Source organism: Diadema antillarum, unplaced genomic scaffold (genome assembly GCF_040938485.1).
Source record: "Diadema antillarum isolate AM-2024a unplaced genomic scaffold, OU_Dant_1.0 scf00000029, whole genome shotgun sequence".
NCBI lineage: Eukaryota > Metazoa > Echinodermata > Echinoidea > Diadematoida > Diadematidae > Diadema > Diadema antillarum.
The window spans coordinates 4,471,617-4,524,075 of record NW_027270918.1 but is presented as its reverse complement, the minus strand read 5'-3'; the positions used below and the strand labels follow the sequence as shown (position 1 = coordinate 4,524,075).

The 52,459-nt window shown below is 39.9% G+C and overlaps 1 protein-coding gene across 1 annotated transcript; it reads right to left on the bottom strand.

The window, feature by feature from the left end:
* Positions 1-244: 244 nt before the first annotated feature.
* On the bottom strand, positions 245-51,485 carry LOC139739735 (apoptosis-stimulating of p53 protein 1-like). The gene is made up of 11 exons (XM_071650340.1): positions 51,335-51,485; positions 39,863-40,010; positions 37,212-37,328; positions 26,032-26,090; positions 14,249-14,386; positions 8,070-8,199; positions 6,169-6,347; positions 3,087-5,126; positions 2,423-2,556; positions 1,336-1,502; positions 245-582 (listed from the first exon to the last, which is right to left on the bottom strand). The coding sequence occupies exons 1-11, from the start codon at positions 51,377-51,379 to the stop codon at positions 245-247; spliced, it is 3,495 nt and encodes a 1,164-aa protein (XP_071506441.1). The 5' UTR covers positions 51,380-51,485.
* Positions 51,486-52,459: the final 974 nt, after the last annotated feature.

The following is a 52,459-nucleotide window of genomic DNA, read 5'->3' as shown; positions in this document are numbered from 1 at the left end:
CATGCCCCAGTCTCAAATTCTAATACATCTGACTGATCATTACTTTGTGAAGTTACTCAACGAGGAATAAAGCTAGGTTTAATAGCAGAAAATTTGAATTTTTGTCAGTTTTTTTTTACACGATCCATGAAAAACTGTGAGATGATGATACAATAAGCTCTCTCATTTGCATATTCATATCAACTGTTACAGAACTGTTTAGCAGAAATTACAGAAATTTCACACTATATAACTTTCCCATGCTTTACTTAATAAGGATCAAATTTTCACTGTCAAACCTATAAAAACCATATTCTTTCTTCTGAGACCAACATCTAGTGTGGTCTGGAATTGCCCTTTCACTAGGTAAATGATGTCCAACGTGAAAAGCTACAGAAACACTCACTGCGAGAAGGTTCCTGGGTATGTAGCCTTCCTTCTCTCCAATCTTGGCCCACCACCATTCCTTCTCCTCCTCGTCACCCTTCCGCAAGATCTGCAGCTCGTCCCCATCCCGGAAGCCTAGCTCGTCCTCCTTCTCGGCATTGTACGTGTAGACGGCGTACACCGGGTTCCCTTCGGTGCCCATCTTATTTTGCACTCCTGCGAGACAGACACAGATGTGGTATGACAATGAGATTCGGCAAGGTATCAAGACATTGTTCGACTGGAAAGATTCCTTGTTCAAGGAGAAACAGACATTATTCTAAAGAACTACATCTTTCTAGTGAAGGAAAAGGTTTTTATTGAATATGATATTGATAGTAATAATATGATCTTCTTTATCCAGGGTAGCCTCTTCGGTGTTGACATTGCCCTACCAGAGGGCCCTGCTATTTTTATTACCCTAGCATTGCCAGGTACCCATTTATATACCTAGGTCGAGAGGGACATGGTGGGTTAAGACATCTTGTCCAAGGATGCAAGCACTGGGCTAAATTCAAACTTGAGACATCTGATTGGGAGTTGGGAGTCTCATCCACTACGCCATGGCGCCTCTTATTCCAATATTACCTTCCCTCTTCCTCTCCTCTTCTATTTCTCTTCTCAAAGCTTTCTCTCATATCTCTCTCAATCTCTGCCTCCTTCCTAGTGCCAAGACATTTGCTCCTGCAACAATTGCTCTGGTCTTATTTTCTCCAAGTACTTAGGGTTAGGGTTGTGATAGGGTTTTAGGTTTAGTTGCTGTGAGGATTAGGATTAGGGTTAGGTTTATGCTTGTGGGTAGAATTTATGTTTGATGTTGCATACAGATAATGCACAGGAGCAAATGTTTGCAGGAGCAAAATAATGTCATGGAACCCTCCTTCCTAGACCTCACCCCCTCCCTTCCCAAAGAGGTTCCCTGTTGCCTACCGAAGAGATAGTCTGAGCAACCCTGGAAGCCCTCCTCATCCTCCTCACACTTCTGGGCGGGGGTCTCGCGGTCACTGATGGTAGTGGAGTAGAGGCAGGCACCGTGCTCCACCAGGTTCCGCACCATGATGATGTTGTTGCAGGAGGCCGCACAGTGCAGGGGAGTCCTGGAGTTAATACAAGAACAAGAAAACAAAAATTAATTTACTTCATCAGAGCTTTCAGACACTGACGCTTCAGACAGGGAGCACATTCTGATGATGAACTTCCCGGGGCACCCAAATTCCAAGCAATACGCACATAAAACACAAATTCATAAAAGATAACTGATTATTGGACAGAAGTCTTTTTACATTGGCAGATAGCATATAATGATCCTCCCTTCAACAGTGCATTTTCATCTGCATTTTTATGAAGTCTGTACTGTGACATGTGTTGAATGTTACCACTGTTCAGTAAAAAAGCAGACTAACTGATTACAACACCATGCAGTATTAAAAGGTGACAAAAAGCAACTTGCCAATTAAAAGTTTGTTATTTCAGATTCAAGAATCTCTCTGTCCAGTTGATATTACAGAGAATAAACTGCTAATGTGCATGACTTAAAAGTTGTTTATCATTGGGAACAGTGATTTAAAAATGTCCAAGTTGTCACATTTAATGCAAATGTGTGGGCCAGTTGTATCGCAAAACATCTTACCATATAAAAAAATTGCAATAAAGCCTAAAATATAAGGAGATATCACTATTTTTCTTTAAAAAAAACTAACTGTAGCTGGTTTATTCTAGAAACAATCTTATTCTATTGTTCCTATTTCGTATATTTAACAATACTTAATTTTGATTATATTGATTAAATTTTTTTTTCATTGGTTGTTTCTATCCCTACCCTACATTTTAAAACTATTTTGAAGCAATAAAGCTAGGTTTTTGTTTCATCTTCAAATGGTAAATATGCCTTTAACCCATTGATGACAAGTCCTGAGTATACTTGGACAGGTGTTTATGGGAAATGTGTGTTGTAGCAAAATCAGTTCGTCCTTACGGGGATAAGAACAACAGTTTTCTTCTCCTTCCAAATACATACCAGCCATCACTGTCTGGAGAGTTAACGTCCACTCCGTACTGAATGAGGAAGTTGACAATCTCGTAGTGGTTGGCACAGATGGCATTGTGGAGGGCTGTGATTCCTTCATCATTGGCACCACTTGGGTTGGACACCTGTGGTTTGGGGGTTAAGCAGAAAAAATATTGTTGCATATAGCTTCAGAATTTGTGATCATAAATGTGCCACCATGAATGAAATTAGCTTGGGTAAATACATTTGTAACTGATATGTCATTAAGAAAGGTCCAATTTATTATCTTCCCATTGACATCAGTAAAATCTGGCTTGCCTACTGTCTAAGTATGTTTTGACACAAAAAATGCTACATTTACGCATGATTTTGTATGATTTCACTGACCGAGATGCTAGCAGAATAATTTAACAACTCCTTTCACTGAAGTCAAAGATCACACTTCTGAGTAGATATCCAGTAAAATTTCTGTTTGTTGTTAAAGCTGTTTGAATGGTGCATTACAGGGTTTTCCAAACAAAAGAGCATAGGCTGAGGTTCTTTGGCAAACATACAGTGGACCCCCAAGAAGAAAGAGATTGTCACTTCTAAGGAATCTTTGATATGCTAGTGTAATTAGGTGAAATGATCTAGAAGAAATAACACACTTGGAGATTCTGTGAAAGTCACAAACCTCGGGAATGATCTGTCGAACAAGGCTGAACTCTCCCTCCAGAGAGGCGTCCAGGAGAAGAGCCAGGGGATCGAAGCGAACCCTGATGCCTTTGCTCTTGCTCTTTGGATTCTTCAAGATGCCCTTGATCTTGGTCTGAGGCTTCTTGGTCTGGTCTAGGATGGGCGAGCGGGAATACTGCGAGAGAGCCTTCTGATACTGCTTGTGACTGAGGATGGCATCATTGCGATACTTGCTGCTGGGCTCTTCCGCACTTTTATTGCTTTCTGGCGGTGCTGGCTCACTCTTCGAATCCTCAGGTGGAGTCACGTCCGGCTTCTGGTTGTCATCCACTTCCGGCGCGGCAACTGGGGTGAGTGTGACGCCCCCTTGACCCCCTTGGTCTGGCTGCTTCTGGTCTTGTTGGGGTTGCTGCTGTCCAGGAAGTGGGGCGGCTTCAGGAGGAGCTTGGGGATGCTCTGGCTGGAAAAAGGGAAGCTTCTTGCGCAGCTCCGCATTGAGGAAGGAGAAGTTTTCATCCTTGCTCTCTGTGTAGGAGAGGCGCTTCTTGAGGGGGCGTGGCATGTTGTGGATCCTCTTGGGGTCCATGTAGCGCTGGAGAGTGAGCGTTGGAAATTTCACCGGACTAGCAGGTCTGTTCGGGGAAATTGGTGCGTCGTCACCCTCATCCCCTTGCATGTCGCTGATTGGGAAGAGACCAGAGGGCTGGAAGTTTGCTGGTCTGGATGGGTAGTAGGGAGGGTTTGAGAAGCCCTGCTCAAAGCTTGGTCGATTGTAGTTGCGGTCATGAGCATTTGGGGGAGGGGCATACATGCCAACAGTAGCTGCTGATCGTTGGTGATGCGGCCTGGTGGCATCAGTGCTGTCAGCGGATGGACCTGCAGGAACAGTAGAAGGCGACTCTGAACCACGGGAAGTTGTCTGGCTGTAAAAGGATTGATTGGGGTAGGGAGCACCTGCAACAGAAGAAGAAGGAGTTGTGCTAGGGCTGCCAAAACTAGTCAACCTCGTGTTCTCACTTCTGGCGGGTGGCGGTGGTGGTGCCTTCTTGCCTTGAGGGGAAGGAGGATGCCTCAAGGCACCCTGAGGCTGCTGGGGTGGAAGTGGTCCAGAATCAAGGTCTGTAGCCTCCCACACTGATGAAGAAGGCTGTCCACTTGGGCTGTACATCGGTGACCTGTCACCAGCAGGACGATTAAAGAGATAATTCCCACGGGGATCGTTTTGGGACATGGGTAAATTTCTCTGGACCTGCACCCGAAGGTCTTTGTTGATATTTGAGATTTGTCCATCTTGTCCAGGCAACATAGTAATGGGAGACCTGTTCTGTGCATCCCGATTCTGTGCTGGCCATCGACTGGCGTTGCCCTGGCTGGGAGATCCAGCTCCTGGGCGATTACTTGAGGCCAAGTTACCACCTTGCCGCATGCCGGATGGCCCAGTGGAGCTGGGAACGCTGTCAAGACTAGAGTTCTCTGTCAGTGACGATGTCTCACTACCACTAGCGTCCATCTGAGACTGAGGAATGACCATCGGAGTGCCCTGCGGCCCTGTGACCGGAACAGACGATCCTGTGCGGGGCTTGAATCCTGGGTGCTGCAGCATGGAGGGTTTGGGGGCAGGGACAGGCTTGTTGGCCGGCACTGGCTTCTGGCGGAATGCATCGCTACCATCACCATTCACAAGACGATTGGGGCGTGGCGCCACTGGAGGCCTCTGGCCTGGATACTGACCGCCATTGTCCATGTGGGGACTGTTGCGATCCAGTCCATGGTCACTGGCCCGCCTGGGAGCAATGTTGCCATTGGGCATGTTCCTCGTCATAGCGTTGTTGTTGCTGTTGTTTGAAGGAGATGACCTTTGGCTGCTGGGCACTGGTGACTGACGCTGCTGCTGCTGCAGCGTCCTCTTACGTCTCAACAGGTCCGTCAGCTCTCCAATGCGTTTGTCGACAAGGACCATCTCCCCATTGCGCTGAGCCAGGGCTTTCTTCTGGTTTTCGACCATGATGCTCTGCTGCTCATTCATCTTATTGCGATGCTGTGAAAAATGCAGTTAGATAAAAGACACCATTAGGAAGGCAGCCACTCAGAAATATACATTCACACAAAAACACTCACATCAAATCATACCAAGGAACATAAGGCACAGAGAATAATGCAGTTTACACTTCAGAATTTCATGGCAAGCAAACTTATTCACTCTAACTCATTTTCTAAAAGATTATAAACAAAGCAAAGTTGTTCCTGCACTATTCAATCTATAAACTTGTTGATTTCATATCTTTTGGCCAAATCCAATTTTTACTTCTATGGTTTTAGCCCAATCTGATGATAGAGACAGTGACTGACTATACTAGAAATCAACATTTGACATATATCAGCATTGTGAGAAACTCTACTAACGTCAACAGTATTTTCATCTCTTAAGGAGAGCCTGATCTTTTCCATGAAATCTCTTAAATCTGGATTATGAATCTTGAGACAGATGAGCTTCAGTACAACAGGAAGGCCATGGTAACACAGCTAGGATTAGAATGATTAAGTAAAATCTATTCATTGACAGGTACTTTCCGGACATCTGTGCCAATAGGCAAGGAAAGTGCTCCATCATGAACGCCAATTAGTGAGCAAAGCACAGTACGGAGGTATCTCACTGAGTGGTGAATGTTTGTGAATGTAGCAAATTTTAGGTTTCTTCAGGGTTTGTGAACAGTTGAAATCAACTTTGTCAATAGTTGCAATCAAATTTGCAAGTTTTCATGATTGCAAACAGCTTTTCTTGTCGCAAAGAAATTTTTGAACACATTCAAAATGTCTCTGCAACATGAAACCTATTTGTGACAATTAAAACTGTTTGCAAATTTGATTGAAACGGTCTATGAACCCTGACAAAACCTGAAATTTGCTGCGTTTGAAAAACATTCGCAAATGTTTGCAGTGAGATACCCCCTTAACCCATTGAGGATGGACTGATTTTGCTATAACATGCATTTCCCATAGACACCTGCCCAAGCATTCTCAGGACTCATCTTCAACGGGTCAAGATATACACATTTACACGTGTGCAATGGAGTCCTCACCAGCAGTTCCTTGCGGAGCCGATCGAGCTCCTGGGAGGCAGCGGATGACTGGAGGGAGCTGCCGTTGCCCCTCCGGAGGTTCTCCAACTGCTGGGTCAGATGGTCCACCTTGGCCACTGCCTTCGCCAGCTCCTGCTCCTTCTCCCTGAAGAGACCTCGCAGGTCGTCCAGCTCCGCTGCTGGAAAGAGCAAAGGATGGGGGAGAGAAAGAGTAAGGATGCTTCTGGTACCGTGAGCTGTTTGAGGGGACAATAGCAGGGCTACCAACAGCTACCCACCAAAAGTAGGAAGATTCAAAGAGCAAGGAGGACGATACTCGAGATTAACATGCAACTTGATGTCATACATGATTCCTAAATCAGAGAGATCTCTATATTCCCTCATCCATCTTTTACACATACCCCCTCATCCAGACAAAGAAATGCCAAAATTTTTCAGAAAGCATCCTGGAGAATCGGGAGACTTAGCTCTATTTTAGGCAAGTCACAAGGGTTTGTGCATGATGCCATTTTGAAGAATTATACACAATTAGGAAGGGTATGTGAGAAAGTATAGCAGAAAAATCCATTCCAAATTGGCATGTGACATTTGGGTACAATGCTGCTGAGGCCTTGCTGGCCAGTCAAGCTGCAAGGACATGTTTGTATCCATATATTGTTGGCGTGTTCGGAACTAGCTAATTGGAAGGGATTTCCACAAAAGAAACAGTTTGCCCTGATAAAAAAAAAGGGCCAGTAAATAACTAAAGGCCAGTAATCCTCCAAATCTGGCTTCTGTCCAGTCTCCTAAGCTAGGCGGTGGAGTGTAACATATTGCCAAGACAACCTGCACCGGATGCCGTTACATGTCAGCATTACTCACTCATACAGGCTTAGGAATCCAAACAGAAACCACAGGTATTCTTCTGCTCACTGTACAACATGGAGCTCTTTCCATGGGGCTTGTACCCCTTCTTTACTCTACACTCCCACCATCCCTGCCCACTTGAATTTAAAGTGGTGTGCCATATGATGGCATCAAGTTTATTTGACAGGTACACACAGTTCTGCCAGCTCCAGGGTTACATTTTGATCGAAAGCCATGCTCTGGCAGCACATGCACCTGTGTTTGCTTAATTCATCTACCGCTTGCTATTATTGTTTGAGCTCCCATTTAGCACCCCTTATGTCACACCAGGCAACATTGTACATACGGTATATACATGGCTCTGAATACCCATGGGTTCCACATCTACTCTTTTGAATTGACAAAAACACAAACAAAGCCCACAGGGTTTAAAAACCACACCCACAAATATGAAATATGTCTCTCAATCTCGCAGTAAAAATTGGCTCTTAACCAAGATGGGGATTTGGCATTTCGGCTCTTCAGTAATAAAGCTCACTCAGTTATCTTGACATTACCTAATTCTGTTCATCAAAGTATTGAATATGGCTCTCAAAGCAATTGCCTTTGTCGATACTGTATTTTAGTAAGTCCAACTTAGGCTGTCATTACAGCATACATGTCTTCTTTCCTTGATGATAATGCACAAACTGATAATGTACAATATGATAATGTACTTGTATGTCTTTATTGTTTTAGATCAATTGAGAGCATGCTATAATTTGGCTCATAAATCAGTTGCATTCATCTAGCTAGGATATGAATAATTTTGTTAAAACCATATACCTTCCTTTTTTTTTCTTTTATTTATTTTTTTGTGTGTGTGCTGGTATAACTTCCTAATGTTTCTGAACAGCAAGAAGAAAAATGCATTGCACACGTAAAGTTGGTATACTCTTATCTACTGCTGAGTTTCCTCACACCTAGCTCATCCTGGAGGGATGGGGGACAAACACCACGCCTGTACTGGTAGCAGCAGCAGGCACTGGATGGCCAGAGAGGGGGTTAATACTTACACAGGTTGGTGTTGGTCACTTTGACCGTGTCCGCCTGCCCCTGCATGACACGCAGCCGCTGCAGCTTCATCTCTTGCTGCTCCACCTTCTCCCGCAGCCGTCTCAGCCGCTCGTTCTCTACGGCAACTTGCTGTATGTCACACAAAAGGGAGAGGGAAGAAAAAGAAACGTTTAATTAGTTTAGTCTTTTAGGATAAAGAATCATAAGAGTCCACACATGTACAAAAAAACAAACACTCAGTACACAGGCCTACCATACACAGACATATATTAAATTGTTGTTTTATGTCCAGTGAAATAGGTTAAAGGGACTGTACAGTACTGGTTGAGGTGGGGATTCATGTTTTGAACATTCCTAAGGGAGATAATGAGAAACCTCTTATGAAATATGAAAGAACATGTTATTTTAAGAGGGATTTAACATTAATTTGATGAAAATTGGTTTTCAAATGGCTGAGATATCCCAAAAAGTGCTAATAATAAAAGGCGACATGCCACATTACAACTTTATTAGGATCTCTTTGTTTCACCTTGTTTTTGGATATCTCGGCCATTTCAAAACCGATTTTCATCGAATAAACTTTTGTTACCCCTTAGAACTGCATGCTCTTTGACATCTCATAGAGTGGTTTCTGCATAGCTCGCAAAACGTTAAAAGCTAAATCCTCACCTCGACCAGAACTGTACACACCCTTTAACTCTGGCATCCTGGTGTACATGGACATGGTTGAATGTGTGTGTGTGTCTGTGTGTGTGTCTGTCTGTATGTCTGCTTTGTTAAATCATCAATATGTATGTTGGGAGAAAAGAAAAAAATCAAGGAAGTACGAGGAACAACAGAAAAGTAGCTAGTGAGATAGACAAACAAGAGTATTATGCTTGTGATTTCCAAGCATTCAAGCAGGTTGGTTTGACGCATCCTTGTAAGTTTGTTTGTTTGCTCATTTTTTTTCACCAGCCTCACCTTGTATATCAGTGCAATTAACAGACAATAATGGAATATTCAGTGCAACTATCTACAGAACAAAAACATGCATTCAACTTCATCACGTTCAATGATCAGACATTTTTGCCTGTGACGCACACTGTATAGTCCCAAGGCAGTTGCAAGCATATTACCGTAAAGCTGCATAAAAGTTCCACTGAATGCTGTACTACTCGGTAGCTTCCATCAAAACTGCTGTACATGTATTACTATACTCTAGGGACTGCTCAACCCATTTATCACTCTTGTTGTACAGCTTTCAGTATATAACTACGTTTCCATGTAATCAATACATGAAAAAAACAAAACTGCTCCAAATCTTTCACATTTTTGAACAACATACATGTAGAATGTACCCTTTCACACAGAAAACCATACATAATGAGTTAAAGACTACGAGATCAAGTGAATGCTACATTCCCCACCTTACCCCACCCCTCCATATTGTTACTATTTAGGGACACTGACCACAAGATGAATAATTCATGGAGAATCTAAAGGCATGAGTCATGCGGTCATGGCATTGCTTGGAAATGGCCCACACCTAATCCAGACGACCAGGCTTAGCATTAAACAAACACTGAGATAGTTTGAGAAGCAGAAGGGTGTTAATTCCAGTGTTTGCATGGCATTACTGCCCGTATGGTGTCCACAACATATGACATCAGGCAAGGCATCAAATTTCTAAGCCATCAAGCTCAAAATTTTACTGATCTGCACAACATGAGGTAATTGGGTACAATGAAAAAAAAAAGAAATTTATATTTCTATGACACCCCTTTACTGTAATTCTCCCCTCGCAGTATACGAATAGGAAAAAGGCCTTTGTACAACTACAAGCAGGACAAATTACATCTCATTCGACTGATAACAGCCACAACTGCTAGAGGCAACCATCACACTATTGGATGCAGGGACTGTCAAAAAGAAAACAAAAAGGGGGACAAAAAAGGGAGCTGGCTAGTCTTATGATTATGTTATTTGCCTGGATATTCTCCTCGCATTGCATCAAGACTGGAACAGCGGGCAGTGCCGGGCAGCGCTGTTTGTGCAATTCTTGGATACACTGCGCTTCACAGCTGGTTATCGCCTTTCACTGCCAGCTTGGTTCTCTCCAGACGTCAGAACCCAATTTGATAAAATGCTGCCTTGCGCTGCTCCAGCACGAGCAATGTCTCACAATCACCAGAATGCAAACGCCAACAAGAGAAGCGGCGCAATGTGATAAAGAGAGAGCGCGGTAAAATCTCACTGTGCACCATTGCTATGATTTGATTGCCCTGTGTGAGGAGTTAATTTATACACTTGTGCACCTGCAATGAAGATTACAACAAGGATTGGCGCAAGGAGCAAGGACTTTCAATTGATTATGCACCCGTAGAAATAAGTCAATCAAATTGAATGTATATGCAGACCTCTGAATTCATTACACAGAGGCAGATGAAAATTATTCCATTCCTGCCAAAGAGCCATGTCTATTCTGCAACCACATATCACACTACAGCTGCCTTACCCCCTCCCCCTCCCCATTACAGACTAATATCCACTTAACTCCTACACTTTAAATTGATTACTGACGTCCACAATCCACTTACTGACTCCTTCACTGCACAAACATCTCACTGACATTTTGAAGAGCACATGGATTATAGACATCATAGACTACAGTATCACAGGCACCTATCTCAATTTTCCTTGTTTGGTTCTTCATAGTGAGCTTTACATACAACTGTAGAATATCTAGATGCATTTAGCGGAATACTATGTGAACGCATGGAATCCAACCACTGAGTCATCACAAGAAGATATTAATTAAGAGGACAGCTGTACATTTCTCAGACTATGATTTGAGTATTCATTTGATAGTTGCCCATCTTTTTCATTGTAATTGATGCTTTTTTAATTCTTTTTTTTTATTACTGGTATGAGGTATGGAAGATGGTAAGCTGAGACAGGGAAAAAAGAAAAGAAAAAGAGGGATGGAAGAAAGAAAGTCAACCTAACATATGTGAGGTATGTTGGTTTAAGCTGAACAAGAGTGCACATGCACTTTTCCCCCCAAACGAAACAGACACCCAGAACTATTCCAAGCTACATTTGCAAAACTTTCGAATAAGAAAATTGATAGTTTCATTTCCCCTGGTTAGCCTCACAGGGTTTCTACCTTTACAAAGCCATATCTACAAAATGTAATGGCGATCTGTCATAGACAGGATGTTATATGATACAAGCATTCTTTTTTTTTTTTCTAGTGCTGACTCACAGAAAGTGATGTACTTCTGGTGAAAATACAAAGCATTATTCTTGTAGTGAGACTAGCATATTTCACCCTGATGCAAGTCGTAATATCATAACAAGATGAACTATACAGGAAAAGGGAGTACAAATAAGCATGACCTATTTCAAAATCAGTCAATCTTACAGCTATCTATGCTGTCATGCAGAAATCAAAAACAGTCAAATGATAATCTGCATGCTGTAGACTAGGCGTCACAGTCGCAGCATTAAATTGAATATCCCCTGCTGGAAATTTGCCTTGAAGTGCTTCCAGGTAGAAACATAATTTGATATGAATGATTGAAATGCCACAGCAAATGTCATATGAATCCTGATGTTTTTTGGGATAACCCTCAAAGAAAATATAAACACATCAACTCCATATAAATATTTAAAATTCTCTCCTTCCCCTCAAAAAAAAAAAAAAAAAAATGATGGTTAAGACAACTAGAGCTCTTTGGCTACTTTCTATTGACATATAAGAATTATGATCCAATTCGTCATAATGAATACATCCCCGTTCTCCTGAAAACAATTTTTAAATGTTATTGCTATTGCTGATAGTCCTATGGATCCTGCTGCAATCTACTGATAACATCCCTCCAAGCCACCTACACAGATTTTTCAATCAAATTACATTTATTACGGCTGTAAACGTCAAACGAGTCGCGACTGTATCCCCTCTGGTGATGCACGTCTAGGAATCCACATCTAATTAGCTTTTTGCGTCAAAATATTTTTGTTGACCTTACTTCTAGTGTGTGTGTGGTTTTTAAATTTCTTCTGTCTATTTTTCAGAGGAAGGTACGGTCTGATAGTTGATAGATTTCAAACATTAAGTTAACCCATCTAATTAAGAGCATAGTCTGGTGTAGCGATAAAAACACATGTCAGATCTAGTGACGATCAAATTTATGTTCCTGTCTTGAAAGGGCCAAAATACAGATCCTGAGAAACCAGGAAAACAATAAAACAGAAATAAATAATCAGACCACAAGCATGCACGTATAATTTCAGACCTTCAATATGAGGTGCCACAAAAGAATCTAGGTAATTCATTTTAAATCCTCTTAACCCGTTGAGGATGAGTCCCGAGTACAGGTGTACTCGGGCAAGTGTCTATGGGAAATGCGTATTGTAGCAAAAATCAGTCCGTCCTCAACGGGTTAATGACATTACATAACCGTCCATTTTTATATGCGATATGTTCACTTGATTGTGTGCTGATAAATAGTGAGCTTTTTGGGTCTCACTAAGGATCACTAAGAATTCTCCTACAGAATACTCTAAAGAAAAACATAAACAGCGTCACATGATGATTTTTTTTTTCTATAGATGCTGATCCTCTTTGCAGGGTTTGAAGGGATTACTACACCACCTGACCACAATTAACCAATAAATCCCCTCAATTTGCAAACCGGTGATCAGTCTGTCTCATCCGATTCTCCATCGCTCAGAGCTTAGGAAGAAAAGGAAGGATTGATTTGGAATCCAATCAGTTAAGTCTAGATACAAGGAATTCTTATTAATGCAACCTATAATCTTTCTTGATGAGAGAAGAACATGGTGTATCTCCCTCACTATTCAGTGACTGTACAAACTCTCTCTACCTGCACACACACAGTCTTTGATATGTCCTACTTAATGGATATCATAGAGTAAACAGAATTGCTATGGATATATCCATCTTGAATGTAGAGGACCCTACGAAGGATAATATTTTTCAATATTACAGGGAACTTTCGTAACCAAGAATCCCAATATAACAAACTCTCCTTTAAACAACCTAACTTTTCTTGTTCCAAAGTTAAAGATTTTTTGCATTGTTTTTTTTTTGAAAACCTTGATACAATAAAAAATTTCTCTGGTCTTAAAAGGAGATTGTTACACCAGGATGACCACTGTACAACTAAATGTGCCGAAGCCTTTGCCAAGTTTTTATTGATAAATTTGATGTCCAAGTCAGCTACACTTGTATAATATTGTGCTAATTTTAAAACACTGCCAACAAATGTAAGAGTAAGACTATTATGACCAAGTGGTAGAATTCACAATCGATAACAGCAGTGACAGTATAGGAAAAATTATTTTCTACCTTGGATTATGATATTCAGTGCATTTGTGTCACAGGAGGCAATATTTTCACAACTTGTTTCCATCATAAATATAACCTGACATGCTAAATTTGCAAAAATAAATATATTGTGCATAAAATAAATGAAAGAAGGAAACCCCAAAGCTTTCCACATGTTAGGTCACATGATTATTTGGTGTCAAGACTGTAATCTGTATACCACACAACACTAAACCCAGGTTTATTTTGCAGGATATGTGACTGCTAAAGATGCATTCTATTTTTAGTCAACAGCAACAGACCAAACATGACCCAAGTTTGGAGCAACATATAAAAGTCCTCATCGAACTCCACAGTATAGATCCAAATGATTGAGCATGATGTCCTGGGCACTTGTGTGCATGAAGACAGAGTGGAGATGAAATATGTTCTTCCCAAAACTTTGTGTCAATCAATGACTCCTTTACCAATAGCCAATGAAATAAAATCTGAGTCTTCAGATAGACTGGAGTTGATAAAGCAGACAGAACCTAGTGTTGTTTTGAATCATCTTTGGTCACATGTGTCGACCCTCAGCCCCCCTCTTGTGCTCAAATCAGTGCCTTCGTTAGATTGTCTCATAAGAAGTAGCAATTTTTCTCTCATTTATTCAAAGAAAATCCACTGATAAGCAGGAGCGAGGTCACAAAATTACCCAAATTCTTGATCAATTTGAAAGAAAGAATACTTGGTTCATCTGGAACTGCTTGATTCCAGTCAGCCTGCCAGATTATGGTGATTGAGCAACTTTCAGTAAACTCTAGACGTGGAAAATTCGACCTTTGACCCCCACAAGCAACTCACCTGGTGCTTCACTTCTTGTTGTTTGAGGAACTTGAGCCTCTGTTGCTTAGCAACCAGCATCTGTTGTTGCATCTCAATCTGTTGCTGCTGTCGGGAAGCCATGTCTCTGAGTTCGTTCAGGTTGAGCTCACTCCCACCCTATCAAACGAAAAAAGAGAAATAAATACATTAAAATTTTTTTCCCTGTAATTTCAAATATGATTAGCATCACTGCATAAAGTACAAATATTAATACAATCAGTTCTTCATGCTTGGTGGGGTAAAATAAGAATTCAATGACTTTCACATTTCCCTGACTTCTGACAAGTTTATGCTTGAGATAGTCTAAATTCAAGTCATCAAATGATACACTCCACTCACACATTTTTATTATATTCCATCATACAAAATATGATATTTTGATACCTTAAGTAACAAGGCATGCAGAAGAATACAATTTTGTATGTTTAAATGTGCCTTTATGTGCAGAAAAGGAAAGCAAAGACAAATGGGGATAATAAACTTCTCCTCCAAGATACAGAAACAATCATGAACTTATCTCAAGTATGAAACAGAAATATTAGTCACTGACAAAACCTTCTACACGTTCTTCAATTAAATCAATTTCATGATGATAAAATGTTTGTTAACCATGTACAATGTACTGTTGACAATGAGTATTTGTCAGTGTGTACACTGCATGATCAAGAAGCACAATATACACATTCACATTCACACATAAACAGAATAAGTCGGAGCTACCTGTACACTGATCAGCCACAACAAGACCACAGATGTACACGATAACAGGCACATATCTATAGATTCTCTTATCTACCTTTATCCAGGGTAATCCCTCTAGACAACAGCAAGGCTTGTATGTACAGCCCAGAATGCGACAGCATCAAACAAGGACAACAAACTCATCTCAACCCCAGCTTTCACACAGACCATGTATGTCCAAGCAAGGAGTTGGAGCTCCTTGGTCCAAGAAAGCCTGGATGAGCAAAGGATGATACTCCCCATCCAGAATAGCCAGGTCAGTTGACTTCCCTTCCCTCCAAACCAACACTTTGTGCCATCAACCAGGCCAGACAAGGGTGTGGGGCAACAGAAAACTGAACACTTCACTTTATTCCTGAAGGAGCAGCAGCCACAGCAGTGATACAAGAAGAGGTGCTCTGGGGTGAAACACAAGAACTGTCAGGGACTCTATGTAAACAGTCTGACAGCTGACACAAAATGACCCTCTGCAACCCTCACAAGGCACACAAGGGGGGGGGGGGGGGGTGAGTAGGTTTGTGTATCTCCAACAAGAGAGGGACCAACTGAGCTCAAGCCTCCGGGTGACAGTCTCCACCCCCCCCCCCCCCCATCCTGACTCCTGCGGCATGTAAGGGGTTAAGGAAATGGCAGAAAGGGGAGAAGCACTGAAAAGTTATTGTCATGTCCTGCCCCTGCATCTCGTTGTCATGTCAACGCAGTGAAAGAAGCCTCCTGCAGAGTTCGGGGCGAGAAAGGTGTTCAATTTCTCAGGAAAGATGATGTTGTGTGCGCACAAAAACACACAAGGGGAGGGGGTTGTTGATGAGGAAACCCTCACCCTCTGTACTCTACATCAACTCATTTGTCATGAAAACACAAATATGCTATCAGCCCCTGTATCAAAAACTCTCTCCAAAGGTGGAGAACATGTCATCAACAAGCGCCCTAAAATCTAACCGGGATCAGAAACCACCAGAAAACATTGACATATTCACCATCTACACCACGTCTTGAAAGTTGAATGTCCAGCTTACCACATGCATTGTAGGAGCAGCTACACTCCTGGCAGAAGTCAGGCCTTGCATGGCGACTCAGTTTTTTCCTCCAGTTATCGATGCAACGTCTAGACTGGGGGACACACTGGCAAGAGAATGAAATGGAGGCAGAACTCTAACCTGGCAGCGAGCCACTGCCACCGCTCACTCGACTGCCTGAGAGAAACTCTCTATTGTTCTCCAAGAGGAAACAGGAAGGAGGAAGAGAAGGGAACAGCGCACTCACTGGATTTCATCTACAACATCACACAGAATGGAGGGATTGGGACTGAATGGAGGCGGGGGAAAAGATGGAATGAATAGAGAGAGTAATGCTTAGAAATATGAGGAAGGCTACCAGTTGCGGGAGAAAGCACCAACTAGAAATCCTTTCCTAGCGATTGATAAGGTCAAGGTACAGAACAAATGGCACATTGATCAGGTTGAGAAGGAGAGGAGAGGAGGAGAGAGAAATTTTCTGAGATTGGTTTGTGTCGGTCAGAGAGTGGTAAGACGCTGGCTGACGTGATGCAGTAATTCAGTCCGGCGCTACACACACCGGTTAGAAAACAAAGGAGCTCTGACTCACACTCCCAGTGGAGTCTCGGAAAGGGGAACAAGAAACTACCCTGACAAAGGAAACAGGAGAGAAAGAGAGAGAAACTGGAAATGAAGTCCAAATGTACCGCAATCCACATTATGCTAATCACATTCCACACCTTGAACGACAAGGTTCTACGAATCACGGAACAAGTGGCTCACAGCTATTTATACGCTTTCATATCGCAGAATCAAATTTATGCAGGCTTGGCATAATGATGGAGTCCATTGGATGCGCAGTGGGGCAGAACAAAACAGAAAACTTACAATCACCGGTAACATACAGGTGGAGGTGATGAACAATACACTCCCATTGACGAGATTTCCACCACTGCGTCACCGGTTTCGATGTCACAACAAAACAGGGAGGCCACTTGTCTACCGGCGACTTCAAACTATCCAATTATCCTTTGGTCAAAGGGTCCGTTGGCACAATACCAGTATTTTTTTTTATGTCACTTTCTTTTTTCATCTATGACATGAAACATGGTAGAATGTGTCAACAAAACAAGGTGCAGCCTTCAAAAACTACAGTTCCTTCTAAAAAAAAAAGGAAAAAAAGGTTACATGTAAATCACACACTTCAATGCCCTGTGTCACTGTAATTATCTGTCTTTATGAAAAGACAGTAATCAACCACGAAATGACATTCATCATTAGGGGTAGAGGTTAACTTCACTAATAATCCTTATGAAAACACAAGTATATAAATATGTACATTTGTAAACATCATGACAGATTTACTAATGAGCACTTTAAGGCAGATTCATTTAAATCAAATGAAATATAAATCATATTTACCTTGTATAAATTCTAAACAGACAAGGAAACATGGCTTCCTGGATATAAACTTACCAAACAAAATGATAAGAAAGTTTTATGCAAGTCAATCACCTCATTCAGTCCCTTGAAATTCATTCTAATCAATCTTTAGTCAAGTGCCCCTGTAGCCTTCAGCACAAACACATTTTTCTTTCTAAAGAATGTTTGTCTTTAACCTTTCCATAAGTTTTAAGAATAATCTGTCTAAATCTATCTTTCTTTATGTGTGTGTGTGTGTGTGTGTGTGTTGTGTCGACCTGCCTCTCCGCAGCTCCGTGTGCACCAGGCCAAAAGCTCTGTAAAGCTCTATGCAACTGACCTCAGCCAAACTCCTCAAAAGTATAAGAACTCTTGAATTGTAAATGTGCTGGGAAGCAAATATTGACAAGGGAATAATGGCACACACAGAACACACATCAGACCAGTTGCTCATGCACTATGCACACTAAAATTTGATAGGCAACTTTGCAGCAATTTGGTGGTAGTACATGCCTGTCAATGCGACAAACACCAAGATAGAAAAAGATGGTACAGTCATTCCCCCCCCCCCCCCCCCCCGGCATGCATGTAAATGTTCCCCTGCCTGGTTAACTATTGGTCAATGGGGGGGGGGGGGGGGGGGGGGTGGTCATCAGTGCACCTGGGAGAAAGTGGACAACCTGGTGACTGGGACACTGCCACTTTGCCAGCCTCATTAATCAAAGATGAGGCTATGAGGTACCTGGGATGCCATCTGTGAAACACTAGGACTTTAGGAGGCTTTGAGAATTGCACCTGCCTTTAGCGACAGACAGTTATGGATGATTGCAACAGAAGGGCTTTTTACACTTGTAAAATTTTGCTTAGCCCCGGACCAACGGTGGGGCTAAGGGGGGGGCCTTAGCCCCACCGTTGGTACGGGACTATCCTTAGCCCACTTTCTGTTTACACTCGTTTTTGCCAAAGTGGGCTAGCCCCACCGATAGTCCGGTACTATCTGGCCCTGCAAAATAGCAGGGGTTAGCACCGCAATTGCGGTGCCAAGCAAGTGAGTGTAAACAGAACGAAAAAATAATCCTGGGCTAAGCGACGGAGACGAAGTCCGATCCTCACTGACCAATCAGAAACGAGGTAATCAAGTGCTGCCGGTGCGTGCGTGTACGTGTACAGTACACAGCGTAATTATGAATATTCATGTGGTTTGGAAAGTCCGGGGCTAAGAAATACGAGTGTAAAAAGGTCAGTTTTCTCCTTAGCCCCGGACAAGAGATAGTACGGGACTAATTGGCGAGTGTAAAAAGCTGAAAAAATTGGTACAGGACTAACGATAGTCCTGGGTCAGAGAAAGTCCGGGGTTAAGAAACACAAGTGTAAAAAGCCCTAGAGAGGACATCCTGCCCAACATTGGTGGCAGGCAAAGCTGATGCAGACCTCCTCACTGCTAGCCTACATTTCAGACTGTCAGTTGGGTCTTTTTGGAGGTTTTTTTTTTTAAATCTTCTATGTGACACTAGACATTCAATTCATTTGAATCATTCATCAACTTGTTGAGGAACTGTAGGTAAGATCTATCTCCAAATGCATGGAGGGGAATAGAATACTTAGTATTCACGAGGACTGCAAAATGAGAAAGATTAGTGGAGCGCAGCAAAACAAATGGTGAAGCAGCTTACAGCAAAGAAATTAAATTTTCTCAAGAAAGCAATTCATCTTTAAAGCAATTCATCTTTAAAGCAAGAAACTCTTGCATGAGATTAGCTCTGTTAAAGTGCCTCACTTTCATCATGTTAAATTTCTATCATTATCATTATCATTTGTTTCTCCTGGACACAATTTTGGCATCAGCTTTGTGTTCTGAAGTTTTCAGAGAATGACATACAAATAAATTGTTGCACATGAAAATCCTCATACAAGAAGTTTGATCATGAAAGGCTGCATCTAAGGTTAGTTTTTGTCAATCAGATGATCATAACACATTGTGATAAAAAAAAACAAACAGACATGAGCTCGGAAAGCATGTTTGCTTAATGTGTCAGCACCGATCAACAAGATGTCATCTCATCCACATTGTGGACCACATGGTTGAAAGAAGAGAGGGGGAAAAAATCAATGAGAAAGTTTCAGATGGAATGTAAATAGCGTCGTTACAACCATTAATTATTCAGGACTAGCATTCGGGTAGATTACAATGTACACAAGTCACACTATAGGTATCCATTGTGCAATTGTCAAATCGATTCCAAACAGTTTACCGTAATAGTTTCGAACGTTGACGGAGAGCACATTTTTCCACACTTGTGTGGTTTCAAATCCAATTCAAAAAGAAATCTTTAAAATTCAATTCAAAATATCATCTTCTCTGGTGGGACACACCTCAAGAATGCAGTTAATAATCCCTTTCAGTTTCATCAAGTAGGAATGTCAACAAAGCTCTGTTAAAACTAGGCAGATGCAGACTTTAATGTAGACTTTGAGACTTTGAAATCAAATTCAGTTCTCCAAACTTTATAGAGATGAGAATTTATACCAGGAGTACAACATTCAACACTTATCTATGCAATGAGCAGACTTGTAATCATATATTTTAAATATGACCAGTGTCTAAATAGATGCTAAATAGATGGCTCAACATCAGGGGATTAGCAGTGGCCCCATGGCCCAAGGTCCCTAAAAATTTGTTGGGCCACCAAACTTCCCAACAAAAGGTTATCTTGTGGTGGTCAAATTGGGCAACTAGATTCAAAATAGCTGTTTATGTGTCCTTTTGGTTTCAAAATAGCTGTTTATGTGTCCTTTTGGTTCCGGCCACCAATATTTCACATTTTAAAATTTTGGTAGCCCACATGAGCCATTAGAAAAAAAAGTTAGTCTTGTGATCTCTATGCCAATGTTTTCACTGACTTAGATATTGATATCTGATTTGACGTAAAAACATGCAATACCATTGTTATTCATATCCTGCTGCCTCAAAACATTTTTGGGGGAGGAGGCATGTTTACAAAGAACCTGCCACAAGTGTATCAGCACATACCATGCAAACAGATCCTAGTACAGTGGTGAAAAAGGGAAGCCTGCCACTTATAAGCACAACTACTGAAGTCCATATACTCCAAAAGTGATTGGCATGGACATGTCTACATTCATATTTTTGTTTTTTGTTTTTTGTTTTGTTTTTTTTTTTGGGGGGGTGGTTCATTGTAGAAAAACAGTCCTTATACAACATGATAACTTTAATGTTTGGTTCAAAGCCATTTTGGGGGAAACAACTTGCTCACATGAAGAAGACCACTGTGACATGCAGTTTGCAGGAAAGAATTGATTTACACAGTATACATTGTCTGTTTTAGCTCTTTCCTCCTTCATACCGTTGTTGATGCTCTACTGGGGCCAAAAACCTTGAATTTTCAGAAAGATCTTGACCCAGCTGATATCATGTTTGCTGTAGAAGAGCAAGATAACACTGCGTCCAGAAACAAATTACGTACATATTATCTAAACATGGCTGGGCAAAGGAGCTCCACAAAATAAACCAGAGCTGCAGGAAATAAGCAGGGAAAAATTCATTAACTATTGGTAAAGAATGACATAAAGTGTCAGAGTCAACAAGGCAGTGTGACAGGCAGAATATGAGGCCAGACAAAAACCACCAAGGCTCTTTTGCTTCACTCAAGCCACCTCTCAGGGAGCCAGTCAAAAGCCCAAGGCTGCTAATTTCAAAAGATTGTCATGCCCCACTGCCACTAGCCCTCAGGGCACAAGGGACCCCCCCCCCCCCTCCCCTTCATGAATGAAATGTAGATGTGTGACCCTCGCACGTAACATCACATCGCAGTAACGTCTCGCACTGCCGCGAAGCGCACTGCTGCGAAGCACACTTCTCCGTGCGAGCAATCAAGAAAATTAATTTTGCCGGAAACAAATGACAGCTTCTCTGTCGTGATTGCAAGACTTTGGTTCAGTTCTTCTCGCAGGCACATCCAGCTCTGAGGTGTTCACATACAACACAAAACATGGACACTCTACAAATTCACTATATGCATCATCCTTACACAGAATTTGTGACAAAATTGGGTAAGAACATATCAAATGCACACAAGATAAGACAGAACACACTAAGCATCAATTATCATCTCATTTCAATTTTCATATCATTGCTGTTTAGTTATGGATACACGTATACTTCCCTTTGCAGGTGATCAGAGATTCAGAGCATATCAAATGGAAATTTCTACTGCTTTCAAAGACATCATGGCTACTGGTAACTTAGGCCTTACCTCTACTCCACAAAAGAATATATCATGTCTCTTTGCTTTGCCTTCCCAATAATCGCTCTACCTTTCTCCAAGGACCACGTCTGGCTGAACTACTTTACTTTTAAAAGCCACCCTACATCTACTGCTTTTTTTTTTTTTTCTTTTTCATCCGGCACCGTGCAGCGACTTTGCTCACTTAATCGACACAATGACTTCATTGATTTCCAATGTCTCTTTTATTACGTCCATCAAAGACGATGCAGTGCGGGAGAGATGCCGGTGAGCGGGGGAAAATCACAGAGAAAATCGAGCTTTCTTCGTTCTTGGATGCGGATTGCAACACTGTCCTTCAATAAATACACATAATGCTATGTGATCCTGGTGTGTGCAAAGCATACCAGTAGGTACCTTGCCTATATGTACGTAACATTTTTCCCCATTCCATCCCCAAGACCTTTTCAGTTTGATCCATCAACAAAAGAAATAATGCTCACTCACAATTCCGTCTGGATATCTGTACCAATTACACATGCCGTGATAATTCTCAGGAAATTACGGTGAAATCATTGATCTTGATATATCCCATTATCAATGCCATGAAATGCTCTCTAAAATTTGCTGTACATTGTAATGTACAATGTACAAGTAAACTTTTGATCATGGACATTGTGCTTATTTGGTGGAAAAGGAATCTCAAGATATCATGAATGCTTAAATAGCAAACACAGTTACAAAACGGACATTCTCAAAATCCTGTCCTGCGTGCAATGCAGAAATAGCCTGTAATTACAATGAAGAGTTTTCTCATTTTGACTTTCTCTCACAGATGTGACAAAGGGGTCTAGTTTTCCAGACTAACTACCAGTCGTCTGAGTAATGCAGTGTTTCACACTCGACACCTATATTCTATTCTGGCTGTCTTGGCTCCTTTTTTATCCTCCTCTGTTCTGCCCTTTCAAGCTTTTCTCTGTCAAGACTCTCTGTTCTCCTGACACTCTATACAAAGGAGCTCTGTGGTTTTCACGCTTACAACCCAAGTCAAGGGAGACTACTGTCTGGAAGTGCTAATCACTGGTACTGCTGATGATTTGAAAGGCTGCTCGATCAACCACCGCCTGTATCGGATTTTTCCCCCTCTTGCCACTCTCCACCAAAATTTATATGAAACTGAGGCAATCCTCAAGGAATTTGGCGTGAGGGAATGTATACAGCAAAGGGGGCCTTTTCGGTTGTCAGTGGCACAAGGCGCTAGGGAGAACTTTTCTCACTTTAGTATCTACATGGTTGTTACACACGAATAGCACTATTAAACAAGGCACTGATTCTATCATCTGTGCCAAGAAACTCTGCTGCGTACAAGAGCTCATAAACATTTTGTGTGCATACATTTCTCTGCTGGTTGGGAGACCAGTGTATATGCGCAGGATCATGCATCGCTGCAAATCACGATTAACGCAAGGCTAAATGCACCTGCCTCAATGAACTCTTCAGAGCAGCAACACTGTACCCCATTCACATGCAAATAGTCCCCACTTCCACAAATAAAACAGAACAGGAAGACTGAATGAGAGCACACAGGATTTGGATTACCCATTGAATAATGCTAAGAACGTTTGGTCTGATGAGTAGTTTTGTTCAGGTTTGTCCTGTCGAAGGGCTACGCTTCATATCCTGGAGCTACCTACAATAGTGTAGTACCTGGTGGCTTGACTGCTATAGAAAAATATAGGACTGTAGTTTTCACCGGTCTTGCTGAAAAGCTGACTACACTATCAGAAGACAACCTACGTACAGAGCCAACACATATTTTGCCGGTTGTTGGACATCTGTTTCTTACGTGATCTTTCCACAATCTTCAGATACTCAATAGACTTATCTGAATAAGTCGGAATAATAACATTGTCAGAATAATAACATTAGTTATAGAAAGCTCAGTAATCACACCTCCTCATGCATTTCCTTCATATAGGCGAGGTCTAGAACCATGACTAGCTATGTAGCGTGCATTTAGAAAAGGAAATATACAAGCACACTCACACACACACATACAAAGGACAGTTTATTATCATTATTGTAGCGATAAAACAAACATTGGATAGAAAGGCAGTGACTCTGAGAATGTTATGGCCAATGAAAAGCAATATTTCAGAGGCTAAGTGCTGTGACATTTGAAGAAAACTAACACATCTGTTGGATGATAAAGAACAGAACTAGTAGCTATTTGGAAGTCAATTGCATAATTTTATATTGATACTCGCCTCTTCATACGGTCTGATGATGTTTAAGTGGTTATACTCTTTTATATGTGTTAATAATGCACTGAAACACTGCCCCCTCATATCTGAATTTCAGACATACACCTACATGTTTCGTCTTTTCATTGACGTTTTTGCAGCTCTACACATTAAAAAACACACACACATAAAATCAAACACATTTCATCACTAATGAATAGTAACTACCAGTTCATACAGCAATTCTTAATGAAAGTTTGCCACCACAATATGGCAAATGTTTATCTTTAATTTGGTACAGATAAAAGGGAGCAAAAGCGATGTTGTATATGACCGCAGGGTAAGACAACAGCCCATGGTATTTAAACCAAGTTTATTATCACAACTGATTGCGCAGCCTGGCCAATGCTTGCTTTCTTTTCACTATTTATTGATCTCTCTACACGGTACATGTATCTTCGTATTCAGCCAACATGCAGTCTACCTTGCAGTCTATCTCCCTAGCCAATCAAGACATGCATGCATCGATCAACAGTGTTAGCATCAAGGCACAATGAAAATCATTCACCTCTCGTTACACTACTTTCAGCAGGATTTAACGTTTTTACGGTTACCCAAAACAATCACTGGGAATTATCTACGTCAAGACAGTGGAAAAACTCTAGAATGGGTTTTCTTTCTCTCTCTCTCTCTCTCTCTCTCTTGCTCAGTGTAACAAAAAATAACAAATGCTATAAAAAATGACTGAAGAAATGCATGAAATCAGGTATGAGTCTATGACTCATTGAGAAGGGAACTGCCTGTGTTTGTGCATGGTAGCTCTAAGGTGTGAATTTGTGTATGTATGGACACCAAAAAAAAAAAAGAAAAAAAGGAAGGACTACTGGGCATGATAGAATGAAAACTGCTCCCCAATGAAATTAACAAAATATTGGCAGTTCATAAAAAAAGATTGCTTACTTCCGTCCAAACTTTACTCATAATCTCATATCACGAGCATTTTGTGGGGTTTGTTTTCCCCAATTTCTTTTTCTACTAGCTCAGAACAGCAACTCTGTGAGTGAGCTGCCATTTGCCAGAACTAAACATACCATCTTGGCCGCTAATGAATGCACCGTAGTTTGCAGAGGGCAAATAAAACCCTCTTGATCACTCAGAAAGAAATTCTGACATGCTTTTTCACACACAAAGTGTTTGGGAGTTTGGGGTTAAAGGTCAACTCCAAGCTATGCCCATCTTTTTCTTGCACTCTTTCCGAGTTGAATGTTTGCACATGCCGAAATGCACTGAGTGAGGTGCACTGACTACAAAAAATGTTTTGTCAACATTTCAAGTGAATGAAGCCCAGAAATTTAATTCATGATACAATGAGCTTTACTGCCTTGCTTCTGCGAAGGCTACACCTAAGAATTCCAGAGAATTGACGCAAACAGGCGAGTAGAATGAGAGGAATTTGCATAGTGAAAGAAAGCTCAGAATACCTGCGAACGGAAGGTCAAATTCAATGGATCTTTCATTTCGATGAGTATAACCTTGGCAAACAGAAAAGCGAAGTGGACAGGAATAAGATTGAGTGGTCAGTAGTCAAGGCTATGTAAAACGGCTCGATTGTGGGTGGTTTCTTATAAGTTACCTTTTTTAAATATCTGGAAGAAATACCCCCCCCCCCCCCCCCCCCCGTCTTTGTGCTGTACTGGAAGTAATTCATCACCCATACAGTAATTACAGAGGAATGAAATCTTGATTTCAATCAAGTGTATTCATATGGAAGATTGCATTTGTTACTCACAATATCCTCTTCAAAGCCTTTTCAGAGATTTGCTGCAGAGCTGTATCTTACCACGGATCATTACTATCACGACAAAAGACAATGAAGACGTCATCGAGGCAGTCACGATGTCTCTCGGTTTCTCTCTTGTTACAAGAGTAACAAAGCGATGTCCAGAGAGCCCAACAAGCTTTGACCAACTGATCAGAGGTATAGTCCAACAATAGCATAACTAACCAACAGAAATCAAATATTTTCCAGCTTGCCCAAAGTTTCTTCTCTATAGAGGCTTTTTGGTAGTGTGTACATACATGTACTGTGTTGTGTTATAAAGAAATTTAGTTCTCACCTTTAGATCTTCGGTAGAATTGCCATCTTTGATTCCAGGCTTTTTCTTCTGTCTGCGCCCTGCGAGATCAAAAGAAAATCAAAGAAACATTTTAAACCTTGTTGTATTAACAGGAATCAGCATTTCTCACTTACAATCACATCCCAACAAAATCCATGTACAGTTTTACAAACTAAATCCAAATCCTTCAACACTGAAGTAAAAAGTTCCCCCCCCCCCACCAAATGCTGCAAATACATGAAATCATTGTGCTATATTGCCAACATACTCCAATCATGGCTTCTATTGGTCAAAAGTGATATTCCCTGCACTACAGTTGTAGACCCTGTTCACCATCATCCACGGTGGCAGAGACTCAACATATTCAGGGAGAGCGCACTTTTCATCCACTGTTGTTGACGGACTTGTTTGCTGTAACTGAAACCCTTCTCGTTTGCCTACAACTGTTTATGGGTTGACTCTTCGGGTCACTAAGACTTCCCCTTCTGTTATAGCTAAAGAAAAACAAATCTGGACAAGGGAAGCTGTTTGGAAAGAGTACAGTGAGAGGCGAACACGGGACCCAAATTTGTAAGCAGTGGGCATTCCTGCTCCAGTTCCCAATTCTTCAGGGGCACTCAACTTTTAAGAGCGGGTCTCCGAGGATTTGTGATAGGTGGAGTAAACAAGTTCCTTTTAAGTCACTGACAACTTCATTGAACACATATCTCGAAGAGTACAATCTAGCTTACATTTATTTACATGAGTTTGAAAAAACATTTTGTCTATCACTCAAAAAAAATGATCCTCCTTTTGTACAAGTATTGAATTTTGTGTACAAGTGTTGAAACAAAAATCAATTGACAGCACTTTAGAGAAGCACTGGAGAGTACCCTAGGCTAAGAGTAAAACAATAAATTCACAATTAAATGGCTCCAAGTATCACAATATGAAAGACATACAAATCATATCCTTATTCAATACTGCATTCTAAATGACTGCAGCAATATTAGCCACTCATGGCTTACAAGTTAAATGCAGAACAATGCGGCAAACATATATATGCCAGTCCATCATCTTTACAAGAATATCTCAGGTATACATTGAAGTTATAGGCAACATTCTGTACAAGTTGTGATGCAATGCAATGTTTGATGCAAAAGGCAAAGAAAGAAAGAAAAAAAAAAACAGACAGAATCCATTACAAAATGCTGGAATAAAGACTACAGCAATAACAACAGCAACAACAACAACAAAAATTAAAGACAAACTTATTATCATCAGAGTATCCATGTCTTTGGCAAAGAGATGAAAAGATAAACCAAACAAACTAAATGCACAGTTCAGAGTACAGTCTTGTATAGTGTCTTTCACAGAGCCTTTATTCCAAATGACAGCATAGGCCTACTCTTTTCTGTCCACACGGTTGTGATTAGACTCGGTATTCACTCAGAAAATTTGGAAAGGTACTGTATACAGCAGAGTTTATCTCCAGCCGGGGTTTTATTGCCTACCACAAGGCAAAGGCAAATGTGGCCAATCAGCACTTGGAGAATGTAGAGTGCCTTGTGTCAGGGCAGATTTCAAGTTCAAAAGAAAAAAAAAATCAAAAAGGATGTACAAGTGTAGGTCACAGTGAACACTTGGACTATTAAAAAAAAGAACACTTAAATGCTGGTCAGCATGAATACAAAAAAGAAAATCCTTTTCTCAATTTTAGTTCAGAGCCAGGGCAATTTACATCAAGAGAGGCAAAGACATTTGGTTTCCATGAAATCCACCTATCCCCAGAGAGAAAGATACTCAAAGGTAACAAATCCTGAAAAATAAAATGGAACATAAATGCTCAACAGTCAAATCGAGTGAGGCAATTACATGTGTGGTGGCAAATACATACAGACGTTGTGGAATCTGGCCGGTTCAGGCAGTAACACTTCCATCCCAAAGACTGGCAGTAATCCTGACACCGTTCCACAAATACACAAGGACCAGTCTTTCAAACAGACGAAGCTAGACTCCACGCTGCACTTCACTCTAACCTCCAAACCAAAACTGCTAGATTTCAGTCAAATCCACTTGTTTATGTATACGCAGACATCAGGCATTACTTTTTTTTTGGGGGGGGGGGGGGGGGAGCAACTTGGCAAAGTCAATGCCAATAAGTCCCTCCCATACACTCACTAGTTAAGTACACAAATTCCTCTAACACTCACTCACTCACTCACTCATAGGTTAAACAAGTCTGGCCGTGGGATCAGTAAGGACCGCCCATCTACCAATCAACTACCCCCCCCCCCCCCCCATTCTCCCCACCCACTCACATTCCCTCAACCTTATCACAGCGACCTGCAGTAATAAAAGTCACGGTCCATCAGTTCTTTGGTTTTCAGCTATACATCGGGTTCATGCCATTGCACGTACGTGAATGCCAATGCCAGCAAACCAATGCTGTCCCTTGCCCAGCCTTGCCTCTTGCATCACTTCCAAAACTTTTAGGTCCATGGCTTTACCCATTCATCAACAGAGCAAAAAACAAACAAACACACAATTCCTTTCAGAAAATTACAGTATTAGTAACCCTAGAACAAAAAATGATATAGTTCTTCATCTGGTTAAATTCGAACAAAAACTGAGCCTACTTTGAGTGTCTGGTACATGCCCTATGATTTCTTGCTTGCATCCAATACTCAATGAGAAATTGATTTGGTTTTTTTACAAAAGTATCACTTATTTCACTTATTCACATGAACCATGTCAGCCTTCACTACAAATGTATGTTGAAGACATGATTACCAAGAAGAACTATAATCTTCAATACACATTTGAAAGTTCAATCCACAACTTACTTCAAGATGGTTTAGATAAACAGTCGTGTCAGGGTCATTATTGTCTTTTGATCAGTAGCTTTTCCTCTTTTTTTCTTTCTCAGGTTTAGTTCTTTTTTTAACAGCCCTTGGAAAATCATGTTACATTATGTACCTTGTCATTCTTGAAGTCAAACTATTCTTGAGATTTGTATCATAGATTTGCTCGTAATATTTCTTTCGTATTGCATACTGTAAATGTGCTGACTTGATATGGCAGTTGTCATTGTAAACATCTCGACATATTTCTCTGTCTTCTCTGAAGTAGGAATTGTAAGAACGCATCTTAATCACAAGATAACATACTACATTACTTCCCTGTTGGGTAGTGACATCAGTATTTCATTGATGTTGAGTCACGTTCATAGATCGTTCCATGTTTGTACTGTATATGAGTCCAAAGTCGCACATTTGTCACTCAGAGAGAATGAAGTTTGGCTAAGTCAACTTTTGCATTGATGTTATGATTACAAGTACGAAGGGTGGCCTTATCATACATTTACCTCGCATGACATACTAACATCAGCTACGATTGTCTGTGTAGCCCACAGGCAAACAATAATCAAAGACAAATGATTCTACGTTTGTTGACTTCACAGAAAAATATTGCATTGGCAATCTGTACCTCAACATTAAGTACTCAACACATTACACATTGCATTTGACCTTATAATCATTGTATTACCTGGAGTGAAATTAAGGGATAAAATAAAGTCATAATACATCTATATCAGTAGGCATATAAGAATACAAATTTCTCCTGCAGTTCAATGAATTGATTGGTTTGACATTGTCTGTCGTTCTATCATGCTTCTTGTCTCTGTGGGTGTTGATATAGAGATACCTACCTACTCACTCCCCTTGCTCTCCCCACCCCCTGAAACACATTTTTGTGACTACTCAGAGGTGTACAACTCAGCTGAATAAGTATGTCACTCAACTCTCCTACAGTGTAATATTTTGAAGTCAAGATTTGCCATACATCTATACTTCAGTAGTGTCATTGAGGAAGTTGATCCAGTCATGTGCCTACAACAAGTCAAGACAGGGAGGTCCCTGACTCAAGATAACTTCATGGCTTACAACGTACATTATGTATATATATGAACATCTCTCAAGAAACAGAGTACTCTGGTCAACTGCAGAGTGTGTTATTTGCTTCCTCCAAAACATTTTACGAGTATTGTAAATCAGAGGGCTGAAGGACTTTAGCATGTCTAACCAATCGTAAAGCAAACACAGTAAAGACTACAAAACACAAACAGAGAAGTTATAAAAATTTGCAAATTAACATACAAAGATTTGGACTAGTTTTAGTCTCTACTGTCCTTAAAAATGAAGGCCTCCATCTTGCGTGGTACCAGAATTTTCTAACATGATATTGAATAAACAGAAACTTTTTGTTCAATTTGGAACAATTTTTTGCAATTTGTTGAGCCTTTATGAAATTACACAAATGCAGGTCAGGCTTGGCAAAGGTCAAAATCAATGACCCCTATGATTTTGCATCATATAAAATCAGATTTTGAAAGGGACCTGAATCTCCCTAATGCCATGGTTTCCACATCTTCACTGAACAGTCCCTCTGGGGATTAGGATGAGCATCCATGATCAAGCTTATGTGAGGCTGGTTTTGTCATAGGTCTCAAAGCATTTCCATTTTTACAAACAGACAACATGCTGCACCATAAGAACTACCCCCTCCCCCACCCCTCTTTTTGCTGGAGAGGTCACCGCACTTCCACAAACTTGGCATCATGATTCTGATACTCATATCAAAAGATATGCTGAAATGCCTAATCTTTCCATATTTCTGAGTTCTTTGTTAGTATACATACTTGCTAGAAATCTTTGGTGCTCCTGTAAATCCCTCCTAGGGGTGTTACAAACTACAAAACCTTTATATCTTGATCTGATCATAATTTCTGAAACCTGTTTCTAGTCACGTGTAGAGTCATGATCCACTCCCAGTCTCTTCACTGACAGCTACAGTGTAACTGCCAATGACATTCTGCGCAACAGTTTTGTCACATCTGTCATTACCTGTCAATCAAACACTGACTATCCACATAGTGTGTACATGCATACTTGCAATAGAATACAATGTACGTGTATACATAATATACAGTATGTGCACAATTCACTACTGTGGAAGTAAATGCAAGGTAAAGCTACGCTCCACCTCCTCAATCATGTTGTACAGACCAAATCACCTTGAATTACATTGTATGTCAAACCCAACTAGAAAACACTCTCTGATAATAACAATTAACAAGATGTGATATGAGAATTGCCTGTTCTGGGCCACATTGCATAAAAGTTACGATCAAACGCAAGTCAAGAAGATCAAACGCAAGTCCCAAATGCTCCATTCTGATTGGCTGAAAATCAAGTTGCGTATGATTTTCTTGACTTGCGTTTGATTATAACTTTTATGCAACAGGGCCCTGGACAAGCATGATTCAAGCTTGCTTTCAGACTTTCAAAACTGATTTTTGTGTCTGTACTTTACATTTGGAAACTGTTCTTTCACATATTTTGAAATTCCTCTTAGTGGTACCACAGATATCTGGTGAACAATACGGGACTAGATCATTTCTGGCAGTACGCTGTATGTGCTACATTGTACATCATGGAACCCCTCACACTTCTCTGTGAAAAAATGGTGAGTTGTTCAATAATAAAAAACATAAAAAGGCCTCTTTCAAACTGCACTTCTTTCATTGTTACCTACAATGTACCTATCTTATGGATGTCATACATTGTATGACTTCTCTACCAGTGGAATTTTACATTAGCATCAATTACACAGAGTTTATAAACCTTCGTCACCATATGCCCCCATGCGTAGGAAGTGAAATCTAAAGGAAAGGAAAGAAACTCGCAAACAAATCAAAACATCCTACTAAAAACTAGAATGCTTCTCTAGAAGCCTATACAGTCTATTTTGCAATACATTTGTATAGTACTCCCAATAAAATCTGGAGGCAAGGATAGGTGATACTGTTTGTCACCGACGTATCTTCAGATCCAATCTTTCTCAATAATACATGGCTCTCCTTGCCCACCTTTTGCTCCCAATATATCACGCTTGCCTGACAAAATGATACCACACAAATAAACACCTCCGATCAACACCTGCTGCGGTGGTCTCTGTATAATAAAGACATTTTACAGGGATAAAAAAAGATAAATGCATGGAATTCATGCACCCACAACTGTATACAATTGCCCATTTGACCTGCAGACACCATGGCTGATGATAGTATAAATCATAACACAGGTATACAGAGTAGTAGTATACAGTGAGAATTTTGCAATCTTCACACAAAAGAGAAAGAGTCGCGGGCAATTATAGCAACAATTAAAACTTCTAAGAATGGTTTTGATGTTAGAAAAGTTCATGTGCAAGTAAATGATCAAGTTCACCAGTAGTGACAAACAAACTATTCTGCAAGTCTCTTTTTCTATGCATGCTTTAACTGCTCCTTGGGCATTCAACTCACCTGGGGATAAACATGTGGAATTTATGAGGCAAATGTTATAACTTCACCAGGAAATGACTGTTGCAATATGTCTGCCACATATACAAGCATAAATCACTCGTAAATACTCAAAAGGAGTTTTAAAACAACAAGAGTAAGGATTCTCCTCTCTAACCTATCCCATCAACTGTACCTATCCATCCCTTTCCCATCCACACCTCCCGATCTGCCCATCTCCCTCCCTATCTGACCCCTCCCTAATCTGATGATTAACCCCTTCCCTACTTACCCACCCCCCATCAACTTCACCTCCTTCCTAAAATCCACCCCCCCCCCCCCCATCACCTCCTCTTCCAACCCTCCCAATCCACTCATCTACCATTCTCCATCACCCCCTCTCCCTATATTCCACCTCTTCCCCCTTCGGCCCATCCATACCTGCCCCATCTAACCATCCACTCCTCTCCTCAACCCCCTCCCTCCTTCTCTAAAAGAAGACAACTATCAAAGCCATGACCGAAATGCAAAGGTAAGATGACCTGACGAGGACAAGATTGAAAGGCCCCATAGCATACAGGTACAACAGTTCAACTTCCCCACCCTCTGTATCACCACTAAGCTCCTTGGTGTATTCGCCCAACAAGCCCTCTCTCTTCTGACTACCAATGCCAGGTGGAGTCCTCCTACATCAAATCCCCTGGATGATGACTGATCTGTCACCCCTCATCCACTGATCTCTGCCATCTCACAGGGCGGGGACACTGCCACTACAGCCATGGACGGAGAACAGAGAAGCAGATCGGGGATTGATTTGGCCAAACTGGTGGTTGCCTGAAGTGACGCTAAAAATGATGTGTGCTACATGCGTTGCTACAGCACTGAATAATTAGCCCTCAATTCATTAGGTAGTTTATTAAATTGCTAACATACATATCGGTACTTGTCATACTATCCTGAAACATTCTTGTGTGATAAAATCTGTGTGGGTGGGGAAAGTGCAAAACATTATATGAAGAAAATTGATTGAAAACAATTAAAAAAGAAAATCTACAATTGTGTTTCTTTACAAGGCTTGGAATTCTTAACCCATTGAGGACGGACTGATTTTGCTACAACACATTTTTCCCATAGACACTTGCCCGAGTATACTCGTGACTCGTCCTCAACAGGTTACAATAAGACACACCATACAAATAATAAGAGAGGTTGTCAGAGCAAAAGGAATCTTGGAGACATCTTTATCCAACATTTCTTCTCACTGCTCTCAAACAATCTATCCATAAACATGCATGATAACAGTGAACCCATCTCAAACTTCCCAAACATGCTGAGTTAATCCCCTTCCATAAACTGTAAAGAGGTATGTCTCATTAGCTAGCATTGCCTTTCAGTAAAGGATCTAAATAACAGACATATTACAAAATTTACTGAAATATTTGCATCTTGGGTTCAAAAGTGCAAGAACCCTGCCCGTTGGTATATGCAATGATTATTTATACAACCATTCTTTCTCCTTGTATTTGATAAAAATCAGGAATGCAGTAAACAGCCGGAATAAAAGGACAAGTCCGCTGCAATTCACATTCAAATTAAATGCTTGATTGATGAACCCATGTGGCAAAGTCAGGCCGTCTCCACCCAGACAGAAAAATCTAAAAATTGATGGGGGAAAGAAGTATACAGGAAAAACAAAAAGACAACCTTTGCGCAAATACTTCCTTTTGTAAGGCCTAAATAGCAAACAGTCTGTTGCCCGGGGGAGTGTGCTGAACCTGGGATGGCACGAAAATGTCATAATAGGTATGAATGACAGAGAAAAAAAGTGAGCATATCATAAAGAAAGAAGAAAAAGAACGGAAAAAAAAAGGTTGCGGTGGTCTGGTTCAAAAGTTTGAAAGGTGACATAACTGTCACCAGGAGACAACCCACCAGCCACTGAGAAGCGCTGCTGAATTCGGGAACAGCTGGTTGGCCCGGAAACAAGTTTGAGGAAGTCATTATTTGCTACTACGCTCACCACTCTTTCTCGCCCCAACCCACCCTCTGCCCTGCCCTCCCCTCATGATCTCCAATATTTTCATCATTCATTTCTTGCAAAAACTTTCCCTGCAGGTCCTTCCCCCTCTGTCACTGCCATCTTTGCCTGTCTATCTATCTATCTATCTATCTATCTATCCATCTATCCATCTATCTATCTATCTATCCATCTATCCATCTATCTATCCATCTATCTATCCATCTATCCATCTATCTATCCATCTATCCATCTATCCGTCTATCCATCTATCCATCTATCTATCCATCGATTTCTATCCATCTATCTAGGCCCTATCCATTTATCCATCTATCTATCCATCTATCTATCTATCCATCTATCCATCTATCCATCTATCTATCCATCTATCCATCTATCTATCCATCTGTCTATCTACCTATCTATCTATCCATCTCTCAATCTATCCATCTCTCTATCTATCCATTCATCTATCCATCTATCTATCCATCTATCCATCTATCTATCCATCTATCCATCTATCTATCCATCTATCTATCTATCCATCTATCTATCTATTCATCTATCTATCTATCTATCCATCTATCCATCTATCTATCCATCTATCTATCTATCTATCCATCTATCTATCCATCTATCTATCCATCTATCTATCCACTTGTACCTGCCACTCTGACAGTTGTCTTTTCATCGATCTATTTATCTTTGTTTGTCTGAAAGAAAGATATGTTTTGGTTTTGCTAAATCCCTATAATTCTTCTGGCTTTCTTACTTCCAATCCCCCTTTTCCCTTGTGTCCTTTCCCATTTACCCCTGATGTGTAGAGCAGTGGTGTCTATTTTGTTTCCAAGTCTTTTTTTCTCTCGTTCTCTAGCTATCCATCTATCTATCTTTCTTTCTTCTCAATCCTTTCTCTCTTTCCTAAATATATTTTTCAGTCCCTCCCACTGACACACGAGAAAGAAAAATTCTAAGGTAAAAACAATGAACACACAGGAAACGCTTACACTTCAGTGATTTTGTTTTGTTTGTGCTGTTCTCGTTCAAACCCTCATTCAACCATGAATTAAGACAGGAGCGTGTTAAAAGGCAAACTCTGCACCTGATACTGTTTTCATCTGTACAATGTGCAAAGTTTCTCATTTGAAATTCTTAACAAATGTCCTCATTACCTGGTTCATTGGCTATGCTAACCTCAGGTTCATGTTACATTAGCATGAAATCAATTACCCATGTCTCCACTCCAAAAGGCAGATTTTTAGACATACCTCTTCTCTTATTCTTTCCTTTCTTTTTCTTTTTCTTTTTCACGGATTAGTCATACTGGAAATGAGCTTTACTCAATATCAAGATGTCCCTAAGATAACCTCTCTCTATTGCCAATGCAGATATATAAGTTACAAAATAGAAACTACAAAATGCATATAATTCAAATCATAACTTCAAAATTCTGCTGATATTCTTGAGATACCGTTGTATTCTTATCGCATATCAAATTTTTGCATAACATTGCATTGTATCTAAATGTTACCACTACGTCAGCTCATACAACAAAAACAAACCTATTTGAATGCGCATCACAAAAGGCTGTTTATACCCACAGAAGTTGTGAAAGACAATAATATCAGGGGAGGGGAGGGGAGGGGAGGGGAAGGGAGAGGAGGGGAGGGGAGGGGAGGGGAGGGGAAGGGAGAGGAGGGGAGGGGAGGGGAGGGAGAATGGGATGGGAGGGGGTAAGGGGAAGGGAGAAGAAGAGAGGGGAGGAAAGGGGGCAATTGGGGTGCAGAGTCACCAACCTGGAAACTTCTAAGCCTGAGCTAGCACAATACCAAGGAAAGATATCCCATTTCATGGGTTGGGCTGGATACCAACCTTGGAAAAACAGCAGTGTGCATGCTTGCATGCTCTGCAACTTTATACAGCAGAAATCCAAGTTCAAACTGCTTTAAGCAAGGACAAGGCCACCTACAGTGAAACTACATACATGTCTTGCACTTGTAGGTAACATTACATCTTTTCACTAACTAAAAACATGTCTCTAGAAACACAATGTAAAGAATATATCCACTATGTGAATTACAGGAATGTGAAACGGCTTCAGGCACTCTTGATTATCTTTTTACTTTTTTCTTGTCTTTCTCTTATGTCAATCAAAGCTGCAGAGGTATAGGCTCAGATAAAGTTAAACCAGGATATAAGATATGAAATAATGGAATTATACAAGCAAGATATGGCGGTAATGCCTTCAGAAACTCGCCCAGGCTAAATACAAAGGATCTAAATCAGAGTTCACAAGTTCAGTTAGTCAATGGAAATTCCTCACAGAGTAGATGGGATTACTGTATGAAAGGGACATTGTCCCAATATGTCCTTGCCCCCATTAAAGTCCTCAAAACCCTCAAGCATGCAATATATAAAACATGACATGCAGTTTTTTTGTCATACATGACATACATCAAGCCATTATTTCACCCCCTTAACCACGCCCACATCTATGAAGCCACGCCTCCCTGACGGAAAACTGAGAAAACTTATAATATGCTCATCATTCCATACATTTTAGACCAGTACACTTGGTAATCTTGTTTATAAAATTGTAAATAAAGCCTTTGCCTCTCATGGAAAGTTCTGTTCTCAACTTCAAGAGGTAGGCCTACTGCTAACATATGAAGGTGGAACAGATTTGAGAATTCCACCTGAAGAAACTGACAGTCCAGTGGACAGGTGAGTGTTACATCACACTTGTAATAGGGCATGACTATTATTACATACAAACTTGTTCATTGGACTAGTTCGTGACACACCAAAGATGGCTTGCCTGACATTGCCCATACCTACCTGGATCATCGGTCGCGCTGACACCTTCATGCCGGAGAAAGAACTTGACTTCATTGCAGTGGATCCCCCACTGCTGCAGAATGTCATATATCTTCTCTCCTTCACCAACAGGTCGCTCTGTAAGTATAAACAAACAGACAGCATTATATTTCAGAGTAATATATTTCATATCTTTTTATACAATATGATTGACGGCATCATATTTCAGAGTTATTTCATACAAATGTATGTTTTTATACAATATGATCGAATGCTCTTCTACTTACTCGAGGACTGCACATTTCTTTACTGTTCAAATGCGTGACACAGCAAAAACTATTTTCACCTCCGTTGTTTATGTTACATGAGGACACTAGAGTCACGGCCAGGTCTTGAACCTGGAGCCAACATATCCAGCTGTCACCAGTCAAGCATACAAACCACAGAGCCACAACACAGCCACATGTGTACACTCTGCCAGACAGGCAGCCTAAACTGCTGTTATGAAAAAGAGGAAACCAGACTCTATAGCTATGGTTCCTCAGGATATGTGCTCTGCTAACGGTCACAATAATATCCTTTCTAGCTCTTGTTTTTCAATTCTAAATCTATTGTATCATCTCCGGGGGAAAGTTTTAACCGCATTTTAGGATATTTTTATTTGCTTTATCATAAACACGGGGTTTACATTAGCATGTAATCGTAAACACAGTGTTTACATGACCAAATGCGGCTAAGTTCATTGACAGTTTGCTTCCACATTTGTAGGCCTAACTAATACCATTCCATAGCATGTGTGTGATCTCTGGGTTACAATGTACATCTATCATGACATTTGATAGTCCAGTCATCATACTTTCAGAGAAAAGTATAGGCCTAAATGTCTGAAAATCATGGATGCTCTACTGCTCAATGGAACTGTTTTTGACAGCACAGCTGCATGCTGTTTATAAGTGTGGATATGAACAGGCCATTTTTTTTTCTGAAGCATTGATAGCACTAAAAAAAAATTTAAAAAAAAAAAAAAATCATGCAGAAATCCAAAAGAGGTATTTCTACATGTGGTAGCATGGACATGGTGAATCAAACAAATGCAAATCAAAACATGAAAACAATTCAAATGATGACACATTGTAGATAACAATATCCAGGAAGACAGAGAGCTACCATTATCCTATCAAGACCTTGAAATCACATATCTGTGGTTTGGTGCTGTATCCCTTCATTTATTGTTACCATTCATTGTTAGCAATTCATCAAATACACTAAATCTTCTCTTTTATCTGTTGCTTGTTTTAATCATATACAGTTGCATGTCACTGTTTATTTCTGTTGCAGAAATATCAAAAGCCTCGTAATTACTCACTTAGGGAGTAAAGCCTCTCAGTTACTCACTTACTGAGTAAACCTTAAATTTGCAACACAATTTAGTAGATTACAGTGAATAATTCATTCTCAAATTGGCAATTCTTTTGATACTTTTTTTCTGATTTTGTGTACGTAAAGGAAATTGACCAGTCCCACTAGTTTTTCTTCTGTGGATCCATAGACAGTTAAACTAGGATTCACCAGTTTAATAAGGACAAAATGACAACTTATGCAACAGAACTGCCTCAAGAACTGATAAGTTGATGAGTGCACACGCAAATAGCAACACCAACTGAAAGTGATACCCATGGTAGAGGTATGTATGAGCAATGGGCCTTAATACGGCAGACTGACAACACTACACTACAGCAGCAGCCACACAACTGTAAAGAAAAGTTCAAGTGTACTAGACGTCTGCTAGATCCATCAAAATACCGACTCAAATTGGACCTCATTACAGAGCCATTAGTCCGCACAATGGCCATCAAAAGAGAGGCAGTAGTTAAGAGCCATTAGTTCACATAGTTTGACCCAGGGGTCTCCACAGCAGCTGTTGGCTCAAAAACCCTCCAAGTTTATAGTATAGGTTTTGAGTGGCACATAATATTCTTGAGATGGCGGAATCACTCAGGCCTTCATTGATAAGGAAATAGCCTACACCTTCAGACCTTTTAAATAATGCATGTTATGTAATGGAGTATAAATATGTTGGAAATTGATGTTACAATTGATTGAAATGGGTTTCACTTGTGTTAAATCTCAGTTTTAATGTCTACAAACTAAGGAGGCTAGAATAGCAAGAGGCTCACCGTAGCTTAAAATGATTCATCATTGTGCAAGCATATTGCAATACTGAATTCATTATCCTGATGTGACATTTGTCAAAGAAGTTGCAGAGACTGTATTACACTTCATCTAGATATATTCAAAAATATTCGCATGCTTTTATTTTCGCGCTAGTTTCTGGTTGCGCAAAATGCACGAAAATTTCAACAGTACAAAAATTTCCACTTTTACAGTAAGCCTTTATGCCCATGCATAGCAATATATTTAAGACTCTGTTGTTGTTTTTTAATGCACGCAGTCATCCCCTAAATCTTAACTGCAGTTTGAGGAAATCTGTGAAGAAAGTGTTGCTTCTGATGTGCTGTTCCATGAACAAAGCTCAAAGTAACCACGGTCAAATGTCAGATGCCAGTAGTTTCCATGAGCTCCAAACCTTCGATGTTGCCTATCAGAATTTTCTAAACACACGAATTTTAAGTACAGATCTTTTGAAGTCTTTCTGGGTTTTTTTAACTTACCACATCCCCTCCACAGTTCAGCTAAGTGGCACTGGTCCTCCCCTGGCTCCTTGCAAAACTCTATCACATCCTGGCACGTCGTTTCCGGGGTAACGGGCACATCCGACACCGTATCCGGGCTGTTGCTGAGGTAAACCTTCAGGATCATCTGTACGGGAGGATGGGGAGAGGGTTGATGAAGATGCTTTTCTCGAGGGAATACCAAATGCTGGGGTTGGGAGAGTGAGTCATTCATGTTGAGTAAAGTTAATCTGCCATCGGGAGATGGATAGATCTACACCTTTCTCACATCGACAGGCTGACAATTCAACCAAGAGATTGAACGAGCTGCCAGCCATCCTACTTTCTGAACTTCATCATGAAGATTTTTCCATCATCTCTTGTGGTCACAACACACGTGATTCTTTCCCTTTCAATGAATCAAAGAGCTAAAGCCTCTTCATACATGGACATCCATTTATGCTAAAGAATTAATTTCTTCTGACAGTCGCATTAATCTGGTGCTTTTTACAACAATATGAAATTGATGCAGTGTGAAAGAAATTACACAAAGAACCTTTGTAAATGTGATTATCCCCCTCTCTTCACCATCAGATACATTTCACAGTCAATTTGCTCTTTTCAGCAAGTGATTCGCAATTTTTAATGCCATTCTGTCCTTTGGCTGTAAGCTTCCCAATCCATTCAAAGAGGGGAGGCACATTAAATTTTACCTGCGCAGAGAAAGAAGGAGAAAGAGTTGAGCAGTCACAGTGTCAACTTTCATGTCGATGACCAACATAAAAATTCAGATTCAGATTCAGAAGTTTGTTTGTTGTTTTGTTGTTGCTGCTGTTGTTGTTATCGGTTTTGGGGGTTTTTTTTTGGTTTTTTTTTTACAGTTTAAGGCTACCAAAAATGTTTGATATAATTGTCCCCGCCGAACGAGTTCGAGCAGGGGACTATGAAACGGGCTCCGTACGTGTGTGTGTCCGTGTGTCCGTGTGTCCGTCCGTCCGTCCGTCCGTCCGTGTGTCCGTCCGTGTGTGCGTCCGTGTGTGATCAAAACGTTCAAAATGCTACTCCTTCGCCATTTCTAACCCAATTTTGATTCTGTTTGCTTTATATGATAGCACTACATGGGAGCTTTGAAACTTCTATACAGAATTTCAATTGTGACCTTTGACCTTGACCTTTGACCTATATTGTACATTTTGCTTCAAAATGCTACTCCTTCGCCATTTCTAACCCGATTTTGATTCCGTTTGCTTTATATGATGGCACTAGGTGAGGGCTTCAAAACTTCTACACAGAATTTTGACCTTTGACTTCTTTGACCTTTGACCTTGATTTTTTACCTATATTGTACATTTTGCTACAAAATGCTACTCCTTCGCCATTTGTAACCAGATTTCAATTCCGTTTGCTTTAAGTGATGGCACTAGGTGAGGGCTTCAAAACTTCTACACAGAATTTTGACCTTTGACTTCTTTGATGGCACTAGGTGAGGGCTTCAAAACTTCTACACAGAATTTTGACCTTTGACTTCTTTGACCTTTGACCTTGATTTTTTACCTATATTGTACATTTTGCTACAAAATGCTACTCCTTCGCCATTTGTAACCAGATTTCAATTCCGTTTGCTTTAAGTGATGGCACTAGGTGAGGGCTTCAAAACTTCTACACAGAATTTTGACCTTTGACTTCTTTGACCTTTGACCTTGATTTTTGACCTATATTGCACATTGCCTACAAAATGCTACTCCTTCGCCATTTCTAACCCGATTTTGATTCCGTTTGCTTTATGTGATGGCACTAGGTGAGGGCTTCAAAACTTCTACACAGAATTTTGACCTTTGACTTCTTTGACCTTTGACCTTGATTTTTTACCTATATTGTACATTTTGCTACAAAATGCTACTCCTTCGCCATTTGTAACCAGATTTCAATTCCGTTTGCTTTAAGTGATGGCACTAGGTGAGGGCTTCAAAACTTCTACACAGAATTTTGACCTTTGACTTCTTTGATGGCACTAGGTGAGGGCTTCAAAACTTCTACACAGAATTTTGACCTTTGACTTCTTTGACCTTTGACCTTGATTTTTTACCTATATTGTACATTTTGCTACAAAATGCTACTCCTTCGCCATTTGTAACCAGATTTCAATTCCGTTTGCTTTAAGTGATGGCACTAGGTGAGGGCTTCAAAACTTCTACACAGAATTTTGACCTTTGACTTCTTTGACCTTTGACCTTGATTTTTGACCTATATTGCACATTGCCTACAAAATGCTACTCCTTCGCCATTTCTAACCCGATTTTGATTCCGTTTGCTTTATGTGATGGCACTAGGTGAGGGCTTCAAAACTTCTACACAGAATTTTGACCTTTGACTTCTTTGACCTTTGACCTTGATTTTTGACCTATATTGTACATTTTGCTACAAAATGCTACTCCTTTGCCATTTGTAACCCGATTTCAATTACGTTTGCTTTAAGTGATGGCACTAGGTGAGGGCTTCAAAACTTCTACACAGAATTTTGACCTTTGACTTCTTTGACCTTTGACCTTGATTTTTGACCTATATTGCACATTGCCTACAAAATGCTACTCCTTCGCCATTTCTAACCCGATTTCGATTCCGTTTGCTTTATGTGATGGCACTAGGTGAGGGCTTCAAAACTTCTACATAGAATTTTGACCTTTGACTTCTTTGACCTTTGACCTTCATCTTTTTACCTATATTGTGCATATTGCTACTAAATGCTACTTCCGGCGGGGACATATATTACGCACCGCGTAATTTCTACTTTTCCTTGTTTGTAAATGGTATAGTTTGACCAATTTGATATCATTAATGGCTCAGGCAAATTACCCCCCCCCTTTTTTTTTTCTTTTGTAAAACAAATGCAACATTTATCTGCAAATAGGCCCACACTAAAGATGTACATACAACTGAGTGGTCCTTTTGTTGGGTCATATCTAGCTACAAATGTAAAAATTATCTCAAAATCATACCGTATGTGATTGCTATGATGTTTTAAAAGAAAAAAAGCAATTGTGTGTTCTAATGGACTGGTCTAATTTTTTACAAATATGTAAATCTGATGTCCATGCTTAGAGGCTAAAATCATTTTTGACAGACATCTTTCTGACATGGAGGATACAAATTGATGCTGGCAAGATCTGAGAACAGTATGAGTTCTGAGCTGATTTGGTTGCCTCTGCATTCTGACCATGCTTGAAGCCCACACTTCTATTCACAACCACGACACCATAATGAACACCGACAACTAGAAACAACTTGTCTGTGTGAGTATGTGTCAGTAATATGTCCCATGGGGAATATACTCGTCTGTGATTCCTATCATTCACACAAAACTAGTAGTCAACCTGAACATTCTATTCATGCCCCAGCTTATCTTTAATGGCAGCAAAATAAATGGTGTTGTTTTTGTTTTCCCCTTTAACAACAATGTATAAAAGACATTCCTCCAATTGATAGCAAGAATTCCAATGTCTGGTGTTTCCTCAAAGGTGCGCGACATTTGACCTTTCCTTGACATTGGGATTACTCACCAGTACTGCATACAGTGTAGGCGCAAGAGATAACATCCGCACACAATGCTCTTGAGTGCCATAAACCATGATAGAACATTGAAAATTGCATCTTCATGAGTAATTTTCGAATACCATGAATACCACTGTTTCCTCAGGCACGCTATTTCTGGCACACTTTGCTGGCACATTGGTACACTGTATTGATGCAGTTTAAAAATTTTATTCAATTTTATTTGACTGAAATCATTGTTGTATTTCTTTCTTTTTACACAGAGTAAATACATGTGTGTAGGTTGATTTGAAATTTGATCATAAACCTGAATTTTTATTTTAATTGGAGTGACACACTGATAACTTTCATTGACAAAATGGTTTTAATAATACTGTAGCTACATTGTATCAAATACTAAAAGAAGCATGAAGACGAATAGGCCCCAGAGGTGATATTACAAGTACAATGTACAGTTTGTAAATAGCACACTTTAGCATGCCGATGCACACATTAATGCTTTCCACGGACACCCAAACCCCCTTTTTTAAAATTGTGATTCAAAATTGGGAATAACTCCTCATCAAAATGATTCCCCACATGCACAATTGTAGCAGGGAATGATTTTCAAACTCAAATTTGATTAGCAATTTCAGCTGATGAAAAATATCTTCAATAGGTGTTTTCACATCAGCCTGATAAAAATCCAAGCTCAAGATATTTTTCGCGATGGCAATTTAGCGCGCTATTTCATTTCCTATTCACATCAGCCCGAACATTATCAAATAGCGCGCTAGTTCGCATTAATTATCCTGCTATTTCGCAAATTTCCCGAGTTGGACTCGAGAAATTTTCTCGATCAATTAGCGCGCTAATTTGTATTCACATTATCAAATAGCGCGCTATTTCGTGATCGGGTTAATTTCCCAAGTCAGAAAATAGCGCGCTATTTCGAAACATCGGGCTGATGTGAAAACGCCTATTGAATATCCTGTACACTTCTATGTCAGAAAACTGCTACACAAAAGTTAGTTTGTGTACATAGCAGTGATGCAAAAATGCATAGCAAATTGCAATGCGATACCAGGAAAATTATTCCCTGTTGTAGTAAAAATTGGAATATACATGTACTGTAGACATGTGTCATGATGTACAGCTGTACATTGTACAGTATGCAGTATGTATCATTTGCCCTTCAGCATTTTTAATCACTCTTCGTCATCATGGTTGCAGTCTGCTTTCACATTGTGGAGTTGCACCAAGTACTGGTAGGTATGGACTTTTGAGAGCATAACACACACAGATTTCATGTTAAAAAAAAAAAAAAAATATATATATATATATATATATACATAGTATAAGTATTCTAATCAAGATCAGGATATTTCAAACAATCACGCAAACAACTGAAATCCCATTTGTTCAGGGTAACTGCTTGACATGACGCACAACATGTAGAATGCCTCATATGTACACGTAAAGTGAAAGAGATTTAGGGAAAATCCATAAAAGTGCTTTAAATATCATTGTGACATAAATATACAGTTTGTACAGTACATGTATAATATCTTATGAAATATGTTTATCCACTAAGCATACATTTTAGATCAGATTCCTTTGCTGAACTTGTTCATCGATCCAGACCTTTTTCCGGTCCAGCGACCTCAGAGTTGATTTTAATAGAAAACTAGGCACGCAAAGACACACACACAGGAGATGGCAGCAGACAACTACAATAAACTGCCTTTGAGATCAAGGTTTCACAATGTCTACTTATAAAACATGATGGGTTTTCTCCTCTTTTTTCTGCACTGTCATTGTTCTTAAATCCCTGCTTCATTAATGCTGTCAGCTTTGAAAGAATCCCTTAATTTAAGGTAAGGAATGCTTGAAATCATTAAAAGTTTTGTTTCTAAAAAGTAAACATACCATGTAAAGTTACAGGCATGCAATATTCAGAAAGATACCTGGTACATGTTGGTGTAATCTTCACTGAGTATCTCTGCACAAAACTAGAGCTGAAAAATAAGAGACTTTTCAACACATAAATTGTGTTATTTCAGGACAGACATGACTAGTCTGATTTACCTGGAACCATGTACAAAAATTGGATTTCCTCAAGCTGTACTTTCTAGCCTGTTTATATCTTGTACTGTACTTCTCCATACTTTTTACAAGGTTGGTCTTGAAAGCACAAGACTATGCCAACAACACAGATGTCTGTGTATTCATCCATATCGTATTTAGTATCCAAACCCTGCACAATTCATCATAACCCAACAACAATAAAGCAATAGTACAACTGTACAGGGGCGAGCACAGGGGGGTGGGCTATCGAGGGGGCGGGTCTTCATGACTAAGCACCCCTGAGTCAGCTGTAAAACATACAGTATGATGACTAAAGGCACAGAGATGTAAAAATTTCTCAAAACGTATGTCTGTACCGCTCATGCTCAGTGTATACCCAGACACAGGTGTCTCACACTGCAATGAAATAATTATAGTATGTGCATAATGACTGCAAGCATGTAGCATTTTACACACTTGTACAATGATTATGTACTTAAACTTTGCTTCTCCCCAAGTCATCAAATATCCTTTCCATCTTTGTTTAGACCCTGCAATTTCATCAATGATTTGTTGGCAATCTATGGTCTCAACATGATATTCTTGTTGTTGTTGTAGATGTCCAATCCCACAATTGGTTGATAATTTGCTTCATTTAGTCCCCCTCTGGCTCTCTGCAAGCCAATTACAACACCAAGTGGGGCATTTTCAATTCAGGCATTGTGCAAATACCCTATTCTCCCATGCAAGAGTTGTTTTTTAATACACAAAGTGCAAATGGCTCTACCTTCACAGAAGAATCAGTGGGATTCTATCACCTTTTGAATGTTGCTCATTTACGCACAACAGGTTTGAATAGGATGCTAGGTTAAAGGTTGGAAGGCTTTTTCTACTACAAATATAATATCTATACTTCTTTCTTTCTTTCTTTTTTTCAAGTGGGGAGCAAAAAAGGGGGGCATGGCATCTCTGCACATTTACATGCCATTTAGAATAAGATTTCTCACTGCTATGCAGATTGGTAGGTTCCTTGTTCTGACAAGGATTATCACTGCACCAAACCCCTTTTGACGTTTCTTCTTCAGCAATGCCAACATACAAGCTGTATGACATTTCCAAATGCTAGCATTGTCATTGTTTAAATGTTACAAATGTTTACACATTATAAATTTGGCAAGATACGATTGTACCAACATGGACTTTAGACTCTTCATTGCAACATAATCAGAACAAGTAGTCTATTACAAAATACACTGTCAACAGAAATACAAACTGTACATAAAAATCAGTCTTGGGAGTACTATTATCAGTCTTCGTACAATGTAAATGCTTTGGTAGTGATTCCTTAGCATATATTCGGGCAACAGTTTAGTGCAAGTCACATACAGTATACACTTGTACTATACAAGCACTGGTTCTCATTATAAGGAAACCATTTTAAAACATCTTTTGAATTTAAGTGATTACTATCATTGTAGCTATTTATCTGTTTTATATCATCGAGCAGTACGTAAGCAACCATACCATATCAGTGTACATTCTTTTGTACCTGATAATCCATCTCTTCTCGCAGAAAAAAAAACCCATGATAATTTGGGATTCATTAAATACCCACTGAGATGCGAACGTACACGTACAGTATGTTATAAAACACAAGAATCTAATTGCTCTTTGCTTTAAATATGAAAACCCCTTAATTTTAATTGTTGAAATGATGGCAGCCCTGCAACAGTGCATGTGATTTGTATTACACGTAGCATGATGCATCTACATCGTACAAATGTACTTCATAATCTCACAACCAATGAATACATAATCGATATTCATAATTTCATATGACATGCGACTGCAGTCTTGCTGATTTATTACTGCATATTTCTGACACTTGTAAACCAAGCCATGCTTTGATCAGAGAAACTACAACAACGTCAAACTGGGACTTCGTCATTTCATGCTGTGTTGTATTTTCGATACAGCAGGAGTCACTGAATTGGTCTGACAACAATCGTTGAGGCAGTCTGAAATATGCATCAAAACACCTTGGTACCACATTGGACACTGTGAGTGTAATATTTCCTCAATGTCCTTAGGGTAGCAGTTTAGCACAATGGAGAAGTGTCAGATCTCCAAAATGTGTGCTTCACCACTGCCAGCCATATTTTCATTTTCAATCAACATCATCAATCAAAATTTGATAATTTAATAACAATAATGATAATGATAATGATGGTGATGATAATAATAATAATAATAACAAGAAGAAGAAGAAGAAGAAAAAGAAGAAGAAGAAAAAGAAAAAGAAGAAGAAGAAAAAGAAAAAGAAGAAGAAGAAGAAGGAGGAGGAAGAGGAGGAGGAGGAGGAGGGAGAGGAGGAGAAGAATGCATGAACCTGTTACCACTTCCTCAAACAATGTTAATTTCACGTATCAAATATGTTTTCATAATTCCTGGATTATGATTATCTGCAGACCTGTAAGAAAGAGGAAGTCAAACAGATTTAAAGCTGGTCCACACTGTTTGCACACTTTGAAGTGCACTGAACTCAGAATTTTGTGACCAAGTTACCCAAGTGTAAAAAAGCAACGAAAAAGAATAAAAAATAAGATAGGGTTCTTTGATAAATATGCCAGGGGGGAAAAATTCACAGGTGCGCCCTGTACATACTGTGTTTGTTGCACTCCAAGAGAAGAAATGGACTGTCAAGAGGAACATTCTATCACAAAATCCCACCATGCAAACAAAGACTGCAAAACTTGCCAAAATAACCATCTCAGGTTTCGGCTCACCAAAAACAGCTATCATTCTACTCTCATCATACCAATACAATACAAATATTTTGCAGTTAGTGTCTTTTTGGGGAATTGGGCACTGCAAATAGTCTGTGATATGTACATAAATACACGTATGTATTAAAACACATTCTGACATTCTTTATTTCCAAGACCCTACCTCTCTACTTACATTGTAGCATGCAAGGTGCTAATTACTTTTGTATCCATGTCAGATATCTTGAATTCTACAAAACAAAAGTGCACCAAAATCACAGGAAATACTCAATAGCTTAGATTGTATTACCAATCACTTGCAAAAATTTGAATCAAATCAGTTGCCAGGAAGTGTTGATATTGACGATGACTTTCATATCATTTCTCAACTCACTCTTCATGAGCTACAGTATCTATCGCAGCATACGTTGCCTGCACAATCTGAAACTGAGCATTGAAGTTAGCTGTCAATATTGTGTGACATGCAACGTACAAGTGCATCTTTCAAGTAAATTTAAGTGGGAGGCTCTAAAAATCACTGTTCAAATCAATGATTATAGCATGTCGGCAGAAGTTGGCTCTTGAGAAATGGTGTGTGTGTGTGTGTGTGTTCTTGGAGCTGCATCTCTCAAGTGGCTTCATTGAACTTGCCATAAATAATTCGTACAAATGTACATTGATCGTTAGCCGCGGTTACTTGAAAGATACATCACATAATTAGCTAATTTTAATTTCAGATTGTGCGGTCAGCGGATATTGTGACTGCTTGCGAAGAGCGAGTTGATTTGAGCGACCATAAGAAAGTCAACACAGACTCTACACGGATACAATTTAAAGTACAATTCTATGTGTTTTTATAGAGATGTCTCATTACGCAAGTTATTTACAGCCCTTTGTGAATTGACTAATTTGAATCTTGATATATGTATTTATGTAAGGCATATCACATTGTATGTGTGCCCACATAGGCAGCTTTTCCTGGAAATCCCTCCCCCTCCCGTCTATCTTCTGCTCCCTTCCCTCTATCTTTTCTATTTTGCTTCCTGGGCACACATGGACTGTGATTTACTTTTGCATTATGCAGCATTCATTGGTGCACTCTGCTATGCTATTTTATTGGAATGACCACGGAATGTTTTCGCATACATATGTACGTGTGCATGCATACTTGCGTAACAACACTGTATTACAATGTGTGCCCATAGAGGCAGCGTTCTCTGGAACTCTTTCCATCCTTTCCACTTCTATTCTTTTCTTCTTATCCCTACTCTTCTTGGGCACACATGTGACACGCGATCCCTGGGTTCTGTATAATGTACACTATGTACATTACACATGTTTCACTCCCAACAACATATTAGGGCCTGTGCAATTTTGTATTTATGACTTTGCATTTTTGATATATATTTGTCATAGTCAGACGTCAGCATGTTGGAAAGATTCAATGCATCAATAGTATATTTTAATATCTTATTGTTATAGTCTCAAACTTACCTTTTCATTTCACTAGTATTTCAGTCTAATTAGCTACAATGTACTGTTTGGTGATGTGTCGAATTGTTAATTGATTATCATGTATTTATATGTGCCTGTGCATTTATATGTGATCTGTTTGTTATTCTTGTGTTATGCTCTGTTATCTTGCCAGTGGAGGAAGATTTTCTGTATTTTTTTAAATCAGACAATAAATGATTGAATCTTGATTGAATCTTGAATCTTGAATCTTGAAGTACATTATGTTATATCGACGCTTTCTGATAAGCAACTTGGTTCAAATTTAACATTTAATCAGAATTTCCTGTGATTTTGGTGCAATTTCAGTGTGAGGAATTCAAGATATAACTATGGATACGAAAGTTGTTGTTTTTTTCTAATCACTTTTTGATTTCACAGGAGGGGATTCTGTACAGCCAAACATGTACAAACAATACAACAGTAGTCTCCGCAGAACATATCCCCTAGGCCCTACAGTACAGATACAGACCAATCTTTCACTTTGTTTCAGTCCAGCTTTTTCTCTGGACAATCGTTGAAGAAACATTAGCAACATTTCTTACTGCATCTTAGGAATTTCACCATGTTCTATACCAGAGATGCCAAGTTCAAAAAACTTTTATGAGTGAGATTTTTATGACTCGGCGTCTCGGCGCTCGCGCGCATGCGCACGCGAACGGCGAACGAGGAGGGTGTCCCCCTCCCATGGTAGGGAGCTTTTTAAAATTATTAGCTCTTAATGATGCGATCTGGTGCATACTTAAGTGACTATTTTTTACTAATTTTGAAAGGCAAAAGGGAAATATACCTTCCATTGCAACTATCACTCTAATCCTTTGAGCTATGCTCCTTATTTTTGGCCCAAATTGCAGACTTCACCAGATGCGTGAGAAAAATGGGTGCGATGCGTGAGATCGTGAGACAGACCCTAAATCAATGCTCGAGTCTCACGCAGAATGCGTGAGACTTGGTAGCTCTGCTATACACAGCAGCCCCGAGATACTAGATTCTCTAGACTCTACTCTAAAAATGCTAAAAATAAAATCAAATTTACACAGAGACAGTGGTAGTTAATGATATTTATGGCAGCGCTGCACTGAGGGAGAGATGCAGACACTGATGATGTTGATTGGCATTGGAAGTTTCACACTTTTCACCAGTCGGACTTGACTTGAATACGAATGAACCAGTTACTAAATGTCTGAGTTAGAAACATTAATGAATGGACTCACATTCTCTGACTCTGCAGGTTTCACCACAACCAGTGCAGTGACTGCACCAAGTTCAAGTAAGTTTATTAATGTTAAACGGCAAAAGTGGTATTGGCATGATCATCATGTCTTGTGCATGCATATACAAATTATAGATCTAGCACTCTAGTCTCCATCGTATACAATAGACCATCATGAAGAAAGACATTATTGTAGCTATTACTGGCAGCCCAGAGTAGTGGTGGCATGCAATGCAATGCCAATACCTTCCTGCACTGTGTGAATCAATGCCGATAAAGAAAGGTGCCTTCTAGTTCTAGAAAACACGTTGTTGGTTACGAAGTCATGCGGTGGTACGGGGACGAAATTTATAGCCATGTCGACATTTTAGGTTTAACAATTCTTACCTGACCGGGTAGGCCAAGGTGATCCATATCTGGCATCCTGCTCATAGATTGTGTTGTCAAACTTCAGTTCGTTTTAGTCCCACACGAAGGTTAAAATAGTATGCCTAGCCTCCACACACTAAAGGTGCCGTACAGGTAGTACACGAACGATAGTGATGCGTGTGTATGTCTTCAATACAATCCGTACGTGAAAGGCACGGGATCTCCGAGATCCTAGTGCATGATGCATACACCACGTACAGGCAGTTCGTGTCAGGCAAACACACACACGCAGACCCCAAGCCGTTCAAATGTATACAGAGTGACGTCATGTAGGTCAATTAAAGAATGTAGTCTTTATCAGAGACCGGACATTCACATTCATTCAACACTAAAATTGTACACATCGTCTTGTGCTTATCTTTTCATGGAAAATAGGGATCTTCGTTTAAGTAAAGATATCTGTATCTGCTAGTATTTATTGTAAATTATGAATAATGCATTTTTTACATGAGAAGCAGTAGCAGCAGTAGAAGTAGTTAGTAGTAATAGTGGTAGTAGTAGTAGTAATAATAATAATAATAGAGAGACTCTTAGAAACCGCTCATTCTACCCAAGGAGCTATTACACAATAGCTCCTTGTTCTACCTAAGTAAAAAGATACTCATGGCGCTATAGAACAGAGTACATAATGTATCACGTTTTGTAATACAACAGTGTCACAGAAGATAATAAGAACAATAAACAAACAAACAATATCCGTACACATACATACAGGTAACAATTGTCAATTTAAATTAAAAAGGTAGGTCTTGAGGTTCTTTTTAAAACCACCATTAGTAGAAGTAGTAGTAGTAGTAGGCCTAGCACAAGTAGTGGTACATGTAGGACCTATTAGTGTCGTTGTTGCCGTTATCATTATCATTATTATTATTATCATCATTATTATTATTATAATTATTATTTTTATTATTATTATTATTATCATTTTTTCACTTTTTTCTTTGAAAAAGACACATTCCCTCAACTATACATTCTCCTGCCTTCTGTATACAGTTGTAAGAGGTAAGTCAAAGGCTTTTTTGTTAGATGGAGAAAAAATCAGATGCAGTAACTTCTCCTCATGAATGAATAAATATATATATA

Excerpts from the sequence above, each read along its gene's own strand:
- LOC139739735 (XM_071650340.1), bottom strand. The coding sequence starts at position 51,379 with ATGAGCAGGATGCCAGATATGGATCACCTTGGCCTACCCGGTCAG. Across the intron at positions 40,011-51,334 it reads ACCTTGGCCTACCCGGTCAG|ATGATCCTGAAGGTTTACCT; the intron begins GTAAGAATTGTT and ends CCTCCCGTACAG. Across the intron at positions 26,091-37,211 it reads CAGCGCGACCGATGATCCAG|GGCGCAGACAGAAGAAAAAG; the intron begins GTAGGTATGGGC and ends TTGATCTCGCAG.